Source organism: Gossypium hirsutum, chromosome A09 (genome assembly GCF_007990345.1).
Source record: "Gossypium hirsutum isolate 1008001.06 chromosome A09, Gossypium_hirsutum_v2.1, whole genome shotgun sequence".
Taxonomy (NCBI): domain Eukaryota; kingdom Viridiplantae; phylum Streptophyta; class Magnoliopsida; order Malvales; family Malvaceae; genus Gossypium; species Gossypium hirsutum.
In genome coordinates this window covers 61,486,322-61,557,897 of record NC_053432.1, presented here as the reverse complement: position 1 = coordinate 61,557,897, position 71,576 = coordinate 61,486,322, and the positions used below count along the sequence as shown (strand labels likewise).

The 71,576-nt window shown below is 35.9% G+C and overlaps 5 protein-coding genes, 1 long non-coding RNA gene, 4 other non-coding genes and 3 pseudogenes across 11 annotated transcripts; 4 read left to right on the top strand and 9 right to left on the bottom strand.

Moving 5' to 3' along the window:
* Positions 1–25,225: 25,225 nt before the first annotated feature.
* On the top strand, positions 25,226–27,766 carry LOC107943301 (pentatricopeptide repeat-containing protein At5g46460, mitochondrial-like). Its single transcript, XM_041076178.1, has 10 exons — positions 25,226–25,294; positions 25,487–25,582; positions 25,666–25,770; positions 25,849–25,913; positions 26,024–26,234; positions 26,349–26,432; positions 26,530–26,691; positions 26,822–27,018; positions 27,307–27,317; positions 27,696–27,766. Exons 1-10 carry the CDS (start codon positions 25,226–25,228, stop codon positions 27,764–27,766), a joined length of 1,071 nt encoding a protein of 356 aa, XP_040932112.1.
* Positions 27,767–28,560: 794 nt separating this feature from the next.
* LOC107943320 (alpha,alpha-trehalose-phosphate synthase [UDP-forming] 1-like) lies at positions 28,561–45,169 on the top strand (annotated as a pseudogene).
* On the top strand, positions 44,679–45,158 carry LOC107943326 (AT-hook motif nuclear-localized protein 17-like). Its single transcript, XM_016877076.1, has one exon. The coding sequence runs from the start codon at positions 44,679–44,681 to the stop codon at positions 45,156–45,158; it is 480 nt and encodes a 159-aa protein (XP_016732565.1).
* A 2,409-nt stretch (positions 45,170–47,578) lies between the features above and the next one.
* Positions 47,579–50,221, bottom strand: LOC107946118 (60S ribosomal protein L32-1). Of its 2 annotated transcripts, none has more exons than XM_016880333.2 (4): positions 49,992–50,221; positions 49,740–49,851; positions 47,893–48,074; positions 47,579–47,796 (listed from the first exon to the last, which is right to left on the bottom strand). In XM_016880333.2, the coding sequence occupies exons 2-4, from the start codon at positions 49,827–49,829 to the stop codon at positions 47,667–47,669; spliced, it is 402 nt and encodes a 133-aa protein (XP_016735822.1). In that variant the 5' UTR covers positions 49,830–49,851; positions 49,992–50,221; the 3' UTR covers positions 47,579–47,666. The 2 variants fall into 2 exon arrangements, with proteins under 2 accessions (XP_016735822.1, XP_016735821.1); XM_016880332.2 differs by having other exon boundaries at positions 49,740–49,854; positions 49,992–50,149.
* LOC121206944 (small nucleolar RNA F1/F2/snoR5a) lies at positions 48,253–48,404 on the bottom strand. Its single transcript, XR_005902114.1, has one exon. It is a non-coding gene; the product is annotated as a small nucleolar RNA F1/F2/snoR5a (small nucleolar RNA).
* On the bottom strand, positions 48,539–48,624 carry LOC121206937 (small nucleolar RNA Z196/R39/R59 family). Its single transcript, XR_005902107.1, has one exon. It is a non-coding gene; the product is annotated as a small nucleolar RNA Z196/R39/R59 family (small nucleolar RNA).
* Positions 48,704–48,780, bottom strand: LOC121206936 (small nucleolar RNA Z195/SNORD33/SNORD32 family). The gene has a single exon (XR_005902106.1). It is a non-coding gene; the product is annotated as a small nucleolar RNA Z195/SNORD33/SNORD32 family (small nucleolar RNA).
* On the bottom strand, positions 48,841–48,926 carry LOC121206951 (uncharacterized; annotated as a pseudogene).
* On the bottom strand, positions 49,076–49,161 carry LOC121206950 (uncharacterized; annotated as a pseudogene).
* LOC121206949 (small nucleolar RNA U31b) lies at positions 49,360–49,453 on the bottom strand. Its single transcript, XR_005902118.1, has one exon. It is a non-coding gene; the product is annotated as a small nucleolar RNA U31b (small nucleolar RNA).
* A 2,422-nt stretch (positions 50,222–52,643) lies between the features above and the next one.
* LOC121206086 (uncharacterized) lies at positions 52,644–53,459 on the bottom strand. Its single transcript, XM_041076321.1, has 2 exons — positions 53,184–53,459; positions 52,644–53,105 (listed from the first exon to the last, which is right to left on the bottom strand). Exons 1-2 carry the CDS (start codon positions 53,457–53,459, stop codon positions 52,773–52,775), a joined length of 609 nt encoding a protein of 202 aa, XP_040932255.1. The 3' UTR covers positions 52,644–52,772.
* A 1,499-nt stretch (positions 53,460–54,958) lies between these two features.
* LOC107947559 (uncharacterized) lies at positions 54,959–61,684 on the bottom strand. The gene is made up of 4 exons (XR_005901070.1): positions 61,553–61,684; positions 61,030–61,444; positions 55,950–55,995; positions 54,959–54,990 (listed from the first exon to the last, which is right to left on the bottom strand). It is a non-coding gene; the product is annotated as an uncharacterized lncRNA (long non-coding RNA).
* Positions 61,685–66,920: 5,236 nt separating this feature from the next.
* On the top strand, positions 66,921–67,979 carry LOC107943337 (uncharacterized). The gene has a single exon (XM_016877086.1). The coding sequence runs from the start codon at positions 66,921–66,923 to the stop codon at positions 67,977–67,979; it is 1,059 nt and encodes a 352-aa protein (XP_016732575.1).
* Positions 67,980–71,576: the final 3,597 nt, after the last annotated feature.

Here is a 71,576-nt window from a genome sequence, read left to right as displayed (position 1 = left end):
AACCATAAATCAAAAGTGACACATTTTTAAAAGAGTGGTCACCGTCGAGTCCATCGCTGCACCGATCCGCCTAACTCTGTGGATTACTTGTACAGAACAGATAGAAGAAAGGGTGAGTTTATGTAAACTCAGTGTATATCCCTACAAAATTAAGTAGGCACATATACAGAATAACCGATATCAGTCAGATACAGTCTTGGGCCTAAGTCCATTACAAATTTAGATGCAAATTTGGGCCTTAACCCATCTCAGATACAAATACGGATATGCAGTCAGATACAGAAATCAGGACTCTACCCCTAGCCTCCACACACCATCTCCGACCATCTTTACACACCATATGAGGTTTAAAACACCCACCTAGCCCTACAAACCATGCTGTATTGAATGCGGAAGTATCAGATATATTGCAGCTGAACTGCCAGATAATAGGTGTAAACGCTTCTCAAAACACTTCCTCCAAAATATATATCATCCCCAACCCCAAAATAGATACAATAAATGCAGAATCAGACTTACAGAATAACCATGCTTACATGCTTAATTACAGATAAAGATTTATGAAACGGGTCAGTCAGATATGATAATAGCATGCTCAGAATACAATATCAGTCATACAGATCATACAAGTTAAGGTCTAAGTACCCCTTATTGGTTCCAAGGTAGGCTCACAGACGTTTGGGACAACCCGTGCCACCCTTGGAAAGATTTCGATTAAATGACTTACACGCCTATGTGGCTAGCCCGTGTGGCCCACACAGTCACACCCTGGCCATCACATGGCCGTATTTTCTGCACGGCCTGGCGTTATAGATCACACGGCCGTGTCGTCGCACACGACCTACCACACAGCCGTGAGGCGTTGACAGAGGGGTTTTTCAGCTTTCACCAAATCCCACTTTTCTGTATTTTGGTACACATCTGGTACTGTTTCGCAATGAAAATACCCCCAGTCTCCTGAAACCTAAAATTGATCCATTAAAACCCAAATCAGTCACTTAATTCAACACTTAGTCATAACTTTAACGAGATAGACAAACCTTTATCCCTAAAAATCTTTACCTACGACCGAATGATGGCAATTCCACGCACTTCAACACCGTTTGGAAGAGCTTCAGCCCCTTAATCCTTCCCTAACACAAAACAACCCCCTTCAATAACAATATACTAACCAACGTAAATAATCATGTTATCCTTACTTACCAGAAAACCCGAAGAACACTAATAAAAATAAGACCCTACGAGCAACGCACAGAAAAGTGATAGAGACGAAAAGGAAGAACGGATAAGGAGAAACTAGCAAAAGGGGAAAATCGGTAGAGAGGTGGAAAAGGAATGGAACGTCAGAATTGGGGAAGAAAACCGAAAAAATTCAAAAAAGGAAAAATAAAATCCATATTTGACAACCCATCCCTTAATTATCTCCAATATCCTACTACTCAGAATTCTAATTCCATCCAAACTCTCTCACAGAATTAAACAAAAACAAATACACTCGCTCACGCTGGGCTTTAAACACAAGACCTCCACACAACACACAGACTCCCTTACCACTCAAACCAACAGGCTCATTCTAATATAGTACTACAGGCAAATTAATAGAAGCCCATTGAACAGAGATAGGGCTTCATTCCAAAAATAAAAAATGCTAAGGCTTGAACTTAGGACCTCACACACACACCCAGAACACTTAACCACTAAAGCAAATACACAATTGTGTCAAAAAATAGCAGAAACAAAAATATAAGATTTGAGGCATTACACCACCACCCCTTAAAAGAAATTTTAACCTCAAAATTTACCTGGTCAGAACAGATGAGGATACTGCTGATGCATCGAGTCCTCAGGTTCCCACGTGGCCCCCTCAATGCTATGATTCTGCCAGAGAACCTTCACTAAAAGGATAGACTTCCTCTTCAGAACCTTAACGTCTCGCTCTAGAATATGGACCCACTCGTCCTCAAAGGTCGAATCTGGCCTAACCTCGATATCCTCAACAGAGACTATGATGGATTAGATCAGTACCGCCTCAACATCGAGACGTAAAACACATCATGAATATGGTCTAACTCAGGAGGTAACTCTAACTGGTAAGCAACCGGTCCCACTTGTTTCAGAATTCGATACGGCCCAATAAACCCTGGGCTCAACTTGCCTATATGACTGAATCTCAGAACCTTCTTCCATGTAAAGACCTTAAGAAACACGAAGTCCCCGACTGAATACTCAATCTCACACCTCTTTAGATCTGCATAAGACGTTTGTCTATCAGAAGCTGCTTTTAGATGATCCCGAATCAGCCTAATCTTATCCTCAGTCTCAGAAACTAATTTAGGACCCAAAACTCGTTGTTTACCCAACTCAGTCCAAAATAAAGGAGTATGACACTTACGACCATACAGAGCCTCGTAAGGTGCCATCTGAATACTCGACTGAAAACTGTTATTGTAAGCAAACTCGGCTAGCGTCAGATAATCCTCCCAACTACCTAGTAAATCAATATAACAACTTCAAAGCATATCCTTTAGTATCTGAATCACCCTCTCAGATTGACCATCGGTCTGGAGATGGAACGTAGTACTGAAGTCCAACCTCGAACCCAAAGTCTCGTGCATCTTTTTCCAGAACCGATAAGTGAAGCGAGGATTTCTATCGGAGCTTGTACCTAATCAGCCCTCAATGGCCACTCTCGAATACGGTGCTCTAAAGACCCACATCTTAGACAGGCCTTAATCCTCCTCCAACACTTACCTGAATGGCGTCTACCACAATCACTGTATGGCTGTAACCCTATCGAGAAATAGAAGAAATAGAGGCCCGCATTCTAACTGGCCAATTGGACTAGCCTGTTTCTCAGGTCTCTGTACAGAACTCGAGGGCTTCGAATCCCTCTTGTTCTTGCCTCTCTCACGGTCTCTGTTTTGGCGCTCTGCATGCCTAACATCCTCAACCATATTTGCCTTCTCTACTAGAATCGCGAACTCCCTCTGCGAAGCTATCAGAACCCTCAGATTATCCCTTAGGCCGTCTTCAAACCTAATACATCTCTCATACTTCGATGCCACTATACCTCGAACATAGTGGCTCAACCTCAGAAATCCAGCCTCATATTTGGCCACAGATTGATCACCTTGCATGAGGTTTAGAAACTCACGCCTGCGAGCATCAACATAGCTGGCTCCTACGTATTTGCTCTGAAATGTAGTCTTAAAGAACTACCAAGTCAGACGGTCAGGCTGAGTGCCCTCCTTAACTGTCAACCACTACTGATATGCTTAATTGTGAAGTAAGGAGACTGCACCCTTCAATTCTGCTCGAGGTTATACTCTAGGTCATCCATAATTCTCTCCGTGGCCTCCAGCCAATACTCGGCCACATTATGGGCAACTCCTATGACACTGCTAAATAACTCAACTCCATTAGACCAGAGTCGTTCAGTTACCGACCCTCGGCCTCCAGATCCAGAATTGGGCTCAGCGACCCTCTCTAATATTCTCAGCATGGCTTGAGACAGCGCGTCGTCCCCAGCCGATCGACTCTGAGACCCAGTCCCAATTGCAAGTGACACTGGTGTCTTACTAGTGTCCAGATTCGGCATACTGCCCAGATACGAGGACTCAGCTCGAGCCCCCTACGGCCTCTACCACGGCCTCGAATGCCATGTCCATGGATACCTCATGCGTTCATTGTGACATAGAAGTTTTATCTACATTAAAAATTTTATTCATCAGTTTTGATATTTATTAACAGATGTTTTATGCATAGAGTATCAGAAATTCAGAGTTGTTTTCAAAAGTTTTAGTCCCTATCAGTTTCACTACAGTTTTAGAATATACTAACTCTAGTATTTTCAAGTTAGGCTATCAACCATGCTTTCAAGATTTTTATCAGAAATCAGAAATACTTACAGGATCAGCGCGGGAGACTCGGTGTACCACATATTTAATCAAAATATTTTTAAACAATTTGGAAACCAATCCTTTAAAAGATATTTTTGAAACCCAAAAAAACCCATAGTCGAGTTTTTGTAACATGACTCTGATACCACTAAATGTAACACCCTAAACCTGGCCTAGACGTTATGGCTGAATCTAGCGATATCACGTGGAATGGGTTTTAGAAACTACTAACATATAAAACTATTTCGAATGTGCTAACTCTATTTGCATAGAATTATTATCAAAACGTTCATTCCCGTTTAATTAACTTGCCTTAAAAATGTTTAAAAACGGAGGCTTATGAAAAACCATTGTAATTAAGTAAAATCGTTCGTGGTTTGAGAAAATATTTACTTTCGGTAAAATCCCGGTTTTTATCAAGTTTTACAGTTGTAAGTTCATAAACACTGTAAAAATCCAATTTTAAGCAAAACAGTCTATAAAGTCCCAATTACAAAAGAAATACCCAACAATTTAAAATGAAACCATAAATAAAAAGTGACACCATTTTAAACGAATTTTCACCGTTAAGTCCACCGCTGCACCGATCCGCCTAACTCTATGGATTACCTGTACAGAACAGATAGAAGAAAGGGTGAGTTTACGTAAACTCAGTGTATAACCCCACAGAATTAAGCAGGCACACATACAGAATAACAGATATCATTTAGATACACTGTTGAGCCTAAGCCCATTACAGATTCAGATACAAATTTGGGCCTTAACCCATCTTAGATACAGATACAGATATGCAGTCAGATACAGAAATCAAGACCCTACCCTCAGCCTCTACACACCATATCCGAACATCCCTACACACCATGTGGGGTTTAAAACACCCATCTAGCCCTACACACCATGCTATACTGAACGCGGCACGTACCAGATGTAGCACCCCTAAACCCGGCCCAGACGTTATGGCCGGATCCGACATGCCACATCGAAGCGTTCAAAACATTTTATATTGTTGATCCAGAAAAACCTACTTAGTGTTTTAAAAGATAATTTCATTATAGGTTAAAGTGAATAGAAGCTGTACACTAGGTAGGAAACCGAAAAAGAGGTGGTGAGTCCATCGGACTGCTTAAGTACCAAGCTCCTTTCGGATCTAATCCTAGACATGCATACCGCCATTGCCACACCTTAACGTCATGAATATTTCTAGGAAACTGATTTGATTAAGTCATTTTTAGGAAAAGTGATTAATTTTAGAAAATACTTTCATTGCAGAAGCTTTGCTTTTGTCGTGTTATTTTGAAATCAATTGTTGTTTTTAAAAACGCGCCCTAAAGCTATCCAATTTGAACAGTTAAAATAAGTAATACCTATCTTAGTAATACATATTAAAACCATCAAAATAATTAAGCGGCCTTATTACATTTAAAACCCAAAACTTCAAACGTAAATAAAAGGATGTCCAGTTCACCAGAAGAAATCAAACTTTCAGAACGGGCGGCCACTCCGAATTCCCTCACAGCTCCAAGCCCACTATGGTTGGGGATTTCCTGCGTGGATGAAAATAAAAGAGGTGAGTTTGGGGAAACTCAGTGTGTAAGGAAAACCCATTCAAAGCCCAAGTCAGCTCAAGCCTATTGGGCCTAAGCCCATTCAGGTAACAGTGGTACTGGACCAAAGCCCTTTTCAGATTACAATAAACTGGGCCTTAGCCCCTTATTCAGATAACAGTATGGCCCATAGGCCCATTTCAAAATACATGCAACATCAATAACATATGCAAGCCCATTTGGGGAGACTACTCAACCCACCAACCACTACACTTCACCCGTACCAGCCATACACTCCATGTGAGGAATAGCTCAACCCACCCAGCCCAACACTCCACAGTTGCAGCCTTGCTGCTCAGTTAACAGTAAATTGAGGCAAAGCCTCCAGTACGTGGACAAGCCACTTTCAGTACTTCCTCCGTCAATATCTCAATCCCATGCATCACATAATAACAACATGGCATACAGTAAATAACAACAGTCAAACATGCATTTAGGTCAATTTAACCCTAGGGGTATTTCAGTAATTTATCTACTAGGGGTAAAACTGTAAATTTTCCACTTTTAAAGGTATTTCAGTAATTTATCTATTTTAGGGTTTTTCATGCATATTCTTACTTTTCACGTACTAACAGAATCACGTACCGAAGGTTCTTACCGAATTGGGCCCGTTGGCCCATCATTCCAATTTTGGCCCATTAAGCTCAAAAATATCGAGGGTACAGAAATCATGCACTTTGCAGTCCAAATTTTGCAGCTTACCAAAAACATTAATCGATTTACCTCACGAGCATTCGCACACTCGCAAATCTACAAAATACCGATTTTCGGCATTTTGGCTTTTCGACTTTTACCGATCCAGACTAAGCAAGAGGGTGTTAGTTACACACCTGTTTGCGATGATATACTGACGAGATCCACACACGAACCGCCTACAATTGGATTACTAACACGTTAATCTAACTATTCAAATACAAACTACGTATTAACCCCTTACAATATTCAGCCAACCACACCTACAGATCATAGTAAGCTTATAAGAAATCAATAAGCAACTCATTAACAAATTTTTGTCAATGTTTACCACATAATCATAATTTCACAGCAAGCTATCTTCCTGAGCAACAGTCACTAAATCATTTATAACTGGAGCTACGAAACTCCAAATCAAGTGCCGTTAATTTTCCCTAAAAATAAACTCATATATCTTATATCCATAAAGTTTTAAGAATTTTTGGTTTGGCCAATCAATACCAGATTTTTCTTAAAGTTTCCCATGTTTCACTGTTTGACTAATCTGACCACTCTTCATTACGAATCAAATTTCTCGTTGTACAGAATTCAAAATATGTTCTCGTTTATTTTATTTGAAACTAGACTCATTAAGATTTAATTACATAATTTATTCAGCTTCTAATTCATCTCCTACAATTTATGGTGATTTTCCAAAGTCACGTTACTGCTGCTGTCCCAAGCAGATTTATTACCAAATCACTCTTTCACACATAACTTGCATGCATGTTTTTTTTTAAACATGTATATCACCAATCAATCATCACATATCTATGATTTTACTTAAGTATAATCTCCATTTCATCATTTTAAAGCACAACATATTAGCCGATTTTTCCCCTTAGCATCCAAGCACATGCATGCTCATTTATTTGGCTCAACTTCACATATCTTCCATTTTTCATCAAAAGAACATGAAACAACAACCATTTCATTCATTTTAATTCATGACCAAATGCTCACAACACAACCAAAAATCAAAATATGCTTCAAGAGTTAAGGTAGAATCAAGAAGAACTCATGAACATTAAGATAGAAGCAAACTACCATGAACTTACCTTCAATTTTCTTCCCCAAGTGACCGAACATTCAAGAGCTTTCTCCTCTCCTTTCTCTTCTCTAACTTTCAGCTATGATGAACAAAGATGGACAAAACTTTATTCTTTTCACCCCTTTTTCTTTTAATAAAACTTCATATTTCATCCATTTAATTCTTTAATACAAAAGACATGAAATTCTTATCATGAAACATTTACTTAACCCATTATCATGGAACATTTACCTAACCTATTATCAATTTGTATCAATTTGTACCATAAATTATGGATATCAAGTGTACATTTTGTCTACAACAACATGATGGCTGGCCACTTCATGTAAAATGGGAGGTTTGTCATGCAAATCCTCCTATTTTGCACTCCTATTTATTTGGTCACTTCAATTTAGCCTATAGTATTTTCAAACATTTTCACATAGGTCCTATTTCGTAATTTCACTCACAAATGACAAAAATTAAAGCATGAAATTTCGCCAACATTCACAGAATTCTCGAAAATTGGGGCGTTACACCAGATATATTGCAGCTGAGCTGCTAGATAATAGGCGTAAACACCTCTCAAAACACTTCCTCTAATATATATATCATCCCCAACCCAAAACAGATACAGTAAATGCAGAATCAGACTTACAGAATAACCATGCTTACATGCTTAATTACACATAAAGATTTATGAAACAGATCAGTCGGATATGATAATAGCATGCTCAGAACACAATATCAGTCATACAGATCATACAAGTTAAAGTCTAAGTACCCCTTATCGATTCCACGGTAGGCTCACAGTCGTTTGGGACGACCTATGCTGTAACAGCTTGGTTTTAGCTAAATCAGAATAGTGGTTTTAAAACCATAAATCCGATGTCAAAAATTTATTTTTAACATTATTTTATGTGTTTACAGCATGATAGCATGTATGTGTGAAAGTTTCATAAAGAAATTTTACTGTTTGAATAGTTAATTCGATAAAAATGACGTAATCATGTAAAATAAAAAAGTTGCATACTATTTTTTTAAAGTGCTTAATTACTATGATTTATTAAATTAAAATTCCTTATGATAATATTAGACCATTGGTATTTTTAATGGACGTTAATGGACATGCATTATAAATTTCTATGTTGATTCATTAAGGGTAAATAAATAAATTGAAAATTTAAGTTAATAAAAACATAACAAAACATGATTTTCATCCATCCTTTTTACCGTTGCCGAAATTCCAAGGTGAAAAACACCATTTTTATGCATATTAGGGTTCGGCACACTCCAAGCTTGATTAAGGTATGATTTTGGCTTGGTTTTTGATGATTTCTATGTTTTTGTAATCGTTGCAGTTCAATCTAGCTAGCCCGTACCTTTAATTTTGAAACTGCTAAAGATTTTGAGAGTTTCCACTATTGAATCTATGTGTTCTTTGATGTTTAATGTTGGAATATGAAGGCTAGATAATAGTTTTACTTGTTCTGTTAAGTGATTAATGACAAAAATGTCAAAAAGGGATTAAATTATGAAATGTGTAAATTGTGTGGTTGAAATGTGAAATAAATGAAATTTTTGGGCTTCTAGGGACCTATATATAATTCGGCCAAGCATAGGTTTTGTTGAATTGTGTGAATTTTGTGTATTTGTGAAATAGAGACTAAATTGATTAAATGTGAAAGTTTAGGGGCTAAGTGTAAAAATGCCCAAATGTGTATTTTTGGATTAATTGAATGAGTATATGAATATATAAGTTAATTTTGAATTCATATAGCTCAAGAAAGAAAGAATTCAGCTTTAGATATGGGGAAAAGCAAGGTTATAGAATAGTCAACCCGATCCATCAATTCTGAATACGAGGTAAGTTCGTATTCATTATAATTTTATATTAAATGCTATGATATTGTCTAAAATGTGGTTATGAGGTTTTCGTTAGTGTATGAATTGTAAATACGATCTACGAATACATTTGACGATGGAATCGATAAATCAGAAATCTCAGTTGAACCTTAGGAATAGATTTGGATACCCGTGTCATGTTATTAAATGAAAAGTAGAGTTGGCTTCAGGCCATGATATTAGCACTTCTGATGCGAGTTATACCGATTTGGCTTCGAGCCATGATAATAGTTCTTCGGATAAGTTACATTGATTTGGCTACGGGGCCATGGTATGGGTACTTATTGTATAAACTCCTGAGTATCTGATTTCTATTCCAAATGGTTCAATGGGTAAACAAATGATGTGGTTGAGAAAGAGGTTATTACAAGGTGATAGAGGTATGTACAGAACCTATTTGAGTATTAAATAGTGAAAGTTCGATGAGATTATACTTGATCATGTTTTAAGACATGAGAAAGGTTTGTAGTTAATGTGTAATTGGTTTATTTGCATTTATTCGATGAATTAAGTTATTCACATACGAGCTCACTAAGCTATGAAGCTTACTTCGTGTTATTTTTCTATGTTTTACAGTGAAGCGAAGCTAGCTTAGATCTGGGGATCATTAGAGGCTTCGTCGCACTATCGAACATCTATTTGGTACTTTTGAGTTGTGTATATATGGTATATGGCATGTATAGGCTAGATGTGATATTTTAGTTGTGTTTATAGCCATGAGATTTGGCTTGTAAATGTATATGTTTTGGTTTGTATATATAGCCATGAGTGTTGGCTTATTTTGGTATGTTTTGGTATGAATGTAGTTATGGTTTTACAGTTGTTCAAATGATTAATTGATTTGTGGAGTACAAATGCTTGAGTAAGGCCTTGATGAGGTATGATTTTAGATGTTGTGTTGGTTATTTATAGGGTAAGTTATGTATGTGTGAATTATGGTAAGTGAACCATATTGTTTGATATTGTTTTGGCATGTATTTGGCTAAGTAAATGGTAGTGATATGGATTTATAATGGTATGAATTGTGCATGAATTGGGATTGATTTGGCTGCCTTTTGTGTATGGAGATAGTACATTTTGCCTTGTGTAGGTATATTGAAGTTGGGGTGGCAAATTGGCCTTGCAAATGGCCTATTTTTGTCCACATGGGCAGAGACACAAGTGTGTGTCTCAGTCGAGTGTGACACACGATCATGGTACACGGCCGTGTGTCCCCTGATGATGCTTTAGAAATCAATTCAGTGAGTTACATGGCCTAGACATACAAGCATGTGGTCGGTTGTGTGGCCAAGTTAGTATATCCTTCAGTTTTCACACGGCCTGGCACACGGGCGTTTCTTCGGCCGTGTTATACAAGTCAGTATGTATTCCCTGTTTCCACTTGGCTTGAGACACGGGCATGTTTGGAGCCGTGTGAGGCACACAGCCTGTTCACACGGGCGTGTGACCCCTGTATGGTTGAACTTTTTCTATATTTCCAAAATTTTCATATGTTATCGGTTTAGTCCACGAACCACTTCAAAAGTATGTTTAAGGCCTCGTAGGCCCATATAAGGGACAATGTGATTGTGTTGAATGATTTATGAGAATGAATGCTTTATGTTTGATAAATGTATTCTATATGTTGTGAATTGATCGGTAATACCTGGTAACCCTACTCTAGTGACGGATACGGGTTAGGGTGTTACACGTGCAACCCTTGGAAAGATTTCAATTACACAGGCTCGCAAACCCATGTGGCTAGCCCGTATGGATTACACAGCCTGGCCTAGATACCACACACCCCTGTGACGTGCCCGTATTGGCCCACACAACCATGTGGCCTACACGTCCAATTTGGCGTAACCCGTGTGGCCCACATAGCCACACCCTGGCCATCACACGGTCGTGTCTTACGCACGACCTGGCCTTCGTCGATTGCACAGCCTACCACATGTCCTACCACATAGCCGTGTGGCATCGATAGAGGGTTTTTCGACTTTCGTCGAATCCTATTTTTCTATGTTTCGGGTACACACCTAGTACTATTTTGTAGTGAAAATACCCCCGAGTCTCTTGAAACCTGAAATTGATCCATTAAAACCCAAATCAGTTACTTAATTCAACACTTAATCGTAATTTTAACGAGATAGACAAACCTTTATCCCTAACAAATCCTTACCTACAACCGAACGATGGCAATCCCATGTACATCAACACCGTTTGGAAGAACTTCAGCCCCTTAGTCCTTCCCTAACATAAAACAACCCCCTTCAATAACAATTTACTAACCAACATAAAAAATCACGTTATCCATACTTACCAGAATACCCGAAGAACACTGACAGAAACAAGACCCTACGAGCAACGCATAAAAGAGACGAAAAAGAATAACGGAGAAGGAGAAATTAGCAAAAAGGGGAAATCGGCAGAGATGTGGAAAAGGAATGGAACGTTAAAATTGGGGATGAAAATCGAAAAAATTCAAAAAGAGAAAAATAAAATTCATATTTGATAACCCCTAAATCCCTTAATTTATCTCCACTATCCCACTACTCAGAATTCTAATTTCATCCAAACTCTCCCACAGAATCAAACAAAAACAAATACCCATGCTCACGCCAGGATTCGAACACAGGACCTCCACACAACACACAGACTCCCTTACCACTCAAACCAGCAGGCCCATTCTAATATGGTACTACAGGCAACTTAATATAAGCCTATTGAATAGAGAGAGGGCTTAATTCCAAAAATAACAAAAATTATTGAAGCTGCTTGAACTTGAGACCTCTCACACACACCCAGAACACTTAACCATTAAAGCAGATACACAGTTGTGTCAATTAATTACAGAAATAGAAATATAATATTTGGGGCGTTAAATCTCTAGTGGCTCGCACATCAAGTTTAGAACCCCCTATTCACACATCTCCTCCTTTATTGTAGTCCAATTCCATATTTTTCCTTTATCAAATTTCGCATCTCTGCTTACGATCCTTTTCTTGGTGAAGGGATTATAGATTCTATATCATTTTTTAACACTGGAATATCTAAAAAATATCTCGGGTTACAATCTACTGTCCAATTTGTTTCTTTCCTCTCCTAGAACACCAAAATAGGTGCAACCAAATACTCTTAAATGTGAAACAGAAGGTTTAAAATCATATCGGGCCTCGAATGGTGTCTTCCCTTCAACAGCTTTCATGGGTAGTTTATTTAGCAAGTAAACAATAGTGTTTACTACCTCTGCCCAAAAATCATTTGACAATTTACTTTCAAACAACAAGCAGTGAGCCATGCTCATTATAGCTTTATTTTTTCTTTCACTTCCTCAATTTTGTTGTAGAATGTACACATTACTTGATTACTGATGGACACGAGACTCTTCGTAGAATTTTTCAAATTTCTCTAGGGTGTATTCTACTCCGTTATATGATCTTACCATTTTGAGCTTGCACTCACTTTGGTTCTCAACCATGAACTTAAATTTTAAAATTTTAGCTACCTCGGACTTGTTTTTCATAATGTGCACCCAACAGAACCTTGTATTGCCATCAATAAACAACACAAAGTACCTACTTCCATTTAGCGAACTTGTTTTCATGGGTCCGAAAATGTCAATATAAACTAAATGTAATTTTTTAGTAGCTCACCATGCTGTGTTTGCAAGAAATGGAGACCTTGCCCATTTTCCAAGCTGACACTACTCAGATGCATCTTCATGATCAACCATATTTGATAAATTTTCAACCAAGTTATTCTTGGACATTTGACTTAAGAATTTGTAGTCAACATGTCATATTCTTCTATGCCATAACTTGGTTTCATCTAGCGAGCTAGTATAAGCTACCAAAGTTGCTAAGTTCCAGTTGACAACAAAGCTTCAATAAACCATTTTGTTGAAATGAGCTTGTATCCACTTAGATCAAAGATTAAGCATTTGTTGTCTTTGAATACCACTGAATATTTTTTCTCAAGCAAGTGACCTATACTCAGTAAATTTTTATTCATGTCAAGAACTAAAAGAACACATGTGACAAGTTTAATACTTGATGGAATTTTAATCAAAACATTTTCTTTTCTACTGCTTCGATGTACTAGTCATTTCCAAATTTCACCTTAAAGTAAAACATTTTTCCAATGCTTTTGAAGGTGCTCGCATCTACATTCATATGGCTTGTACAACCACTATCAACCAACCAGTTTTTTTCTTTCCTTATTAGAGGGTTCGCAAGATACTGCGAACTGGGTTTTACAGGAGGGTTCGTAGAATTTCGCAAACTGTGTTTCACATGAGACTGTAAACATTAATACTTCTTGACTTGCTTATGCAGTCTATGTCTGAGTGTTTTGTTGTTGTGTGTTTCCCTTATTCTTGCACATTGTTTCTTCATGGCCTAAACCAACATAATTTCTCAGGATGACTCAGTTTCTTATAGGTGGATTTTTTTCTTTCCATCTTTCTTTAACTTCTCTTTTTTATCTGACTAGCTCTTTTTTTTTCTTTTGGACTTGAGGAGCTCGCAGCTTCTCTGTTTCTGGCTTGAAATGCTCCTTCGACATGCCCTTCTTCTCTGCTTGTCCTTCTTTGTTCTAAAGCATATAGAGCATTGAATAGCTCTGAAAGTGAGATGGTTGATAGCCTCAGATTTTTCTGTGAGGATATCTTTTATTCGTATCTCTTAATAAGTGTGGTAATCACCTTTTCAACTACTCAACTATCTGCAAACTGGTCCACTAACAGTCTTATCTGTTTCACTACTACCATGATTCTATCTGAATATTGCTTCAAAGTCTCAACTTCCTTAACCTTAAGGTTTTTAAAATCTCATTTGAGATTTATCATCTACTACTGTCTTGCTTTCTGCAAACCCGGGAACTCTTAAGCTTATCCTAAATTTTTTTAAGAGTATCACATTAAAAACACTGTGTAGGCAAGATATCGTCTTGTGTTTTTTGGCAAATTCCTCGTTGTGTTGTTTTATTTGAGCCAGTGTAGGATTTGGTCTCAATACCGACCATTCTATTTCAAGTTTAAAGGCTTGGAGATATATTTTCATTTTTACTACTCAAATTTGATAGTTTTGTTCCTAAGAAAATAAAGGTGGTGATATAAAGCTTGTTGAAGACATTTTTATGAAAATTGTTGGGTTTTTGACAAAGATGAATGAAGGTTAATAGAAGCCTGAGCAACAATGCTATATGTTTTCTAGAGAAAATAAACAAAATCGGGCTTGAAGAGCAAAAATGAAAACAAAGAAAAGAAAGAGTTTTTTTAGGATGAAATTCAATGATTTCATTAACCACTTGAAATAAAGGCATTGAGCCATTACATATACCAGTTCATGAGCTGGTCAAAAAAGTCACTAACATCACCTAATCATCACCTACTACAACTAAATACATTGAAACTTGAAAAATGAAACTTGTACACTTTAACAAAGTTGATTTATCAACTCAAACACTACCTAATCACATTAAACACATCACCAACTAAGTTCAAAACTTGCTATTACAACAAGCATATGTGTTGTAGCATGTTTGCATACACTTCATCTGAAAATATTACAGCAGCTTAATCTTCAACTTCATCCACATGACTTGAGTTGCATGGTCTGCTCCTTAACTACTTCATGTGTTGCATGCAGGCCAACTTCAACACTCTTCCTTGCCTTCATTGCTAAAGATTCCAATTTTGGCTCTTAAATCTTCAAATCTTGACACACTAAGGGGCTTAGTCAAAATATTAGCAAGTTGTTCTTCAGAACTACAATGAATCAGCTTCACTTCTCGATATTGTTCCATCTACCTAACAAAGTGAAACTTAATCTTGAAGTACTTTGTTCTTCCATGGAACACTGGATTCTTTGCAATTGCAACAGCAGATTGATTGTCACAATTGATCTCTATTGCTTCCTTTTGGTGTTGATTTAAATCAACCATGATTTTCCTTAGCCAAAAGGCATGCTTAACAGCTCCTACAGCTGCCACATATTCTACCTCTGCTGTTGATTAAGCAACAACAAATTGTTTCTTTGAGCTCCAACAAAAAAAGCTGAACCAAGGGTAAAAACATACCCTGAGGTACTCTCCATGTCATCTATCGATCCATCCCAATCACTATTAGCATAACCAACAAGTTTCATACTTCCAACCTTGGTACACTTGATTCCAAAGGTCTGTGTACCTTTGATGTATCTAAGAACCCTTTTTTTTGTAGCTTGTAGATTCTCATTGCAGCAATGCATGAATCTAGATAGCAAATTCATAGCAAACATAATGTCTGGTCTAGTGGCAGTCAGATATAGCAAACAACCTACCAAGATCCTATAGACAGTTTCACTAACTTGCTCAAAGTCACCATGGCTCGATAGTTTCTCTCCAATGGCAACTAGTGTGCTCGTTGCCTTGTAGTTTTGTATGGAGAATTTGCTCAGAATTTTAAAGACAAAAGTCTTCTAACTTAGAAAGATTCCATACTATGTTTGAGTCACTTCCATACCAAGGAAGTAAGACATTTGTCCCAAATCAGACATCTCAAACACTTGTTACATTTTGCATTTGAAGTCTGTCAGCATTGATTGATCTTCTCATGTTACTAGTAAGTCATCAACATATAGAGACACTATCAGTTGCGTTTCACAACCTTGCTTCTTCACATGCAAGGTAGGTTCACTGATGCTTGTTTCAAATCCAAAGCTAGCTAGGTAGCCATCAATCCTGCTATACCAAGTTCTTGGCGCCTGTTTCAAGCCATACAAGGCTTTCTTCAGTTTGTACACCTTTTCCTTTTTACCAGCCATTTTAAAACCCTGAGGTTGTTCAACATAAATCTCTTCTTCAAGAAGACCATTGAGGAATGCTGGCTTCACATCTAGCTGATGGATTTTCCATTGCATCTGTGCAGCTAAAGCAACTAGCCACATTATGGTGTCAAGCCTGGCCACTGGTGTAAAGGATTTAAAGTAGTCAATGCCATATTTTTGGTTGAATCCTTTTACAACCAACCTTGCTTTCAGCTTGTTCAAGCTTCCATCAGCATTATGTTTGGCTCGAAACACCCACTTCACTCCAGTGACCTTTTTGTTTGCTAGTCTCTCAACTAGCTGCCAGGTCTAATTCTTCTCAATCATACTGATTTCATCAGCCATTGTCTGTTTCTAGCCTTGTTGAGCTTCATCCTCTTCAAAGTAGCTTGGTTCAACTACAGCCACTTGAGCTCTTTCATAAATATCAGCCAATGGTCTAGTGCCCCTGACTGGTCCATCATCAATGTCCATTTCAAGACCATTTTGATCATGTTCAGTCTGATCTATCACAAAATCTCTAGAGACTGCCTCTGGTTCATTCTTCTCCCAATTCAAACTTGATTTCTCATCGAACACACATCTCTACTCACAAACACTTTGTTGCATGAAGGATCTAGGATTTTGTAGCCCTTTTTCGCACTGTTATAGCCCACCAGAATACCAGGTTGAGCTTTTTTAGCCAACTTGTCCATTTTGATAGCAGGAACATGTGCATAACAAATGTAGCCAAAGACCCTCAAGTGAGCTAGTGATGGTTTGAACACAAACCAAGCTTTAAATAGAGTTTTCTGAACTAAAGCCTTGGTTGGGAACCTATTTTTGAGGTAAACAGCAGTGTTAACTGCCTCAGCCCACAAGGTTTAGGCAAATTCCTCTTAAACAATAGGTATCTGGCTATATCCATCAGGCTTCTGTTCTTCCTTTCATTACACCATTCTGTTGAGGCATGTAGGTGTTGGTGAGCTGGTGCTTGATGCCAGCTTCATCACAAAAATCCTAAAACTTTACTGAGGTGTACTCAATCCCATTTTCAGACCTCAATATCTTTAGCTTGCAACTTGTTTCTATCTTAGCTGTAGCCTTAAACTTCCAAAACAATTAGGCTAATTCATACCTATGCTTCAATAAGTAGATCCAATAATACCTCGAGTAGTCACTAATGAAAAGGATAAAATACCTACTGCCATTCAAAGACAGTGTCTTCATGGGGCCACACACATCAGTGTGCAAAAGTTGCAGTCTTTCAGAAGCTCTCCAAGATTTGTTTGAAAGGAATGGAAGTCTGACTTGCTTTCCTAGCTGGCATACTTCACAAGCCTCCTCTTTCTCAACTGAATCAGCAAAGTTTTCAACCAGGTCTTCTTTGGTTAGCTGAGCCATTGATCTATAGTTAACATGGCCAAGCCTTTTTGCCATGGCTTGGATTTATCTAAAACAGCTGTGTAGACACTATCTAAGTCTTTGTTCCAGTCAACAACAAAGCTTTTGTTAGCCTTGGTTACTAACATGAGTTTGGATCCACTTGGATCACTAATCTGGCATTCATTTCCTTTAAACACCACTGAATAGCCCTTCTCTAGCAACTGAGCTATACTGAGCAGGTTTCTATCAATTTCAGGCACCAATAGGACATTTGAAACAAGTTTGGTATCTGTAAGAGTGCCTATTAGCACATTGGAAACACAAAAATTTACACAATTTTTCTTACCCTTTTTAATTTAAATTCATGTGAATTCGGTTAAATTATTGTCGAAAAATAATTAATTTTTATAAAATAATCAGAGTGTACTTAAAATATTAACATGTTGAAATTTAGTTAATTTTATAATTATTTTTGATAAATTTTGGTTATTTTCGACAGATTTGTACAAATGGCGAAAAATAGCTCGACAAACACTGCTAGAAGCTCAAAATCGAGAAGCAATTTGAAGTATCGAGGTGAATTAATTTCCAGCCTAAGACTGTCCAATTACGTGTATTAATTCATAATATAATTAATTTTAATTTATACCCAATTTAAATTGGGCTAAATAAATTATTATTAATTAATTATGGAAAAAGTGGTCCAGTTAAACCGAACCGATTGAACTAAACCCCCCAAGGATTGGGCAGCCCAAAACCATCCATACGCTGACCCAAATCAGCTTATTAATTAAGCTTGCAAAGAAGCCCTTGAAGACTTGTCAAAGTTGCATTCAAGCCCCTCCACAATTGGCGGCTTTATGGATTTGCCCCAAGCCATATTTAACAAAGTTGAAGCCATCAACTTTGCCACATAGAAGACCGGCCAAGGGGTGGCTCTTTGGCTACTATTTTTAGCAATTTTTTGCTGCCACATTCAGCTATAAAAACCCCCATTGGCTGATCATTCAAAGTACACCTCAATCCATTCACATCTCTTCTTTTCTCCCTCACTTTCTCCTCTCATTTTCCCTTTCAAAATCCCTTGCTCTTGTGCCGATTTCTCCCCTTGGGAAAGGGTTATTCTTCGGACATTTTGGAGCAACAATTGAATTTTCATAGAAGCCTTGATTGGCGAGAACAACGAAGAAGGAAGAACAGAGCAACCTAGTCGAGCCACGAAAAAACACCGAATTTGATTCTTGTTCCCTATTTCTTTAATTTTTGTTGTTGTTATGATAAACATATCTATGAATATTTATGTTGTTGGAATGGTAAATTTAATCAGCTTAGCTTGAATTTAATTCGTGTTGGTTTGATTGCATTTCATCTACTTAAATTATTAAAATTGTGTTTATGTTGTTATAGGCCTCGGTAAAATGCTTGATTAAGTAAAATCATGCCTAAGTTATTCTTGCATTATAATTGTGAGGTAGCTAATGAATTAATTATTTAAACTAATTGAAATTGTAATTAATTGACACAATACTTAATCAATGCATGTTTATTCTTCTAAGGTAGTTGAAGGTTAAATTAGCAATGTATCTGGCGATACACTTGCCTTCCATAACTTGCAAGATTTTGTGATTAAATTGTTTCAATGTAAGAATACCTTGTTACCTCACGTAGTCTTTTATATGCTCTTTAGATTTTATTAATTGTTTGAATTGACATAGGGATATGCAAGAGATTAGTTCAATTTAATGAGTATGTATGTGCCATAACATGTTTGCTTATTAAAACATGTTTAATCGGTTGAATTAACATAAGGGATATGTTAAGAGATGAATGGATTTGTGTAGGTTATTATGTTCATAAGTTAGCAAATTACCGAGTTGTCATGAATTTATTCGTAACAGCATAAGCATGAGCTTAATAATTCTAAGTTAAAGAAATGTAATTAAATCAACACAATTATTTCATCTTGATTAAATCATATTTTGAAATCGTGCATTAGAACTTTTATTTTTATTTAGCTTAAAATCTTATTTTTCTTAATCACCATTTGCAAAATAAAATATTTTTTTCACCAAAGTGTTTTAAATTGCATTCATATATAATCCTCTTCACAGTCCTTGGGGGTACGATAACTCGACATTTACTTGTCACTTTATTTCTTGTTGCGATTGTGTAAACTTTCACATTTCCGTCATTCCACACATCTCATTTGCCTTATGCTTTGATGAAGTGTCCATTTCCAACTTTCACCTTAGTTTTGAAGCTTCTGTCAATTGACTTGAAGATAGAAGCATCGGGAGTCATGTGGTTTGTGCAACCACTGTCAATTAGCCATCCATTAGTAGCTTTCTTTTAGAAGATGAGCAAGAGACTGCAAAAACTTGCTCTTCTTGATCACTGAATTCTTCTGCTACTTGAGCTTTAGCTCTTGACTATTGAGATTTTTTTTGTCTCTACTTGCCTTTATTTCTGCAGACTTTCTTAGCATGGCCCATCTTTTTGCAAAATTTAAACTGCACATCAGGCCTAAACCAACAAACTTCACCTGGATGACTTAGCCTTCTGCATGTGGGTAGGGTGGATATCTTCTTGCACCATCTACTCTAGGCTTGTTTGACTAGGTCTTCTTTCCTTTGTAGTCAGAAAAGCTCGAGGCAGGTTTGCTCCTGGCTTGGAAGGCACCTTGTTGATGCTCCTCCAGTCTGCTGGCTCTCCTTTGCTCTTGAGCATAAAGAGTATTGATCATCTCTGTCAATGAGATGCTGGTCAGGTCCCTCAAGTCTTCAAGGGATGATATCTTTGCCTCATACCTATCAGGCAAGGTTGAGATCACCTTCTCCACAATTCTTGCTTCATTGAATTATTCTCCAAGTAGTCTGATGCTGTTCACTACAGCCATAATTTTTTCTAAGTATTGATTTACTGTTTCTTCTTCCTTCATCTTCAAGTTTTCAAAATCCCTTCTCAAATTCAGCAGTTGCTGCTGTCTTGTTCTTTCAGTCCCTTAGAACTCCTCCTTCAGCTTATCCCAAGCCTGTTTTGGTGACTCACAAGCCATGATTCTTGTAAAAATCACATCAGACACACTGTTTTGGATGCATAACATAGCCTTGTGTCTTTTGATGCTTTCATCTGCATGCTGCCTTATCTGAGCCACTATTGGATTTACTCTTAGAGATGTTGGTTCCACATCTGAGTTGACAACCTCTCAAAAATCGAATGCCTGTAAGTAGGTCTTCATTTTAACTACCCATATATGGTAGCCATCTCCATTGAAGACTGGTGGTTCAGCTGATGAAAAACTTGAGAAAGACATGGTTTTAAGGAATGAAAAATCTAATACCAATTGTTGGGTTTTCGACAAAGATGAATGAAGGTTAACAGAAGCTTGAGCAATAATGCTATATGTTTTTTAGAGAAAATAAACAGAATCGGGCTTGAAGAGCAAAAATGAAAACAAAGAAAAGAGAGAGTTTTTTTAGGATTAAATTCAATGATTTTATTAATCACTTGAAATAAAGGCATTGAGCCATTACATATACCAGTTCATGAGCTGGTAAAAAAAGTCACTATCGTCACCTAATCATCACCTACTACCACTAAATACATTGAAACTTGAAAAATGAAACTTGTACACTTTAACAAAGTTGATTTATCAACTCAAACACTATCTAATCACATTAAATACATCACCAACTAAGTTCAAAACAAACTAGATTACATGACATCAACTGAACTAAGAAAAACTTGCTATTACAGCAAGCATACGTGTTGTAGCATGTTTGCATGCACTTCATCCAGAAATATTATAGCAGCTTAATCTTCAACTTCATCCATATGACTTGAGCTGCATGGTCTGCTTCTTAGCTACTTCATGTGCTGCATGGAGGCCAACTTCAACATAGACCCTCTAAGTGGGTCTAAATACCAATTGTTGGATTTTTTATGGAGAAAGATTAGCTTGTGATCAACTGTTTCATTTAAGAAAAAACGGATACAATGTTTATAAGAACAAGTTAGCTTAAATAAACTAAAAATAATAATAAGATAATAAGCTCGTAGTTGTAGGTTTGTCTAAAAGAGCTCGCACCTTTAAATACTCCGTAAGTTTGGTGAGCTCGCATATTTGAAAATCTCAAAGCAGATTTTGGGAGTTCACAATCTTACGATCAGGGTTCGCCAACGTATGGATGTGTTGGGTTTTTTGACAAAGATGAATGGAGGTTAATAGAAGCTCGAGCAACAATGCTATATGTTTGCTGGAGAAAATAAACAGAATCAGACTTGGACAGCAAAAATGAAACACAAAGAAAAGAAAGTATTTTAATGAAATTCAATGATTTCATTAACTACCTGAAATAAAAGCATTGAGCCATTACATATACCAGTTCATGAGCTGGTCAAAATGTCACATTACCTAAACATCACCTACTACTACTAAATACATTGAAACTTGAAAAATGAAACTTGTACACTTTAACAAAGCTGATTTATCAGCTCAAACACTACCTAATCACATTAGATACATCACCAACTAAGTTTAAAACAAACTAGATTACATGACATCAACTAAACTAAAAAAAACTTGCTATTACAGCTAGCATACGTGTTGTAGCATGTTTGCATGCACTTCATCTGGAAATATTACAGCAGCTTAATCTTTTTATAGCTGCACGTCTTTCATCCGAAAATATTACAGTAGTTTGATCTTCAACTTTATCCACATGACTTGAGCTACATGGTCTGCTCCTTAGCTGCTTCATGTGCTGCATGCAGGCCAACTTCAACACTTCTCCTTGGCTTGCATGCTACAGACTCCAATTTTGGCTCTTAAATCTTTAAATCTTGACACACTAAAGGGCTTAGTCAAAATATCAGCAAGTTGTTCTTCAGAACTGCAATGAATCAGCTTCACTTCTCGATCTTGTTCCATCTCCCTAACAAAGTGAAACTTAATCTTAAAGTAATTTGTTCTTCCATGGAACATTGGATTCTTTACAATTGCAGCAGCAAATTGATTGTCACGATTGATCTTTGTTGCTTCCCTTTGGGGTTGATTTAAATTAGCTATGATTTTCCTTAACCAAATGGCTTGGTTAACAGCTCTTGCAGCTACCACATACTCTGCTTCAGCAGTTGACTGAGCAACAACATTTTACTTTTTCGAACTCCAGCAAAAAATGGCTGAACCAAGAATAAAAATATACCCTGAGGTACTCTTCATATCATCTATCGAACCATCCTAATCACTATCAACATAACCAAGAAACTTTATGCTTTCAGCCTTGGTAAACTTTAAACCAAAATCAGTGTACCTTTGATGTATTTAAGAACTCTTTTGGCAGCTTGCAAGTGTTTCTCGTTGCAGCAATGCATAAATCTTGATAGCAGACTTACAACAAACATGATGTCTGGTCTAGTGGCAGTCAGATATAGCAAACATCCAACCAAACTCCTATAGGTTGATTCACTAACCTGCTCAAAGTCACCTTGATTTGATAGCTTCTCTCTAACAGCAACTGGTGTGCTTGTTGCTTTACAATTTTACATGGAGAATTTGCTCAGAACTTTTGAAGCAAAAGCCATCTGACTTAGAAAGATTCCATGATAAGTTTGTGACACTTTCATGCCAATGAAGTAAGTCATTTTCCCAAATTAGACATTTCAAACATTTGTTCCATCTTGGCTTTAAAATCAGCCAGCATTGTATGATCTCCTCCTGTTACCAGTAGATCATCAACATACAAGGACACAATGAGCTCCGTTTCCTCATCATTCTTCTTTACATACAGGGTAGGCTCACTAATGCTTCTTTAAAACCCAAAGTTAGCTAGGTAGCTATTAATCCTTGCATACCAGGCTCTTGGTGCTTGTTTCAAGCCATACAAGGCTTTCTTTAGTTTGTACACCTTGTGCTCTTCACCAATAACTTTAAAACCATCAGACTGCTCAACATAGATTTCTTCATCAAGAAAAACATTGACGAATGTTGATTTTACATCAAGATGATGAATTTTCCACTGCATTTGTGCTGCTAAGGCAACTAGCGGCCTTATGGTGTCAAGCCTAGCCACTGGTGCAAAGGTTTCAAAGTAGTCAATGCCATACTTTTGGCTGAACCTTTTTACAACCAGCCTTGCTTTCAGTTTGTTCGAGCTTCCATCAGTATTATGCTTGGCTCGAAACACCCATTTCACCCTAATGACCTTCTTGTTTCCTGGTCTCTCAACTAGCTGTCAGGTTTGATTCTTCTCAATCATACTGATTTCATCAACTATAGCCTGTTTGCAGCCTTGTTGAGCTTCAGCCTCTTCAAAGCAGCTTGGTTCAACTGCAGCCACTTGAACTCTTTTATAAATCTCAGCCAATGGTCTAGTGCCCCTGACTGGTTCATCATCAATGTCTATTTCAGAACCATTTTGATCAGCTTCAGTCTGATCTGTCACAAGATATTAAGCAGCAGCCTCTGGTTCATTCTTGTCCCAATTCCAGGCTGATTTCTCATCGAATACAATATCTCTATTCACAAGTACTTTTTTGGATGAAGGATCCAAGATCCTATAGCCCTTGTTGATACTGCTATAGCCCATCAGGATACCAGGTTGAGCTTTCTTGGCCAACATGTCTCTTTTGACAATAGGAACATGTGCATAACAGATACAGCCAAAGACCCTCAGGTGAGCCAGTGATGGTTTGAACCCAAACCAGGCCTTAAATGGAGTTTTATAAGCTAAAGCTTTGGCTGGGAGCCTATTTTGGAGGTATACAGCAGTGTTAACTACCTCAGCCTATAAGGTTTTGGGCAAATTATTCTTAAGCAACAGGCATCTGGCCATATCCATCAGGCTTCTGTTCTTTCTTTCACTGACACCGTTCTGATGAGGTGTGTAGGTGTTGGTGAGCTGGTTTGTGATGCCTGCTTCATCACAAAAAGATTGAAACTGAGCTAAGGTGTATTTAGTTCCATTATCAAACCTCAGAGTCTTGAGCTTGCATCCTGATTCTGTTTCTGTTGTAGCCTTGAACTTTCAAAACACTGAGGCTACTTCATACTTATGCTGGATGAAGTAAACCCAGCAATGCCTTAAGTAATTATCAATGAATAAGATGAAATATCTACTGCCATTTAAAGACAGTGTCTTCATGAGGCCATGCATATCAGTGTGCATAAGTTGCATCTTTCAGAAGCTCTTCAAGCTTTATTTGAAGGGAATGGAAGTCTGACTTGCTTTCCTAATTGGAAAACTTCACAAACTTCTTCTTTCTCAACTGAATCAGCAAAGTTTTCAACCAGGTCTTCTTTAGTTAGCTGAGCCATTGATTTGTAGTTGGCATGACCAAATCTCTTGTGCCATAGTTTGGATTCATCTGAAGCAACTGTGTAGACATTGTTTAAGCCTTTGTTCCAATCCACAACAAAACTTTTGTCAGCCATGGTTACTAGCATGAGCTTGGATCCATTTGGATCACTGATTAAGCACTCATTGCCTTTGAACACCATAGAATAGCCCTTTTCTAGCAACTAAGCTATATTGAACAGGTTTCTATCAATTTCAGACACCATTAAAATAAGTTTAGTACCTATAGGAGTGTCAAAAAGCACATCTCCTTTGCTTTCAGCTTTGATGAAATGTCCATTTCCAACCTTCACCCTTGTTTTGAAGCTTCTGTCAATTGACTTGAAGATGGCAGCATTAGAGTCATGTAGTTTGTGCAATCTATTTCATGTACTACATGCAAGCCAACTTCAACAGGATAATTACTTTGCAACAGTTTCTAGTAATGTAAACTCACGCACCCCCAATGGTAAACTTTTTACTCTACGATCACCTATAGAACCAAAGATTGGATGAAACTGGTGAGGTTTTAAACAAAATCTCATTCTCTGGGGTACATTTATACACCATGATATTCGATGGGTGTGCGCTGAATCATCGGCTTGATGATGCAATTCAACTGTTGGAGAAAATTCCGGTGAGAGATATGGGTTCGTGGAATTCAATGATTTAAAGGTGTTTGAATTGCAGGGATTTAATTACGGCCAAGAAGCTTTTTGATGAAATGCCTGGCCGGAATGTTGTTTCTTGGATGACAATGATAAGCGGGTACTTGCAGTTTCGGGAAATTGAAGTGGCTGAGAGGTGGCTTTTTTAAATGCCTTTGAAGGATGTTGTGGCTTGGAATTCAATGATTAATGGGTATTTGAAGTTTCAGAGAGTTGATGAGGGGGTTAATTTGCTTTTGAAGATGCCACATTGGAATGTAATTTCATGCATTTCAATGATTGACTGATTGATTGGATTATAATGGAAGAACTTATGAAGCTTTATTTTTTTTGTGAAAAGATGGTGGGTTCTGGTGTTAAGCTGAGTTCAAACACGCTTTCTTGCGTGTTGAAAGCTTTTGCAAATGTGATGGCCTTGCATTTGGGTGTTCAAACTAGTAGCCGGGTTAAGTTGGGGTTTTCTTTTGATGAATTCATATGCGCGTAGCTTTGAACTTTTTATGTGAACTGCTAGCAAATGCAGGACGCTTGCGCAGTTTTCAGTGAGAAACGTTATGGGAATTTGGTAATATGGACAGCTTCTAGCTGGTTATGGCCTGAACCATAAGCATGAATCTGCGTTGATAATTTTTGGAGACATGATATGAATGGTTGTCCCCCAAATCAATCATCTTTCACTAGTGCTTTGAATTGAGCAGCGGATTAGAGGCTCTAGACAAGGCCAAAGAGACCCTTGCCATGGTCTTCATGCGAAGTCTGGACTCTGAAGTATTTGTTGGTAATTCTCTAGTTGTATTGTATACTTTACGTGGGAATAATAATGATGCTGGGGTTGCTTTTTATAATGTCGGTGAGAAAAATGTTGCCTTGTGGAACTCCGTTACTGTGGATGTGCACAGCATGGTCAAGGTATGTTGGTTCTCACACTCTTTATCCAAATGATACGTGATGAAGTTGATCCGACCGAGATTACGTTCACATGGTTGCTCTCTGCTTGCAGCCATTCCGGAATGTTGCAAACAGCCTGATGCTTTTTTTAGTATATTGGTCTATATAAATTCACTGCGACAAAGCTTCAGCACTATGTTTGTATGGTTGATGCCCTGGGTACATGTGGGGCATTGGAATAAGCAGAGGAGCTAATAAAAAAAATGCAGGTAAAACCAAATTCTATGATATGGATAGCTTTGCTTAGTGCTTGTAGGATGCATTTAACTTAGGAGCGGCTGAAAGAGGTGCAAAATCGATCCTTTATCTTGAACTGAATTGCAGTGCTTCTTATGTTTTGTTGCCGAATATATATGCTTCTGCTGGTGAGCGGAGTGATGTCTCAAGAATGAGAATGAGGATGAAACAAGGAGGGATTGTGAGACAACTGGGTTACTTTGAGGGGAGTGCAACGTGAGTCTGTTTCTGCAGATAGGTCTCACCCTCTTAGTGGGAAAATATATCAAACGCTGGATTGGTTGGGAGGGAAGTTGAAGGTGTTTGGGTAGGTTCCAGATGAGAGGTTTGCCCTGCATGATCTGGAGGATGAGCAGAAGCAAGAGATGCTGCCGTATCACAGGAAGAGGCTTGCTGATGCATTCAGATTGGTGACTACTGCAGAGAGCAGCACAATAACAGTGTTTAAGAATCTTCGTGCATGTGCCAATTATCACAGTGCCATTATGATCATAGCAAAGATCGCTGGGTATGAAATCATTGTATAAGATTCTACACTATGCTCTTGTGGGGATTATTAGTAGCAAGTTTTCGAAGATTGCCATACTAAGAACATTTTGATCTTTCAAAACAACCTTGTTATTAGCTGATTCAGAAAAGATATTCGGGGTATTCTTGAGACCATTAAATGCAAGGAAATTATCCCCCTTTATTGCAGCCAATCTGTCCAGTTCTGGCAACGCTTCCATTAGTTTCACTGAAGTTAAAGCTGCGAGTTTTTTTTTTCATTTCTATCCCCCTTTGATGTACCTTTCAGTCTAAGAAGAGGTAAATCAGGCCAAAAATCAATGTAGAAAGAATGTACTGGAGTGTGAAGGGCTAGATATGCAAGGAATTGAAGGTTTGGTCACAAAAGAGGGAGAGATGAGTTGAATGTCATGAACATGAAGTGGTGAATGCAAGGAAGCTTGATTGGGGTTCAAATATTGCCTTGGTTGGAGCTGTTGCTATCTGTGTTTCTCGAACTCAAATTTGGGTGTCCGATACGGGTTTATTTAATTATTTCAAAATTTTCGTATATTTTGAAAATCCTTGGAAGACCATACCCTCTTACACGAATGTCAACCACAAATAAATACTAAAAGAAAAATGACAAGTGAAAAAGATATAGATTGCCAATGCTGCTGCCGCTGCTGTGGATTTCAGGGAAGCAATTAGGCTTCAAGGTTGCAGCAGTAAGATGGAACAAGCGTGAAACTGGTCAGTCTCTCTATTAGTATGAATCTGTGAAATCATCCATATTATGCTTCACTTCTTTGTACTGATTAGAAAGTCAAGCATGAAATTTAGGAGTAAAGGGATATAAATTTAAATGAATACTAGTTGTTTGATATCTGAATTCTTGGGTTAAACTATGTTAAACATGACTATGGAAATATGATCATATTCTGGCCTTGATTCTTCCATTGCTATGATTTGTAAATCAATACTAATTTGCTATTGAGATTGCTAATTAAGCTTCAATTATTTACTCTCCGTTCAGAAAATTATAGTAGGCATGTTAGTTCACTAATGCAAACTAAAACTGGGCTGGGATTCTAATTGTAACATTACTCCACAAAGACAAACAAAATTATGACCCTAAAACAACTAAATTTTAATTAAATTAATTTTAGTAATTTATCTGTCTAGAATTTTTTTTTTTTAAATGGGGAAATGGTTATGGATGAAAATCTGTTAGGATGATGAATCTATATAAATGTATGATTCTATGTATAGAGAATATAATTTCTTTTCAGTTTTCCTTTGAGTTCTCTTATATTTAGCCCACACATCATTGAAACCCTCCCAAAATATCCACATTCCTTGCCAACTTTCTTGACTCCTCTCTCTCAATCACCTTCTCATATTCCAATTAATTTCATCCAAGATATCAGCATTTTGCATTACAAGAACAATCTGGTAATTTTAGATGGACCGTTTTTGCTTTCTTGGTAAATTATTCATTTTCTTTTTTGATTTCTCATTGATTTTCTTGGTTTTTCTTTAAGCTTTGTTGCAAACTAACAGGATGCCAGGGAACAAATATAACTGTTGGATAAATGGCAGTACAAAGAAGCAAACCAAATGAAGCAAACCAAATGAAGCAAAAAGAGAACTAAAAAAACTCAGCAAAGAATTGTAACTGAAGTCATATATTTTTCATTCAAATTTTTGAATATATGGGAGTTACAAGTAATGTTTGACAGTTACCTACTAACTTAACTGCCCTTACTTAATACATACTAAAATAATGCAAGTTGATTACAAAAGAAGGCTGGCATACCAGCTATTACATCAGTCAATTTTCCTACTGACTTTGCTGTCAAAATACAAAAGAATTGAACAAAGTTCCATAGGAACAAAACATCTAAAATGTGATCTTCCAAGAGAACCAGCTTCATTACTTTACTTCAAAACAGTGTAGCAGCTCAAATTATACAATTTGTTGCTGCTGGTCTTTGATCAATTTTCTGCTACTGGTTCTCTGTTGCACTGCAGGCCACAACTTCAACACTCCTCCTTGGGCTGTATGCAACAAACACCAATCTTTTCTTTCAAAGCATTAAATCGGTTGGCTCCCAATGGTTTAGTTAAAATGTCAGCTAACTGAATTTCTGAACTGCAATGAACTAAGCTAACCTCCCTCGATTGCTCAGCTTCTCTAATAAAATGAAATTTGATTTTGAAGTGTTTAGTCTTACCATGGAAGACTGGATTTTTGGCTATGGCCACAGCTGATTGGTTATCCACTCTAATCTCAGTAGGCTGAGCTTGATTTTCATTCAAATCATCCAAAATCTTCCTAAGCCAAATGGCTTGATTTACTGCTGCTGCAGCTGAGATATACTCAGCCTCTGCTGTGGATTGTGCAACAGTTTGTTGCTTCTTTGAACTCCAGCTGAAAACACTCGAGCCTAAAGTGAAAAAATAACCTGAAGTGCTCCTCATGTCATCAACTGACCCTGCCCAATCGCTATCAGAATAGCCTAAGAGTTTCAGCTCCTTTGCCCTCCAAAACTTTACACCAGCATCGATGGTTCCTTTGACATACCTTAACACTCTTTTTGCTGCCTTCAGATGTGCCACATTACTGCAGTGCATAAACCTTGAAAGTAGACTAACAGCATAGACAATGTCTGGTCTAGTTGCTGTTAAATAAAGCAGACAACCAATTAAGCTTCTATATGCTTTCTCATTTACTCGATCATGCTTACTGGCACTTGACAATTTCTCCCCCAATGCAACTGGTGTAGTGACTGATTTGCATTTCGACATGCAAAATTTTTCAAGCACCTTGGAAGCAAATGTTTGTTGACTTATGAAAATACCATCACTTCCTTGTCTGATTTCCATACCAAGAAAATAGGTCATTAGACCAAGGTCAGTCATCTCAAAGACATGTTGCATCTGCTTCTTAAAGTCTTCTACCAGTTCATCTTTACAGCCAATGACTAGCAGATCATCAACATACAAGGAAACAATTAGCAAAGTTTCCTTCTGATCCTTCTTAACATAGAGTGTAGGCTCACTGACACTCTTTGTGAACCCGAGCCTTGCTAGGTAGCCATCAATCCTCTCATACCAGGCTCTTGGAGCCTGTTTTAGGCCATATAAGGCCTTTTTCAACTTGTAAACCTTCTGTTCTTCACCAGGGACCTCAAAACCCTCAGGTTGCTCAATGAATATTTCTTCATTAAGAAAGCCATTTAGAAAGGCTGACTTAACATCTAAATGGTGCACCTTCCAGTGCTTTTGAGCTGCCAAAGCAAGCAGCAGTCTGATAGTGTCCAACCTTGCAACAGGTGCAAAAGTCTCAGAAAAATCAACCCCTTGCTGCTGACTATAACCTTTTACAACCAATCTGGCCTTGTGTCTGTTCAAAGTACCATCAGCATTGTTTTTAGTCCTGAAAACCCATTTGACACCAATGATTCTTCTGTTTTCAGGTCTATCCACAAGCTCCCATGTATCATTTTTCTGAATCATTTTAAATTCAGTTTCCATAGCATCCTGCCAGCACTTTTCTTTTGCAGCTTCTTCAAAACATGAAGGCTCTACTATGGTTACTGCACATCTCTCATAGATGTCTGTTAATGTCCTAGTGCCTCGAACAGGTTCATCATCATAGCCATTTTCAGTTACTTCTTCATTTTCAGCTTGCTGCAGATCAACATCAATCTATTCTCCCTCGGGCAAATTTGCTTTAATTCCATCCCATTTCCAGCTACTTGCTTCACTGAATTTCACATCTCTGCTCACTACAACCTTCTTGGTCAGTGGATCAAAGACTCTGTATCCTTTCTTCACATTGCTGTAGCCAACAAACACCCCTGGCATGGACCTCCTGTCCAACTTGGTTCTTCTCTCCTCAGGTACCAACACATAACATAGACAACCAAATACCTTCAAATGTGAGACAGATGGTTTTTGTCCAAACCAGGCTTCAAAGGGTGTTTTACCCTTGACTGCATTAGTTGGCAGCCTATTCAACAAGTAAACAGCTGTATTCACAGCTTCAGCCCAAAAAGCATTAGGCATTTTAGCCTCAAATAACAAACACCTAGCCATATCAAGGACTGTTCTGTTTTTCCTTTCACAGACACCATTTTGTTGTGGTGTGTACACAGTAGTCAATTGGTGTTGAATTCCAGCATCATCACACAATTTTTGAAACTTCTGAGATACATACTCAGAACCATTGTCAGACCTCAAACATTTCAATTTGCAATTTGCTTGGTTTTCAACCAAGGCTTTAAATTTGCAGAAAGAACCATAAACATCTGACTTATGCTTTAAAAAATTCACCCAACAAAACCTTGAATAATCATCAATAAAAAGTACAAAGTACCTGCTATCATTTAAGGAGGTGGTCTTCATTGGTCCACAAATGTCTGTATGAACCAGCTGAAGCTTCCCATGAGCTCTCTATGCTTTGTTGACAGGAAATTGTAACCTGGTCTGTTTTCCTAACTGACAGACTTCACACACAGCATCCCTTGGCTCAATTTTAGACATGTCACTGACCAAATCCATCTTTTGCATCATATTCAGAGAATTGTAGTTCACATGTCCCATCCTCCTGTGCCACAAATCAGTCTCATCAGACTGAGATGCATATGCTTTAGCCTGAAGCTGATTCACATCTACAATGAAAGTCCTATCTTGCATAGCCACTGTGGTTAACACTTCACCAGTAGCATTTTTGATCAAACAGTTCTTGCCTTCAAAAATCAGAGAATAGCCTTTCTCCAATAGCTGGCCAACACTTAGCAAGTTTTGGTCAATATCAGGTACATAGAGAACCTCTGAAATGGTTTTAATACCTGACTTGGTGCTTATCAAAGCCTTGCCTTTCCCTTTTGCCTCTAGTAGCTCACCATTGCCAATTCTGACTTTGGACTTGAAGGTAGTGTCAAGCTCCTTGAATATACTCTTCTCAGAAGCTATATAGTGGGTGCATCCACTGTCAATCAGCCAAATTTTGTTAACCTTGCTCGAGCTTGCAAAGCATGATGCTGAAAAAACATGCTCTTCTGGTGTTTCAACCTCTTCTGCAGCTTGAGCTTGGTTTTGAAATTGTGGTTGTATTTTTGACTTGCTCTTACAGACCTTTTCAATGTGGCCAAATTACTTGCAGGCTCTGCATTGAATGTCTGGTCTGTACCAGCAGTATTTCTCAAGATGAGTAGTCTTCTTGCAATGGACACAGGGTGGGAACTTCCTTTTGACAGGTTCTTTCTTCTTCTTCTCAGTCCAAGGCTTCTTGCCTTTGGCATTTAAGTTTGCACTTGAGCTTTCTCTGCCTCTAGCCTGAAAAGCTCCTTCATAGTGGTCCTCTTGCCTATTTTCCCTTCTCTGCTCTTGAGCATAAAGAGCATTTATAAGCTCTGTCAAAGGGATTGTTGACAAGTCCCTTGAGTCTTCCAGAGAAGAAATTTTTGCCTCATACTTCTCTGGCAAGGTTGTTATGACCTTCTCAACCACTCTTTAGTCACTGAATTCTTCCCCAAGCAGCCTTATGTTGTTGACAATAGCCATGATTCTGTCAGCATACTGCTTGATGGTTTCTGAGTCCTTCATTTTGAGATTTTCAAAATCTCTTCTCATGTTGATCAGCTGCTGTTGCCTGGTCTTGTCAGACCCCTGAAACTCCTCCTTGAGTTTGTCCCAGGCCTACTTTGGAGTGTCACAAGCCATTATTCTCGTGAAAATAACATCAGAAACTCCACTTTAAAGGCACGACATAGCCTTATACTTCTTGGCACAGTCTTCATTGTGCGCCTGATCTGGGCTATGGTCGGGTTGGCTCTTAGTGGTGGTGGCTCAGTGTCATTGAGAACAACATTCCACAGGTCATGTGCCTACAAATATGTTCTCATTTTTACTGCCCAGATGTTGTAATTTTCTCCAGCAAAGACAGGTGGAGGAGGTGGTGTAAAACTCATTTTCAGCAACCAAAAACAACCTTTGCTTCTTTTGTTTCAAGTATAGCTTGCTTAATGACAGTGTACAACCAAGGCCCTCAAAGACTGAAAGCTCTGATACCATTTGTTGGATAAATGGCAGTACAAAGAAGCAAACCAAATGAAGCAAAAAGAGAACTAAAAAAACTCAGCAAAGAATTGTAACTGAAGTCATATATTTTTCATTCAAATTTTTGAATATATGGGAGTTACAAGTAATGTTTGACAGTTACCTACTAACTTAACTGCCCTTACTTAATACATACTAAAATAATGCAAGTTGATTACAAAAGAAGGCTGGCATACCAGCTATTACATCAGTCAATTTTCCTACTAACTTTGCTGTCAAAATACAAAAGAATTGAACAAAGTTCCATAGGAACAAAACATCTAAAATGTGATCTTCCAAGAGAACCAGCTTCATTACTTTACTTCAAAACAGTGTAGCAGCTCAAATTATACAATTTGTTGTTGCTGGTCTTTGATCAATTTTCTGCTACTGGTTCTCTGTTGCACTGCAGGCCACAGCTTCAACAATAACTCTAGTAATCTCCCTGGTACACCAAGAACAAGATTGGAAAGGCTTCTTAGAGAAAGGGAGTTAAAGAGATTCAGCAGGGATTTTAATGAAGGGGAAGGTGAGTTATCAGCAGTCCAAGATTCTTTTTCACCTTGAGTCTTCAACTTCTTGGTTAAATGATGAAGAATCTTTACAACCCGTTTTAGGTGCTAGGACTTCACATGATTGAGGCGCAAGGAAAGATTTTCAGTCTTCCAAACAACGTTTGTTGGTGGTTGCTAATAGGCTGCCAGTTGCCGCAGTTAAGAATGGGGATTCTTGGTAACTTGAGATGAGCACTGGAGGCTTAGTTAGCGCACTTCTTGGTAAAGTGATCACTTCAATTCCTTATTAATTCATGTTCTTTTTTCATTTTTTGCTTTTCGGAATTGGTTTTTTCAGTTGTTATAATATTTGCAACGTTTTTAATCTTGTTATGAAGGTGTGACCGAATTTGACACCAGATGGATTGGTTGGGCTGGCATAAATGTCCCTGATGAAAGTGGACAAAAGACATTAACTGAAGCTTTAGCTGCAAAGGTCAGACTAGAAAAAATGATGTTCTTAATTGTTGTTAAAGAAATGCAATTTCATAATCTTGGAAAAGTTAGTAGGGTTATATGTTTAGCTTTGTGCTTTAATTAATGCAGAACTGCATCCCGGTGTTTATTGAAGAAGAAATTGCTCATCAATATTATAATGGATATTGTAACAACACATTATGGCCATTGTTTCACTATCTTGGACTTCCGCAAGAAGACCACCTTGCAACTACTCGAAACTTTAAATCTCAGTTCGAAGCTTATACGAAAGCGAACAAGTGTTTTGCTGATGTGGTTAGCAAACATTACGAGGAAGGGGATGCGGTTTGGTGCCATGATTACCACCTAATGTTTCTTCCAAAATACCTAAAAGAACGGAACAGTGACATGAAAGTTGGTTGGTTTCTGTATACCCCATTTCCTTCTTCCGAAATCCATCGGATGCTGCCATCTCGGTCAGAGCTGCTGAAGTCTGTTCTTTCGCTGATTTAGTAGGGTAAGTTCATTCGCTTTAGGAATTGTTATTTGTGTGTAGATTCAATGATCTTGTTTTTCTTTCAATGTTTATGTGTCGGTAGGTTTCTTAGATATATGAATTGAGCTTAGTTTGCATGTCGGACGAAGGTATTCGAATTTCCACTAACTCTAGGATTAAAAATGTACTTCAGGTTCAACACTGTAGGGAGTTTAAACATTCGTCAGGTTTTATCACTACCATTAATGACTGGCGTGAATCTAATAAACAAACCTAAGATTAGAACGACAGTTAACGTCAAACCTAAGTTTCTTTCGTTCTACTTCCTTATACCCAATGTGATACAAACTGTTATAGTCATTCCGCCTGGACACTACTGTTTTGACATGCTTGTGAGTTGTGCAACATCATGAATTTTTTGTTTGAACTGGTGCGAAACTGCAATGTTGGTTTTAAGGGACTCTGGTATCACTTTGAACATGTTTCTTTCTGTCAAATCATATAATGTTAAACTTCCTGTTAAGTTTAGTTCCCATGCAAAGGTGGCCATGCACGACATGCAAAGGTGGTCATGCTCGAAGAAATAGCAGCAAGCAGTGGTGCCATGGTGTGCAGCAACTGAAGTTTGAAGCTGCCAATCCACTTGCTGTTTTTAGTTCCATTTTGATTGTTTTGTAATCTAGTTCATGTTGAACTAAGTAGGTAAATGTTTTGATATTGATTGACTGAAAAGTCAGCAATGCAAGTTGTACAAGCTAATCTTGTAAGTTTCAATGCAAATTAGTGGAGTTAGGTAGTTGATTAGGTGATTACTTGTTTGTTTTACTTGTTGACTGAAATATGTAATGGCTTAATGCCTTGTTGATGTGTTAATGAAAAATATCAGCTCATTTTTCATTCAATCTTCTTCTCTCTTTTCTGTTATTCACTAGCTAGTTTCACTTTCTGTTTTTGCTTCTGAGTTTGTTTCTTCACCAAGGCTCGAGGCTTGCTATTCAAGCAAGACACAAAACAGCCTGTTATTGTCTCATTGTTCCAACAATTGGTATCAGAGCCGTTGTCTTAGTGGACCTGTTGCTTCAAACCAAGGAACCTGATGGCTTCTTCAGGATTTTCACTAGCAGCCCCACCAGTCTTCAATGGAGAAAGCTTTCACATATGGCTGGTAAAGATGAAGACTTACCTGCAGGCCTTTGATCTGTGGGAAGTTGTTAACACAGATGCTGAGCCAGCTCCACTGAGGGCTAATCCCACAATAGCTCAGATCAGACAACATGCTGATGAGAGGACCAAAAGGCACAAAGCCATGTCCTGCATTCAGAACTGTGTATCAGATGTCATCTTTACCAGAATTATGGCCTGTGAGACTCCAAAAAAGGCCTGGGACAAGCTTAAGGAGGAGTTTCAAGGCACTGAGAGAACAAGGCAACAGCAGCTGTTGAATTTGAGAAGGGATTTCGAGAATTTGAAGATGAAGGAAGAAGAAACAGTGAAGCAGTATTCAGATAGAATTATGGCAGTGGTTAACAGTATAAGGCTCCTAGGTGAGCACTTTGATGAGGCAAGAATTGTGGAGAAAGTCCTCTCCACTTTGCCTGAGAAATATGAAGCAAAGATATCCTCCCTAGAGGACTCAAGAGACCTTGCTAGCATTTCTTTGACTGAGTTAATCAACACCTTCTATGCTTAGGAACAAAGGAGAGCTAGTAGAGCTGAAGATCACCAAGAAGGTGCATTTCATGCCAAGGCCAGAGAAGCCTCGAGCACCAATGCTCAAAGAGGCAAAAAGTCTTGGAAAAACAGGCCTAAGCCTGATACTGCAAGGAGTAATAACCAGCTCTGCAGACATTGCAAGAGGCCAGGTCATCCAAAAGACAGATGCTGGTTTAGACCAGATGCAGTATGCCAACACTGCAAGAAGAAGGGCCATGTTGAAAGGGTCTGTAAAAATAGGAGTAAGCCAAGGCAGAATCAATTTTAGCAGTCAAAGGTTGAAGCTCGAGTAGCTGAGGACAGTAGTGACCAAGAAGAACAGGTCTTTGCTGTTTCCTGCTTAGCTGCTGAGAAGAAATGCTCAAAAGGCTGGTTGTTGGACAGTGGTTGCACTAACCACATGTCACCAGATGCTTCCTTGTTTAAAACCTTGGACACAAGTTATAAAACCAAGGTCAAGGTTGGAAATGGTCAGTTTATAAGGACTGAAGGAAGAGGAGAAGTGCTGATATGTACTCCCACAGGCAACAAGATCATTCCAAATGTGCTGTTGGTGCCAGAGATTGACAGAAACCTTCTCAGCATAGCTCAACTGCTCGAGAAAGGTTATTCTGTTGTGTTCAAGGACAAACAATGCCACATTACTGATCCAAGTGGATCAAGCCTTATGACAGTCACAATGACTGATAAATGCTTTGAGGTTCACTGGGCAAATGACTCAAACTCAGCATACACAGCCTCTGTTGATGACTCCAAGCTTTGGCATCAAAGGCTTGGACATGCCAACTTCAGATCAATGGCTCGAATGGCCAAAGAGGGCTTGGCAGAGAACTTCACCAGCTCAGTGGAGCATGATGATGTGTGTGAAGTTTGCCAGATGGGGAAACAGGCAAGACTGCCATTTCCTACAAATTCAGCTTGGAGAGCTACTGAAAGACTGCAGCTGGTGCACTCTGATGTATGTGGCCCGATGAGGACTGAATCACTCAGCAAAAACAGGTATTTCATCCTCTTCATTGATGATTTTACAAGGTTTTGCTAGATTTTCTTCTTAAAACACAAGTCTGAGGTAGCTCAAGTGTTTGTGAAGTTTAAAACTGCTGTAGAGACAGAAACAGGTTGCAAGCTGAAATCGATAAGGACAGACAATGGCACTGAGTACACTTCAGCTCAGTTTCAAGCCATTTGCAATGATGCTGGTATCAAACATCAGCTTACAAATGTCTACACACCTCAGCAGAATGGGGTAGCTGAAAGAAAGAACAGAAGCCTGATGGATATGGCCAGATGTCTCCTGTTTGAAAAGAAACTGCCCAAGACCATGTAGGCTGAGGCAGTAAACACTGCTGTTTACCTTCAGAACAGGCTTCCTACTAAAGCTCTTGCATCCGAGACACCTTTCGAGGCTTGGTTCAGTTTCAAGCCTTCCTTGGCACATCTGAAGGTGTTTGGTTGCCTGTGTTATGCACAAATACCAGCAGCAAAGAGAGACAAGCTCTCTAAAAGGGCTAAACCAGGTGTTCTAGTAGGCTACAGCTCAGTCAAGAAGGGCTACAGGGTTCTGGATCCCTTGACAAACAAAGTTCAGGTGAGCAGAGATGTCATCTTTGATGAAAAAGCCTGCTGGAATTGGGAGAAAAATGAGCCAGAAGCAGTTTCAGAAGACCTAGTGCCTAATCAAGCTGAACTTGAGCAGCTAGGACCTGAAATGGATGTTGATGATGTGCCTGTGAGAGGCACAAGGCCCCTAGATGATATTTATGAAAGGGCACAGGTTGCAATAGCAGAACCTAGCAGTTTTGAAGAGGCTGAGGCAGATGAAGGCTGGAAACTAGCTATGGTCAATGAAATCAACATGATTGAGAAGAACCAGACATGGGAGCTAGTTGATAAACCTGCTGGAAAGAAGACCATTGGAGTAAAATGGGTCTATCGAGTAAAACAGAATGCAGATGGCAGTCTGAGCAAGCTAAAAGCCAAGCTTGTTGTCAAAGGATTTAGCCAAAGGTATGGTCTGGACTACCTGGAGACATTTGCACCAGTAGCCAGGCTTGACACAGTTAGAATGATAGTTGCCTTGGCTGCTCAACATCAGTGGACCATTCATCAGCTTGATGTTAAGTCTGCATTTCTCAATGGTTTCCTGGAAGAAGAGATCTACATCGAGCAGCCTCAAGGATTTGTGATCACTGGCAAAGAACACATGGTGTACAGACTGAAAAAGGCTTTATATGGCCTGAAACAGGCTCCTCGAGCCTGGTATGCTCGAATTGACTCTTACTTGCTCAGTTTGAAATTTGAGAGAAGTCCCAGTGAACCAACACTGTATGTGAAGAAGAACCAAGCTGAAACTCAGCTTATCCTGTCACTCTATGTTGATGATTTATTGGTAACTGGAGGAGATAGAAGAATGCTGAAAGATTTCAAAAGAAAAATGATGGAAATGTTTGAAATGTCTGATTTAGGCAGAATGAACTACTTCCTTGGAATGGAAGTGAAGCAAACAGAAAAGGGAATCTTTCTTAGTCAGAGTTCTTTTACTATGAAGATCCTGGATAAGTTCTCTATGAAGAACTGCAAGCCAACAAGCACACCAATGGCTGTTGGAGTGAAGCTTTCGAGGCAAGGGAGTGGTGAACCAATTTGCGAGACTATGTACAAGAGTCTCATTGGTAGTCTGTTGTATTTGACTGCAACAAGACCCGATATCATGTTTGCTGTTAGTGTGCTATCGAGATACATGAATTGCTGCAATTATCAGCACTTTCAAGCAGCTAAAAGAGTGCTAAGATACATCAAAGGCACCATTGATCATGGTGTATTGTTCAAAAGGGCTGAAAACATGAAGCTGATAGGCTATGTTGATAGTGACTGGGCTGGATCGAGTGATGACATGAGGAGCATATCTGGATATGCATTTAGTCTTGGCTCAGGCATGTTTTGCTGGAGTTCTAAGAAACAAAGTCAAGTGGCACAATCAACAGCAGAAGCTGAATATGTTGCTGCTGCATCTGCTGTGAATCAAGCCATATGGCTTAGAAAAATCTTGGCTGATTTAAACCAAAACCAAAAGGAGGCAACAGAGATTTATTGCGACAACAAATCTGCTGTTGCAATTGCAAAAAATCCTGTTTTTCATGGCAGAACCAAGCACTTCAATATTAAGTTGCATGTTATAAGGGAGATGGAACAAGCTCATGAAATCGAGCTGATTCATTGCAATTTAGAAGTGCAAATTGCTGATATCTTCACAAAGGCACTCAATGTGTCTAAATTTGTTAAATTCAAAAGGGTATTAGGTGTTACTAGCATGGAAACTAAGGAGGAGTGTTAAGTTTAGTTCCCATGCAAAGGTGGCCATGCACGACATGCAAAGGTGGTCATGCTCGAAGAAATAGCAGCAAGCAGTGGTGCCATGGTGTGCAGCAACTGAAGTTTGAAGCTGCCAATCCACTTGCTATTTTTAGTTCCATTTTGATTGTTTTGTAATCTAGTTCATGTTGAACTAAGTAGGTAAATGTTTTGATATTGATTGACTGAAAAGTCAGCAATGCAAGTTGTACAAGCTAATCTTGTAAGTTTCAATGCAAATTAGTGGAGTTAGGTAGTTGATTAGGTGATTACTTGTTTGTTTTACTTGTTGACTGAAATATGTAATGGCTTAATGCCTTGTTGATGTGTTAATGAAAAATATCAGCTCATTTTTCATTCAATCTTCTTCTCTCTTTTCTGTTATTCACTAGCTAGTTTCACTTTCTGTTTTTGCTTCTGAGTTTGTTTCTTCACCAAGGCTCGAGGCTTGCTATTCAAGCAAGACACAAAACAGCCTGTTATTGTCTCATTGTTCCAACACTTCCGAAGGCCATTACTGTAGCATTGTTTTAATTTCCGGTTTGTTGATCTTCCAGTTTCCACACATATGACTATGCAAGGCATTTTGTCAGTGCTTGCACTCGTATTCTCGGGCTGGAGAGCACACCTGAAGGAGTAGAGGATCAAGGAAAGTTGACCCGTGTAGCAGTAGTATGTCTTCACTGATCTCTTTCATCTTTTATCATCTAAGAATCTTCAGATTGCCAATTTAATTTGTTCTTTTGCATGGACCTTTTAACATTTTAAACCATTTATTCCTCATCTCATCTACTTTTTTTGTTGCTTGGGATCTTGAAAATACAGTTTCCAGTAGGGATTGATCCTGATCGATTCATTCAAGCTCTTGAACTACCTCAAGTAAAAGATATCGTGAAAGAACTGAAACAGAGGTTTACAGGTTATAAGGTAGGAATTGGATTCTTTTCTCCCTTAATTGGTATCAGTTATGTTTGTGTAGCATCTCGTATCTTTGATTTAAGGGAAGCAACAAGATGTTTTTGAGTTACTTATGGGTTGATGTTTAATAATGGTAAGGTATTGTTGGGCGTTGATCGGCTTGATATGATCAAGGGAATACCGCAAAAGATTTTGGCATTTGAAAAGTTTCTCGAGGAAAATCCCGATTGGCGTCATAAGGTGGTTCTCCTGCAAATTGCTGTCCCTACCAGGACACATGTTCTCAAGTGTATGTTCATAAATACTTTTCTTCTTTCTTTCTGGTTACCTGAAAGAATGTGTCAATTTTTGCAATGAGAACCACCACGCATTAAACGGATTAACATTATCATACTAATACTCTAGCATCTCAAGATGCAATACTCTGGTGTTGGTTTTCCTTCTTATTATGCCATACTGACTTTTTTGACAATCAATTGTTGCATATAAAAATAGAACATGCAGTGCTATCTTTATCTTCAGCAGACATTTTGTTTTCTGATAATTTGTGGTTTTCTCAAGCCTGTTTCAACCCTCCCCTTGTACTGACTCCTCAAAACCTTACATGTTTACTTTCTTGATATCATAGATAAACAACTTACAAGCCAAGTCCATGAGATTGTTGGCCGCATTAATGGAAGATTCGGATCGTTTTCTTCTGTACCAATACATCATCTGGTTTGTCTATACCTTATTATCTTTTATCCATCACTATTTATGATAAAAGTGTGAACTAACTTGGTTGAAAGTATTATTTATGAGTGGATAGGCAGTTTGTGTGCTTTTTGATGTTTATGCATATATATATATATATAGGTGAATAGATGCAATACAAAGAATACGATTAATCAGCAATGACAGTTTTGCAGGATTGCACCCTTGATTTTCACACATTATGCGCGATATATGCTATTACCGGTACCGACTTTTGTGTTATAAACACATACCCAAGTCACTATTTTTGTTTGAAATGATGACTTGATTTATGCCTGTCTGAACCGTTGGCAATTAACAAATTATGCAGATGTAGCTCTTGTGACATCTTTGAGGGATGGAATGAACCTCGTCAGCTATGAGTTTGTTCCCTGCCAAGCAGCCAACAAAGGGGTCCTTATACTAAGTGAGGTACTTACGCCTGATTTGGATTATACATTTGTTCAGGGCTTTTCTGGATGTGTAAACTTCAAAGCTTAGATTTTCATAAGAACGAATTTTCTAGTTTGCTGGAGCTGCTCAGTCTCTTGGTGCCGGAGCCATTCTGGTTAATCCATGGAATGTCGCCGAAGTTGCTTCTTCCATTAGTTATGCTTTGAATATGTCGGCTGATGAAAGAGAAAAACGACACCACCATAACTTCTTGCATGTGACTACGCACACATCTCAAGGATGGGCCGAAACGTTTGTAAGGTGGTGATCATAGCTTAATACTCGTATTTTCTTCAATGAAAACTCATGAGATGGAGAAACTAGTGCTTATAATGTTGAAGATAAAAAAATAGCCATTCTTGCAACCTTTTCCCTTCTTTTCTTTCTTCAAATAAAAAAGACAGGACCCCAAAATTTTTCTTTTTGACATCTTGGAATTTTATTGTAAACCCTGAAGTTTTCCTTTTGTAGTGAACTTAATGAAACCATTGTTGAAGCTCAATTGAGGTCAAGACAAATTCCACCACCACTCCCGATTGAAGCTGCTGTTGATCGTTATGCATGTTCGAATAACCGATTACTCATACTGGTATGCTAATTTTCATCTTCACTTCTTTCTTAATTTGACAATATCGGAAAGGCACTGCTCTGAACATTATAGGACAAGAGAAAACCGCTCATAACGTGCATTTTCATTTTCATAATCACTCTTCCATGTTACTGGGATTCGATGCAACTTTAACTGAACCACTGGATGCCCTTTGGAGGAAGGGCAATCAAATTAAAGAATTGAAGCACAAGATACGTTCAGATTTGCGGGAACCTCTGAGAAAGCTTTGTGATGATCCGAAGACAACAGTTCTTGTCCTCAGTGGAAGCAATAGAAGTGCCCTGGATAATGTAAACCCTTAGTTTCAACTCGCTGCATTTTTTCTTTAAAATGAAATCCCTGAACTCGTAATTTGCAATGCAGAACTTTGGTGATTTTAACCTGTGGTTGGCGGCCGAAAATGGGATATTTTTACGAGCTACAACGGGAGAATGGATGATGACTATGCCTGAAAATACAAGTATGGACTGGGTGGATAGTGTCAAGGTACATAACATTAGTTCCATCAAGCTCATAATCCGTATGAAATGCTTCTGGCTCTTGACTTTCTGATGCTTGTTTGTCATTTCAGCGTGTATTCGAATATTTTACCCAAAGAACTCCTCGATCTCATTTCGAGCTCCGGGAAACTTCGCTCATATGGGATTATAGATATTCAGGTCCTTAACTAGACTTCTGTTTAGCGCAAACAATCGCTTAAATTTTTATCGATATATCTTCTGAACAACTAAACCAAAAAAATTGTAGATGCCAAGTTTGGAAGACTTCAAGCGAGAGATCTATTGATGCATCTTTGGACTGGTCCGATCTCTAACTTATCTCTCGATGTTGTCCAAGGTAGTCAGTCCATTGAGGTTAGATCCGTCGGTGTGACGAAGGTATGCTTTCATGGTACTATTCGCTCTTCTTCTATTCAATCAGGACCACAAGTTGTCTCATATCATGCTTTATATAGGGTGCCGCAATCGATCGAATCCTCGGAGAAATAGTTCATAACAAAGGCATGAAGGAACCCATCGATTATGTCCTATGTATGGGGCACTTTCTCGCTAAGGTGCGTTTCTTAGCGCCTACTTTTATCTGTTTTCCTTTCTTATGAAGCATTCCTATACGAGGAATTACGAGTTCCGAAAACCGATGGTCGAAAATATGATTAACTTGAAACTAAATGATTTTCTGCAATTGGTTCAGGATGAAGACATTTTTTCGTATTTTGAGCTGATGCTTCCTTCAGAAACCCCGACTTCATCATCATCCCAAGTACCAACCCCATTCGGGACACCCACCGCCGGATCGAGTGCAGCTCCCCTTAAGAAACAACATTCGCTGTCACCAGGGAAGAAGAGCTCTTTCATAGGCGAGAGTATGTTGGATCCGATGATGGGAGCCGATCGAATGTCGTTGCTAGAGGGTTCTTCGCTGATCAATCTTCAGGCTGAGAATTATTTTTCTTGCTCTGTTGCGAGGAAAAGGTCGAAGTCACGCTATCTCCTTCGATCATCCGATGAAGTTTTGGAACTCTTGAGAGGGATGGCAAATCATTGTTGATTTACGGATTGTATCATGCTTATCGTTACTGTAAACTGCAGCGATAAATTTTGAATTTGATCAATTTTGTGGCAGAGGCAAAGTTTAAAAGAAAGATTAATTTTGTTTAGTAAAAATTCTTTTTGAAAAAATATTTTTGCAAACTAAATTTTACTCGAATCCAGTTAAACAGCAGCCTCCACTAGTAATCGACGGTTTCTCAGTTGCTCAGAAAGTGGATCTTTCCACATCCTCCAAATCCTGTCCACCGCATCCAAGTACCGGGCGCCGTACGCGTCAGGATATCCGGCCAAGCATTTGGCGGTGCAATCCAGTGCGACGGCGCAGTAAGCATCCTCAAATGGAGTCGGGAGCCCTTGGCTGTTGTCGACGTACCCGATCTTCTCCAACGCGTCGAGTATTATATCGGAAATCTCACCGGCGGTGATTTCGGCTCGCACGGTACGAAGGAGCACTGCTTTTTTTCAACTGAGGCCTGGGCTCCAATGGCGGGAAAGTTTCAATTTCTTTACCTCCATATCGTCGGGTGAGTACCTGACAAGGAATTCAATAATGCAACCGCAGATACATAATTCAAAACCCTAAATTTCGACTGTGTTTTTGAATTTTGAAGAGAAAAATTAAATATCATTATTCAACGATTTTTTGGTACTGCATTTTTCAAAATTCTAATCCAACTAAAATACCAAAACCTAATTACAATATTCCCCCAACCCCAAACTACATATATTTAATAGACACACCTAAATTTTAACATCTAGCACCTTTTTTTTTTCTCGTCAATGGCGGATTATAGAGAATACATCCCTTCCTTACAACCTCATATCTCCGATCATTCATCTGAGCACAACCCTCCTCCAAGCGTCCAAGCATGCGGAGGAAGCTCAGAGATACTCCAAGAAAATACTACAAGGAAACCTAGAGGTAGGCCTCCAGGTTCTAAAAATAAACCCAAAACTCCCATTGTTATAACCAGAGATAACGATTCAGCTATAAAGCCAGCGGTTCTCCAAATCCCCGCTGGTTTTGACGTTATTGAAAATATCATCAACTTTGCCCGTATATACCATGTCAATGTTAGTATAATCAGTGCTACCGGCTCTGTTTCAGACGTCATTCTCCGATATCCTTCTCCTCAAGGGACGCCATATTGTTTTGCCGGAACCTTTAAGATACTCTCCTTGTCTGGCTCATTCTTTGCTGATCATAGTACTACACTGACACCATGCTCTTCTTTTAAGATAATTCTTTCAGGAGAATAAATCCAATTCTTAGGAGGGATAGTAGTCGGGAGACTAATGACAGCAACGCCAGTGACCGTGGCAGTGGTTACTTTTGCAAACCCTTCGTTTCATAAGCTTCCGTATGAAGGAGATAACAAAGATAATCATCACAAAACAATGCTTTGTAACATTGATGGTGCCACCCAATGTTACACTCCATATTCCTTGGGCTTCTCCCTAAAAAACGAATTGACATATATGAAAAACTTAACTCCGTGATTTTACATCATCATCGTCCTCTTTTAAGCTAATTTTCACTGATTTGGATTCTGTTCTTTTTTTACTGAGTCCATTTTTATTAACATTCATCTTATAATATTTTATTTATTTTGAGGAAATTTAATGTTGATTAATATTTAGTTCCTTCTACATGTATGCTCCTCGTTTTGGTGTTTTTCTTTTTGGTAGAAAAGTTCTGGTCTAAATATTATTAAACCATGAAGCGAAACATGGATATAAGAATACGACCCTAGATTTTTAAACTATATAAGGGAAGAAAAGCTCTTTCATAGGCGAGAGTTAGTGGATTCGATGACAGTAGATGTTGAGTGGTGATGAAAATTGGTGGATCTTATATTGTAAATAAACAAAAATATATATATTTTGAACTAATTTAGAAAAGTTTTTTTAAAATTTAGTCAAAAATAAAATAAAATAAAAAGTACAATAACAATAATGAAATTTTTAATTATCTAATTTAAGTAATTATCTTAGCAATTAAATTAACAAAAATTTAATAAATAGATTAAAATTAAAATAAGAAAGAAAAGGAACGTGACTTTCCTTTTATAAATAGGCATACAAATCAACAGATTATTTAACTATCTAATCATAACTTTACTAACAAGCGGTTGATAGGTTGCGATTATTTCAGTACCATATATACACTAATTTCAGAATGGTATCGGAAGAAGTTTCTTGCGCTTGATAGTTGAGCTCTTGTTGCAAAGGGGCGAATTTGGGCTTCTATAAGGTATGAAAAACTCAATGATTTCTGTTATTATTGTGGATGTATTGATCATACAGTAAAGTACTGTCGATTAAAACAATTGAGTACGGGGGATGTGAGATCTAATTTGACTTTTGGTCCGCATATTAGAGTTGTGCCACTAAATGGTAAAGCTTTGAGATCTGAGGGATGAGATTCTAATTCTTCCGAGTTCAATAAAAAGTTGGGGGAGAAAATTTATGTGCTCTAATAAAGATGTGGATATGGCTCTTTTACAGAAGATGGAAAATAAGGGAATCTACAATATTGATTTTAGTGGGGATTATGGGGATATGTCAACTAGAGGGTAGGATAGAGAAAGGTTAGGTTGGGAAAGGGCATGTATGAAGGGAGTGTGGGAATGGGCAGTGTGGAATTGGGTAGTGAAGAAGCTAGGTAAAGGTAAGGTTGGTTTGTTGGAGGATTGAGTTATAGAGAAATGGTGCTTGATTCTTTCGAGAATGTGAATCCCTATATTCTTCCTACTCTAGCAGATTATTGGTGCACGAAATCTACTACTTTTGGTGAGAATAGTAAGATTGTGATTCAAATGAGAGATTTGATTTGCAATTAATATGTTGAGCCGTTGGAGGATGAGGAGGGTAGCCATGGGAAGGTGGGTAATAATGGTAGGATGGATACTGAGAGGTTTGGGTTGGATTCGAGCTTTAAAGCGGTTGAGGAAGCCATGTCGAATAAATTTAAAATGTTGAATCTTAAAATAAGTTTTAATTGCTTGAAGGAGGTCTCGGTTACTAAAAAATTCAAATTGGATGTGTAGGATTCTGGCAAGCAATCTAATCTAAGTGCAAATTGGTTCCAACTCAAAAACGTAGTTAAGAAGAAAATCAGTACAAAAGGTAGGGGTAGACCTAGGAAATCCAAGGAGCTGAAGCTGTCTGAAGTACCCATCTTGGAAAAGGATTTTTGTGATTCTGAAGGTTGTGGTGTCTGGCCTGAAACAGACATATGATTGCTTTATCTTGGAACAGTCGGGGGTGGGGTCATACAGAACAGTTCAAACTCCTAGGGAGATAAAGAAGAAATTTGACCCTGATTTTGTTTTCTTGATGGAAACTAAAATAGGAGAGGTAAAGTGAACAGTTTAAGGAGAATATTTAGATATGATGAGGCCTGGTATGTGGAACCAGAGGGTTTGAATGGAGACTTAAGTTTGTGATGGAAAGAGGATTGGATTGTAAATATTTTGGAGAGTTGTCAGAATTTCATTGATCGTAGAGCTGTGAATAGTAACGCAAGAGAGGGGTAAGATGAAAGAGTTGAGGAAGATGAAGTGCTTCAAAGACATGATTACTGATTGTTTAGAGTGATATTCCTGTTAAAGGGCAAATGTTTAATCACAATTGAAAATATTTTATCTTATCACTCAACCTCGAAAATACTTAAGTGATTATGCAAAAGAAAATTATAAATAATAATCTTTCAATAACAAGCTAATTTTGCAATGGTAATGGTGTACAAGATCCCAAGTTCCATGTTCATTCATCCTCTTGGCTGCGCAACCTCGCAAGCTTGTTAGTAACCACAACATCAAGCTGGACTGCTCGTTCAACGATCTCTTTTCTCTTCTTTGTTGAAACATCATGTGCAATCTCTGCACAGTATGTCCTGAGAAAAAACAACCGACAAGAACAAATTAACAAAACAACGAGTTACAGATACAGCAAATGATTGAATCACTCGTTTCGGTTTTTTAATATTTACCTGTTGTGCATCATCAACAATTCGAGCTCTCCAACATTGTGTACAACAAATTTCTTAAAGCCATTAGGTAGATAGTGACGTGTCTTCTTGTCTGAACCATAGCCGATATTAGGCATCAAAGTGCAGCCCTTGAACTTTCTTCTTACACGAGAATCAATACCCTTCGGTCTTCGCCAGTTCGTCTGTTTCATTCCACAAAAATGTCGGATAATATTTGTTATGAGTATGTTTGATTCATACAATGTATCTGGATAGTCCTTGGAGGACATATCCAATATTCCAGTCCAGGTACGATACAGAAAAAAGTTTCAAAACCAAATACTAAACAGAAAAATGAAGACTCGGAATAACATAAGATTAAAATGTGACCAGGGATTTAGTAACAGAAAGCTTATGAAAGACAAAAGCTAACTGTGTCGCAAGACCTGTTCAACAACTTTGTATCTGCCCGTAAAAACGAAACACCCAGCTACAAATAGATAAAAGCTGGACGTCAGATACCAAGGGCAAGAACTTACCAGACAAGGCAAAAACAAATTAAAATCGAAGGAGTTTGTATAATCAGACACGAGACAAGCATGAAATACATGAATGCTTGACGTACTATATCAATGTTACCATAAAGTAAACATTTTTAGAGAATATGTGCAATCTCAGTCGAAAGATGGTGATTATTTATATAATCATCACAGGTAGATCAGGTCTGATGATTCATTTCCATCATAGATTGCAGAAAATTCCCGCCCAAAAAGAACACTAAAAACAGTTAAAATCACTGAAAATTGACCACAATTTTTCAAGAAAAACATGCAAGAGATCAGATGGTAGTGCATGTTGGTATTCATCATTCAAATGCAGAAATGATGGATAAACATCATCATGTCTCATTGCATACTTTAAAGAATAAAATCTTCTAATAAATAAATAAAATATTTTTTTGATAAAAATGGATCAGATTATAAGTTGATAGATCTCTTCATCTTCCACTAAGAAATGGAAGTAAGACTGGGTGTCAAACAACAATCATCATATCCCTTTTGAAGATCTTTTACAACAAAAGATAAGAACAAAAAATGATAAAAAAAAAATAAAAGATCTTTATAGGAACCCTAATGGATAATCGATAAAACAATTCTGAGGACAAGGATAAAAATAAATAAAAGATCGGTCATTTGATAAATATGGATCAGATAAAAAGTTGATTAATCTCTTCATCTTCCATTAACAAATGGAAGTAAGACTGGGTGTCAAACAACAATCATCATGTCCCTTCTGTAAATCTCTTACAATGAAATTAAGAAAAAATACTTAATAAAATCCCTAATGGAAAATGGATCAAAAAATTGGGGTTTGGGTATGAAGATCTTATCTTCATAATTCATATGTAAATCCACACAAACTATATTCAAGAAAAACAGAAAGAAGTATCTATTAATCAAAACCTTGTAAACAAATAAATCTGGAAATGAATCAGATAAGAATGTCAATCACCAACTTTGCACATGAAGACATTGAATATATGCAAAGTAAGACTGGGGCGACAATAAATATCATCATCTTCACTTCTCTCCCAAATAAACAAAGCTCAGAATAGCATAATGAAAGAGAGAGAGAAAAAGAAAGGTTTAATCATGTTAACAGTCCTTGTACTCTTCGGGATTTTGAAATTCAATCCCTGTACTTGTCTGTCCAATTGGTAACAACAATGGGTTTCATATAAATTTGATTCCAGAAATTAAAAAAATAGAAAGAGACTAAATTTCAAGAGTCAAACGAGTACAGGGACTGTGGATTTATAATAGACCAAAACAAAATTTTGAATGAAAAATATTTTAAATTTTTGATACCTTGACGGAGATTTTGCGATCGCTCTGGGGTCTCTTAAACTTCTTGACCCTCTTCTTCACGATCTTCTTACTTAGAAGCGGCACTGCCATTTCTTCTTTACCTTCTTCTCACCTACTTTATCATTAACAAAGCCGGAGAAAAAAAAAACCAAAGTGTTATTTAAGTTGCTGAAATAGTAAAAGATAATGAATGCATGATATGAAGAACCAAAGAGGAAAAAAGAAGAAAAGAAAGGATATAAGAGGGCTTACTGGCAAAATTAGGGTTTTGGATTGGCCGCCCTACATTTGCTGTGAAGGGGTTGCGGCAGATTATATAGAGATGCTAAAAGTGAAGTCTTTTCTAGGGTTTTTTACAGATTTAGGGTTTCCCTCGATTTCGAGAAATTTAAATATATCAACGGTGGAGATTAGTCATTTGCTTTATTCATTTGTAAGTACTGGATTTGGGTTGTTCGCATAGGGTTCATGGGCGGGACAAGGTCCCATTTTTTAAAAAATTCAAAGTTAGACTTATGAATGGGCGAAGGTTGTGGTGGGATGAAATTTTTTATCTTATAATTATTGTAATTAATTTTATTGTTATTGTTATTTTTAATTTTATTGGAGATAAATTATTACCCATGTAAAAATTATTACTCGTGTAAAAGTATTTTTAGGGTCCCTTTAAATGTGCAGTGCGTTTTAACTGTAGTTAGTATAAAATTAACGGTGACGATGAGATTAAATATTATAACGTGAGATAAAAAAAAGCTAACACAGTGTACTAGAGGTATGCGTCCATCCAAATGGACTCTTAATCTATCCAAATTAACTTGTTTTTCTATTTAAAAAATAGAAGTATTAATGGGGTGGATCGTGGTATATTATGCATAGTTGTTTAAGTTTGATTTAATTTTTATCTAGCCCTTCATATTTGTAAATGATTAAATTAAGTTTATTTTTCTAAACTAGTTCTCTTATTTAAACTGTTTCAAATTTCGAGTAAAACCTTCAAGTTTAAATAGATAACTCAACTTGAAGAGGTATATTTAAAAAAAATTTATTAAATTTAATTATAAAAATATATTAATATAAATATAAATCATTTATATTTGTTATTACTAAACGGTAAAATAAATTAGGTTTGTATTGAAAAGTCGTCCAAGGTCAACCCAAAGTAGCCCTAAGTTGATCGGTTCATAAACACCTCTAGTTGTGGGCTATAGGTTCATGCTTAAATAAGATATTTGTATTGGTAAAAGTACCATGGATGTCTCTATATTATAAATTAAATTGCATTTTGCCTCTTATACTAAAAAATATATATATAAATTAGTCACTTTATGTTAGATCAAATAGCAAACTAATATTTTCTGTTAAAAATTTCATTAATTTTTACTGTTAAAAATTGGCGTGGTTGATAAAATAACAGATAGTTACACATGATATGCCACTTGTATTTCATACTAAATTACATGGACCAGTTAACAGTAAAAATGGATAAATTTTTTAATAGAATAACTAGTTTACCCATTTTTTAAGTAGAATGAACAAAATACAATCCAACTCTTAGTGCAAGAGCCTTGATGACACTTTTACTTATCTCTATTAATAAACAACTTGAATTTGATTTAGAAAATGAATTATAACTCGGTTTTTTTTTAATAAAAATTGATATATCTAGTGAATTGGGAAAAAAAATCATTATGACAAGATATTTGGGTTTATGAGCTTACCCTCTATGAATCCTACCTTCAAATGCAAGCTATCGTCTTTTCTTTCTTTAGATACTCTAACTACATAGATACATTATTTATATACAAGTATGTGTTTAATAAGTATCAAACATGGATACTTTAAAAAAATAGAAAGCCCAAGCACGTATTTTGTTGTGCATTGCCCCTTAATATCACTTACAAATAGGTCAAGGTTATTTGTCTACTGATTGAAATGCATTTATGTTGCTTAGTTTGTTTTTATTTATAAAAATGCTTAAATTTATCTATAATTCTTCCTAACCCTTGAATAAGAGAATAAATGCGCTTCAAATTTTATATCTTGAACTTTTGATAATTATTCCTTATGTTACTCGGACTCCAAAGGTAAATATTGGATATAAGTGTGTGTCTGAAATGAGCATGCTCAATTTTTTCCCACATTTTTCATGTATTTGGAATGTCTTTAGACGATCATATATACATAGACATGAATCATTTTGGATCCATGTAATTTTAGATTTGACTATTGTTGAAATAATTACGGATTTAAATCATTCAGGTTTGTTAGTTAAGTCATTTTGTATTATTCATTAAGATAATTAAGAATCAAGTCGTTGAATTTCACATTATTCATTTTAGGGTCTGTTTGTTTGCCAGTAAAAAATTTTCCGGAAAATAATTTCTAAAAAATAAATTATTTTTCTGGAAAATGATTTACTGAAAATATTTTCTGGTGTTTGGATGAAGCTGTGTAAAATATTTTCTGTTATTTGGCAGATTTCCAGAAAATATTTTCCGTAAAAGTTATTTTTACATATATTAATAAATTTATATACATATTAATAAATTTTTATATTTTAAATTATTTTTATATATATTGCAATGATTTATTTATAAATAAATAAATTAAATTAAATATATAATAATACTCAATTATTAAGCTACAATATTAACCTTCATAAATTGAAAACAACCAAAGTCAGATAAATTATTTGTAGTTGTGTTAAAAAAATAAAAACAATGATTGAATAATTATAAATTAGCTTCCAAACCACAATTAATACTAGAAATTAATAATATTATCCAAATGCATAATTAGTAGTACACCACATAATAACAACATTGTCCAAGTGCATAACTAAATATTACACCACATAAAAGTATCAATATCTTCAACCTTGAGAAAATTTTTGAAGCCAAATTTTTTATGCTTCTTATTTTTAACTAAAAAAGCTTTGGCCTCGGATTCATGACTCACTAGATAATCAAACACATAACACAAGAAGTCATCATGAAATCCTTCTTCCTCCATCGACATCACTTGTTCGTAAAGCTATGGTGTCTTATCCGCAGTATATTGTTCCAAAGCATTAGCAATTTTGCCAAGTTGTTCACCCACAAATTTAACTTGTTCATCAACGACACTTTCTTGAACATTTTTTCTTTTACGTTTGGATGTGCCAGATGAAGATACATTTGTTCTTACCTCTTCATCCTCTTCATTGTAGCAGTCTAGAGGCACTGAATCTTGGTTACCATCATCCAAATCTATGTCAGCAAATGTTCCGGCAAAACTCCCTGTTGCCATATCTTTGCCAACAACCAAAGCCATTTCATCATAATGATCAATGCTTTTATTTAAAAATGGTTCATACTTCTTGTGTGCCTGTTGGATATTATACACAATTAGAATAACAAGTATAAAACAATATAAATATACTTAACATATATATACATATATTACCATCACTGCTGCATCATATGTCGCTCTATCACATGTGATCATTTTCATGTTATCATCCCATCCAAAACCACTTTCACCTCGAATTTTGCATATAATTTGCCATTGGTCTTTTACAGTCCTCAAATGATTTTCCACATGCTTCGCATCGCATTGGACTAGGAATCTTTCAGAAATAGCTTCGACAACTCGTTTAATAGAAACTGTTTTGAAAGTTTTAAAAGGCTTATTTCCTTTCTGGGCCTCCTCTGCTAGAATTTCAAGAAAAACATGTTCCATCGGTTTTGTCCACCTGAATTGCTTGGAGGTCCCTTCTTTGTTGCCCTTACCCATTCTACATTAATAATTGTCATTGTCAATCATTTCGACATCCAACAAGCTTAAAACATAATAAATTCAATATCTAACAAGCTTAACATAATCAATATCTAACAAATTCAAGACATAATAATTTCAAAATCCAACAAACTAAAATTTTAATATCATTATCCAACAAACATTAACAAAAAAGAACAATTTTAATACTAAAACATACATAACATAGAAACAACAAACCTAAGACCTAAACCTACCTAATATTTCTAGCCATATAATCAGTCCACATAGTTTGTGCAATTTCGCCTCTCTTAGCAGACCATTCTCTTGCTTCTTCTCTTTCTTCTCGCTCCGTAAGAGTTGGTATTATCAAATCAGACTCAGACTCCTCGTATAATCCTTGATTAAGTAAATCATTAGGATCAACTCCCATGATATGATTATGAATGATACAACAAACCAAAACTATATCTACTTGAGTTTGAAAATTCTAAAATGGTTCAGCATCTAATACACAAAGCCGTTTCTTCAAGATCCCAAAAACACGTTCAATAGTGATTCGCAATGATGAATGTCAAAGATTAAAGAGTTCCTTTGCATTTTCAAGCCCCTGAGCACTAAACTCTTTTAAATGCTATCGGACCCCACGATATGGGGTAATAAATCCATTTCGAATGCCATATCCAGCATCAGCAAGATAATATTTGCCTACAATTTTACAAAACATAATTAATACTAATAAATTACTATTTGGTATTTAATGATAATTATTACCTTCTGGAATTCTTAATCCTCTTAGGCGTGAAAGTGCATCACTTAAAATACGAGAATCATGTGCACTACCTTCCCAACCAGTTAGAACATAGGAAAATTTCAAATCAAATGTAATGGCATCCAATACATTTTGTGTCGTCCCCCTTTTACGGCTACGAAATCTTCCTTCAATGCTAGGTGGAACGGATGCACGAACATGAGTTCCATCTAATACTCCAATACAATCTTTAAAATAAGGATAAAACCTTCGATTGTTTCTGATTTCACTAGGAGTTGACTCATCAGGTGATCTAATAACTAGTTTATACAATTTCAAAATAGCTCTCAATACAATCCTAAAGTAACGGTGAACTGTCTCAGTTGATCTATAATATCTAGATCCAATCACTCGAAACCTTACATTATGATCAATTATATGTAAAAATATCAGTACTTGCTCCCTAATATTCACAGATTTAGTTGATTGTAATAAATTATTCCTACTAAGAATATCACACAAATTAAAAAAGGCAATCGGTCTCATCCTTATCATATTAATACAATGTTGGTCACCACTATATAAAATACTATTAATATAATTTTCTCTTTCATAATCTCGATTCACACGAGGGTGAGAAGTAATTTCGTTCCTAGTTTTTAATTTTTTAATCTAAAGAGCCCCAAAAGCTAAAATTGAAGCCACGACTGTAGCAATTACATTTTGATGTTGACTACGATCCATCTACACAAAACAATGCCACACAAATATTTGATCACTATAAAAAAGGTGCAAGCTTTTCATAAGATCACATATATGAATAAAGCTACCATGACTAAAGTGCATACATACATATATGAAAATTGATGTCTAATACACTAGTAGCTCATGAAGATATCCAAAAGTCAAGACTTTAAAGATATATATTTATTAAAATAATTATAACGACTAAAATTATTTTTTATTAATTAAAAAAGGAGAAAAAAAAACCTTTAATAATGTCGAATTTTTATTAAATCTATGTTAGTATAGATTATTTTAGGTTAAATTATGGTTACTATTTATTTATTATATTTAAATTTATGAATTAAAAATTAATATTTATATTTTAATTTGATATTATTTTATTATTTTATTTTTATAATATCATTAATTCATGCTAAATGTTATTTTATTTTATTATTTTTATCTGATACTAATACAACTAGAATTCATGCTGCCCCAATAGAGAACTAGAAATCAACTAGCATACACCCAATATCAGTCTCTGATCAATACACGAGAGTTCTCAATACCATAGTGAATATGAAAATCTCAACACAAAAAAATCAAAGAAAAGCTGGAAATAAATAGTTAGAGAAAGATGATTCAATCTTTTAGCATTCTAATTGCACACCTCTCAAACAGAATGAACTTCCTATAAATAGAGCCAATAGCAAGAGAATTACTCAAGTCGATTTACTCAAGCATTACAAGGACAATTAGCACATATTTTGCCAAAGCAGTTTACACATACCTTATTGTAGCTATCCACACATGCTTTGCAAAGACAATGCATAAATAATTTACAGTTACACATGACTACCCTACATAGTAATCTGATTCACAAAGAAAATTTCACAGTAATCTAATTCACAGCACATACCATCGAATCGGCAGCAAAAAAATCTAACAAAAATTCCATTCAAAAACAGATGAATTACCTGAAACAACAACAGAATCTTGACGAACAGCAACAAGAAGGTGAATCTGAAGAAAGATCAAAAGAAAAAAACCAGTTAAAATTTCAGGCATAAAATCAGCTAAAGAAACAAATAAGGCATAAAATTTCAGGCTTGACTCCGGACACAGGCTAATTACAGCAAATGATATATTGTAGTATCCTACCAAATGATATTTTATTCGTAGTTTATTAAATTTCATTATATTGTAGTATCCATCTATCCCAATTCAAAAAACACAGGTCAACATTGGCAAAGGTAAAAAATATTGACAGAAAAACACACAAGTGGTATGGAGAAGAGTCAAATTTGTTGAACATCAGTGTCATTTTCTAAGGTGGTCCAATGGAGTTTTGTTCTCTCACGTGGAGAAAATAAGGTTTGTTAAGTCACAATAAAGTATAATATAAACAGGCATGCAATTTCTCGCATAACCAAAGTGATAAAGAGTAGAAACTTCAGTTGCTCATACAAATGCAAAGAGAATTGAAGGATGTTGTCAACGTTATATCTACCTGCTCTTGCTTGAACCAGGAAGCTTTATTAGTGATTCAATGCCAGCTATATGAATAAAATCATAAGTAAGTGGGTATGTTGAGAAAGGTTCACACCTGTAAATAGCAATTGAGCTCATCAGATAACCACAAGTGTTTTCCCTATAAGACTAAGCACATCACAGCACAGTATATAGTTTTCAAAGTTAAACACTCCACAGTACAAAACCATTGCTACAATTGAATAATCCCACAAATAAAGAGGAATCAAGAAGACAAGCAACCACAACAATCATTTAAGGAGAAGGTTAAGGATTACACAAGTATCTAGTTTGAAAGTTAAACACTGCACAGTACAAAACCATTGCTACAATTGAATAATTGCACATCCAACTAAATTACCTAAATCCAAGCAAGTACAGTTTTCAAAGCAGGTTCGATCAAACAGGGAATAAGTAGTAGAAGTTTGCTTTGGGCAGAAAGGAGTCAACATGGTATTTCCATGGGGAAGATTGTCACAGATAGTAGATGACAAAACAAAGGCTATTTTGTATAAAAAGAAATAGTGGATCAAGGCTGTAATGACCCGAAATTCACGGGCACCGAAAAAGTGAGTTATAGGGCCTCCGTCTTAGTGAAATAATTCAAAAATAATTATTAAAAATATTTATGAGCCTAGTAGTGTGTCTAATTAGGATTTAATTGGGTGAAATTAGCTTAATTTAGAAAAATTAGCAAAAAGAACTAAATTGAAAAATGGGTAAAAGTTTAATTCTAAAGCAATAGAAAATAAAAAGGATTAAAATGGCAATTAAGCCATTGACTACAAACGAGGCGGCATAAGATTTTATTTAGGTTTTATATATTATAATGATTATTATTATGGTTTTATATTAAATTATTATAATTATTAATTAACATTATGGTTTTATATTAGATTATTATTATTAGCATTATTATTAAATAAATTAAATAGTAGATAATTGTATGGTAATAAAAATATACATGTGTAAAAATTACATTGGTACATTTGTAATTTAAATACTTAATTACTTATAATTTAAGTAAAAAGATATTTGTTAAATAAATAATTAAATTATTAAAATTATGAGATTTTTGTTTGAGAAACAAATTAAATAATGACAATGGTAATAAAATCATTGGTACAAATGTAAAAATAAATATTTATCCAATTGTAATATTAGTATTTGTTATGAAAATAGATATTTACTAAATTAATCAAATATAAAATATAACATAAAAGAAATAAAACAAATGAAACGCAAAAAAAAAAGAAGAAAGAAAGTTACAGAGAGCATTCGAAACAGGGGAAAGAAGAGAAGAAAAAGAAAGACAAAGGGAAAATAGGGTTTTTGAAGCTTGGAGTTAATTTGGTAAGTCAATTAAGTTCTTTTTAGTTAATTTTGATGTTTTAGAAGCTTTAAAACAAGATTTTGATGAAATTAAGTTGATAGTTCAAGAATTCATATGTTTCCAAATATGGTTAATGTTGGACAAATTATGGAATTAGGGATTTAATTGAATGAATTCTAAGTTAGAATTGATTAAGGGATTAAATTGTAAACTAGGCTATAAGTTTTATGTTGTAGGGACTAAATTGAAGAAATTTCGAAATTAGGGAAATATGCAGGAAATTTTATAGTTAAATATAAGTTTAGACAAAATTTGAATAGAAAAAGAGAGTGAATTGGATTAAGAAAATAATTAAGTTTAGTTAGGATTAAATTGGGAAGAAGGTAGGAATTGTTTAGAAATTTAATTATTAAATTAATGCTGTAATTAATAATGTAAATTGTTATTATTTTTTTTTCGTAGCTAACAAGGAAAACGAGGCATCGACATCCAAAGGAAAAGAAAAGATCGTTGAGGAGTAAACTCGTGTTTCGGGTTTGTATTACTATAACTCAAACTATTTATTAAATGTATATTGAAATTATAGTTATGAAATAATTAAAATAAGGTAAGTATTATATTTGAAATTAAATATGAGTATGTGTGAAAATTAATTTGTATATGAATTAAGATAATAGATGTTTGAATTGTTTGAGTATTGAAAATTTTTGTGGAAATGAAATTGAAATTAGAAAAGTAAAATAATACCCTAGTAACATGTCGGACTAGATTTGATACAAATGGCATGCCATTGGATTTGTAATGTGATGAGGAGATTTGTAGTTCGACCGAGAAGATGTTTTTGTTATTATATACTTCGGTTTATCCGAAGAGGCATTTAATGCCTTATTGGTGTGTTTGGGAGGATATATTATACCGGTGTGTTATAGAAGATTTACAATATTCCGGGTGTGTTTGGGTTGGATATTCTGGTGTGTTTGGATGGAATCCGCGTATCTGTCAAAGTCCGAGCCTTGTTAATAGGGTAAATAATTGAAATGAAATTTTGAAAATGAGATTATTTGTTTTAGCACTATTGAAAAGTATGAGAAAGAATATATGAACTCATGAGAAAGAATATATGAACTAAATTATGAATTGAGTTCATATGAAAAAAATTATGAATTTAAGATTTATGAAGTAATATAATTATATATATAATTAGTTTAAATAAATAATAAATTTATGGTTGATGTTTGATGTTTGAAATTTATTAATGTTAAATAGTCTTGATTTATAGTAATACCACTGAGTATGAAATATTCAGTGTACGGTTGTTTCCGTGCGCAGGTTATTAGAGTTTCGGATCCGGTCTAGCATCCAAAACAAACCCGACTCCAACAAAAAGATTTTGGTGATGTATTTCTTCCTTTTGTTAAGTGGCATGTACTAGGTAGTTGCATATAAATTATGTGTATACATTAAGTTAAATGATTTTGGTTGTATATAAATGATTATAATGTTTTGGATTATGAATATGATATAAAGTTGTGAAATGGTAGGTTTGGTATTAAATAGTTGAAACGAAATAAATATTATTAACTATACATATATACTAACATGTTATATTGTTTAAACTAAGGAATTAAATTATTATTTTAATATAAATTGGATGTAATTGAGTATACTTAATCATTGGTTGGAGTATTGATATTGGTTTGTTTTTGGGTTTAAAGTTTGCAGGGGGTTTTATGTAAAAATAAGCAGAAATGCTGTCAAAATTTAAATATATATAAATTAAATTACAAAAAAAAATTCGGAGAATTTGAACAAGTTTCGTTTCACTTTTAATTTACGTTTTGGTTTCGAGCGTCTATTATTAGGACTTCACTATTATATTATACTATGAATATTATTATTTATTTGTGAATTATTTTGTAAGTTGTCTAATATGTCTGGTAATGCCTCGTAACCCTATTCCAGTGACGGTTTAGGGTTAAGGGGGTGTTACAAAGGCTCAAGGTAAGTACCTAGGTTGAATAGAAGAAACCATCTTAATAACTAAAATTGATGATTTAACTGATTGGACCATCTATGATCCTTTTTAACAAATAAATATTTTTGTTTTCTTAGGTGAAACATCCAGTAGAAAGTCAAGGGAAAGTAGTAAAGGAGGTGGTTCATCGGCTAGAGACCAAAGGTGGAAGGGAAATTATTCCCAAACCAATAATGCTTTGGAGACTAAAGCTGATGCTTGGCAGAATGCTGAGTTGCACAAACTTAACAAACGGTATTCACAAAGAACACATACTCCTTACTGCTTGAAAACTGTTTTGCTGAATCCTATGATGGATTGGTTGAAGTACAGAAAGAATTGGAGAAGAAAATAAAGAGGAGCCATCAAGTTTACCAATTGAAGATATCAAGAATTGATGATATCGTAGGTGGAGCAAGAGCTCAAGTTGATGACAAAAGAAGAAATGAGGAATTGAATATCAAAGAAAAAGCAAAGCAAATAAGAGCTACGGGAGTTGTTCCTTTTACATGTTTATGTTTCTGAATTACATCCAGATAGGAAAAGACTTTTGCAAATCAACAACAAGATAATGTAACTTCAATTTCATACCTATTCCTTTTAGAGAAGAAGATAAAAAGATTATCCAATGTTCAATATCCAATGTTCAATCTTTCGAGTTACTTCAAATTTGATTAATTCGGATATTCGATGTAAACTATTAATGCATTTTATTTTCTGATAAATATGAATCACAAAAAGACTCAGCAATGTAAGAAGCATAAACATGCATTTCCATTCATTTAACAACTTTTTATCATTATAAATAGCTACATCTACGTCCTCCCATACTTTTGATTCTAATAGTATGGCACAATATTTCAGCATGTCTAGAAACCATAGTTGCATGCATAAAGTCTTCTTAAAAAAACCCCAAAAAAACCATACAATTTGTGGATTAACATAGCTCAATTAGAAAAAATAGGGTTCATTGTCAACAAAAACTTTTTAAGGTCATTGCGAATGAGTTTTAGTATCACTACGTAGCATACATTTTGAGCATTACACTCTTCGAATAACACGACACTGATGAAATCTTCCTTGAACTTTAAAGTATTGGTTAGGCCCAAAATAATACTTTAGGTATTTGTGAAATTTAACAACATTCATATATATTAATATTTGTTTTTAAGGTAAATACCTAGGTTGAAGGTGGCGACTGCTTGCTCGATGCGAATGAATAGCCTACTTTCTTTCGTACCCAGGAGAATGGGAATTTTCCAACTAACCTTCAGAGATGGGAATCAACTTGCCTGCTTCTACGCGTTTTCCTTAAGTGCTAGTTCTGCTTTCACTGGATTCTTTGACCCCAGGAGAGGCAACTCAATAGGAGCTGCTATAGAATCCGAATCTGGCTTTGCTGCTTTCAAGCTTGACTTTCTTCTTTCTGGCGTGACTGCTGCTTGTACTTCAAATCTTACCAAAATAAAACCCCTGAAAATCCCCCCAAAAAATGGTAACTAAAAAAGAGAAACCATTGGATTTGAGAAAGGGTAGAGCTTTACCTTAAGCCAAGACCCGAAAAAAAAAAGCTTTATGCAGGAAGAGGAAAATGCCTGTGAAAGAGAGAGATTGCATGAGAAAGAGAGAAAGAGAAGGAGAGAGGAAACGAAATACCAGCAGCAAGAGAAAAAATTGAATAGCAGCAAGAGAAGGGGCCTTACCTGGATGAAGGAGAAGCACGGGAAAATGTCTTACAGAAATTGAAACGGTAAGACATTTTCCCAAAATGTAAGGGATTTTACGCGTGATTTGGAAAATGTTTTCCAAATGGAAAAGGTTTTCAGGCTACCAAACACTGGAAAATGAGGAAAATATTTTCCAGAAAATGAAATACAACCAAACAAACACACCCTTAGATTTAAATGATTTTAGATTTGAATTTTTATTTTAAGTTTAAATTTTTTTTTATTTGGATGTTTTCGTGTTTGATTTTTATGATTTAAGGTCTATTTTGTTTCACTGAAAATGGTTTCCAGAAAATAATTTATGAAAAATTACTTATTTTCCTGGAAAAGTTAATATTTTCTGGTTTTGGATGAATCTGTGTAAAATGTTTTTTGTTGTTTGACAAATTTTTTTAAAATATTTCATAAAAGTTGTTTCCAATGAAACAAACATACATTTGAGATTTTCTTATATTTTCATTGTTTAATTGTTTCATTGTTTAATTGAGTTTATTTTATATCTATAAATTTATATTTTACATTATTTTTGCATATATTAAAATATTTTGTTAAATTTAAGTTTATTACAAGGTCATTTTTTAGTTACATAAATACTAAGTGAATATTTTTTATTTAAAAATATGACATCAACAAAATTGACAAAAAAAATTAACAATATCAACAATTGGACTTGATTTTCAAATATGAAAAGTAAATTATAACGACCTGAATTTTACGGTTATCAGAAAATATATTTTCGGGTCTCCGTTTCTGAAAAATAAATTCGTAAATATTTATTAAAATTATTTATGAATTTAATCGAGTGGTTAATTAGGTTTTAATTAAGTGAATTTAGTTTAAATTAAGGTTAATTAGGTATAAGGATTAAATTGAATAAAGTGTGAAAGCTTAATTATAAATTAAAGAAAAGATAAAGGGACTAAATAGGCAAATCTACCAAGTTCCATAAATGAGGCGGAAATATGATAAAATCTTAGATTTTTTTTTTATGTTTTAAATATATTATTTAATTATAAAATATATTATATTATATTATTATGTAATATTTAACTAAATATTAACAAATTATAGTAAAAAACATGTGTAACACTAGTATACATTTTTGTAAAATATATATATTTATTATATAAGTATATTATTAAATTATATTATTATAATATTATTATAAAATAAATGAAACAAATGAAATAAAAAGAAATAAAGAAATAGAAAAGAAACAAAGTAACAGAATATGAAAGGAAAACAGAGAAGAAAAGAAGGAAAGAAAGAAAGAAAGGCAAATTAGGGATTTTCAAGGCTTGAAGTTTAATTGGTGAGCTAATTTAAGTCCTTTTCTCATAATTTTTGAGTTTTTAGAAACCTAGAACAAAATATGTCATGGTTTATATTGAAAATTTGTTAGTTGATAGATTTTTAGACATAAGTTATGTTGAATTAATTGATGAATTAAGGATTAAACTAATTGAATTTCAAGTTAAAAGTTAATAAAGGATTGAATTGTAAAATAAATCATAAGTTTTGAATAGTAGGGACTAAATTGAAATAATTTCGAAATTAAGGATTTATGGTGAAATTAGAGATTTGACATTAGTCTAACGTGGAAATAGAATGAAAATATTAAGCTAAATGTGAAGAATAAAAGTTAGTCTCGATTTAGGGGCTAAATTAGAATTTAGATAAAAGTTGAATAAAAATTAAAATATTCAATGTGAAATTGAATGGTAGTGTATTAATAATTTTTAATTGTTTTAATTTCCGTAGCTAACATTGTGACGAAAACCTTGACCAAGAAAGGACAAGGCAAAGACAACGAGGGTTAGCTCGGAAATTACGGTTTGTATTTCTATAATCCGAACTTAATATTTAATTGTTGAAATTATTATTTAACATGTATGGTAAGTGCATCGAGATGATTAATTGAATTGGAGTGTATATTGGTTGAAATTGAAAAGTGAATTTAATTATTAATTGTTGTATTTTGATTAAATATTATAGTAAGTAATTTAGATGAGAATTATTTGTATTGTGTTTTACAATTGAAATGGATTGATTTGGTATGTGATAAATTTATTGAATTTATATGGATATATGTGATTGATGTGGAAATTGAATATTGAATGTATTTTATATTGAAAATTAAATTGATTGAGAATATGATGAAATAAATATGAATATGTGATTAATGTGGAATTTGGAATATTTGTTACTGAAAAGTGAATTGAATTGTATTGAATTATTAATTTATGTGATTAATTAAAATGTATATTGATTGGAAAAATTGAAAGTGGATTGAATACCCTATTAACTATATCAGGCTAATCGGATATAGTTGGCATGCCATAGAATTGGAAGCGTTCAATGATACTTCGACCTTGAGTCGATGAGGCACTATAAGTGTCGTACTATTACTGTTACTGTTCCAGATTAATTTCGATGAGGTACTCTGTATCGTACTATTACTGTTACTGTTTACTTTGACTTGGTCGATGAGGCACTATGTGCCGTACTGTACTAGTGTGATGGTTGGATCCGTGTATCCGTCAGTGTCTGAGTCATGTTAATAAGGGTAAATAAAAGTACTGAATGACTGGCTGTTCTTGAATAATTGATTGTTACTGAATAACTGATTGCTACTGAGTAAATGATTGTTGCTGAACAACTAATTGCTACTGAATGATTGAATGTTACTAAATGAAACTGATAAATTGAATGTTACTAAATGAAACTGATAAATTGAATGACACTGAAAAATATTGACTGATATTGAGCTTGGATTATACGAGTTACTGAATGAAATATAATAGTTGAATATTATTTACTGAAATTGAATAGTGAACAGAAGTATTAGTGAGACATATGAATGGAAAATATTATTATTTTAAATAATTTGTGAATTTATTTTGAAAAGCTAATCGGGTTAATATATGATAAAGATTGAATGAGTTATAAAGAATTTATCCATGAAATGAATAATTGAATATTTATGATCATTATATGATTTTAAGTGTATGTTATGTTATTAAGTGTTCAGATTATAGAAATACCATTAAGTTCATACTCAACGTACGGTTTGTTTCCTTGCGCAGGATAAGTTAAAGTCAGATCGTTGAATCAGCATCCCAGACTGATCCCAAACTGTAAGTGGAGAAATATGTTTATTATTGGTAATGGCATGTACGTAGGATGTCAAAAGTGGTCATTTCGGAAAGCTATTGTAAATGTTGTTATAAATGATAATGGTTGAGTCTATAACTTAATTAAGTTTGGTATGAAATATGCAAATTCGGGTATAAGTAGGGGTGAGCGTTCGATCAAATCAAATCGAATCGAATGAAAAAATTTCAAGTTAATCGAGTTGACGAATCATATTTTATCATCCTAATTTGATTTGAAATTTTCTCAAATCAAGTCAAGTGAGATGGAATTTGAATCGAATATATTTGTTCGAGTTAAATTTTAAAAAATAATTTTGGGTCCTTATAACTACTGTCACCTATCATAATAAAATTTGTCAACAGTAATCAATTTTTTTATTACCTTTCATCACCTCATAATTTATTTATTAATCTTTTATATACCGGTTAGCTTCTTTGCTTACTTAGTTGTTTCAATTATTTTCATATTCTTGTCACTATGTATTTTAGAATTAAAAAATATATTAAATGTAAAAATGTGATTTTTTTTAATAAAAGTTATTTTAAAGATAAAATGTGAAATTGATACCAATATAAAATTTTAACACGAATATTTTATGGCATCATTAATAATTTAATTTTAATATAAATATTCAATATGACTAAACAATTCAATAATATCAATAATATAAAATGTGAAATTTAATTTAATAATATAAATAGTAGATATAAATAAAATTATTACTATTTATGTTTAAGGATTTTTTTTGGATAATTTTGATTTTTTATTTGGGAGTAAAGAGTGAGAAGTAAAAGTTTAGGGGAAAAACAAAAAGTTTTGCAGAGTAAAAGTTTGAGGGAAAGTAAATAGGGAGAGTAAAATTTTGAAGGGAAAATATTTAAAATAATAGGAGGGATAGGTTTGGGGTAGATGAGGGGTGAGATGGGAAGGAAGTAAAAGTTTTGGGGGGAAAGTGGGAGGGAGTAAAAATTTAGGGGAAAATAAAAAGTTTTAAGGATTTTTGGGAGTAAAATTTTGAGAAAAAGTAAATGAGAGAGTAAAATTTTGGTGGGAAATGGATTTTGGGTAGATGGGGGAGGTTAGGATAGGAGGGGAGTAAAAGTTTTAGGGGAAAAGTGGGAATGAGTAAAAGTTTTGAGGGAAAAATAATAAGGTTTGGGGGTTTGGGGTAAATATGTAAAATATTATAGTTTGATATTCGAATTATTCGAATTATCCTAGTTATTCGAATTCGAAAACTCAACTCGATTCGAACTCGAAATTCGAAAAAATTCGAGTTAACTCAAATAACTCGATTCGTTTAACTCGAATTTTTTTTTAAATTTTCGAGTTGAATCGAATTTTGCACACCCTTAGGTATAAACATAAACAAGCTTAATTAGTGTTTTATTGCAATGATGGTTGATATAAATTGTGGTACCAATGAGGGTACATTGGTTCGATGTTTATTTTGGTTAAATTAATATGCTTTAGATGTGTTAGATTGTAATTTGAGTAAGTTAAAAGATTAGAAATTATGTTGCTTGTGGTTTAAAATTGTAGGGTTGGTAACCTTGAGGTATAAGGCTTATTTTGAGTCCACACGGCCTCGCGCACGGGCGTGTGACCAAATCGTGTAAGACACACACGTGCATGTTGTTAGGCTGTGTGTTCCCTGCACCTTAAGTGTTGTAAAACAGAATGTCCAGGTATTGCCACACGGGCAGAGACACGGGCGTGTGTCTCAGCTGTGTGAGGCACATGTCCAAAGCACACGAGTATGTGCCCTGGCCGTGTGAAAACTGCACTAGGTTCAAATTAAAAATAAATCTACACGGACGTGTCCCATAGACCACACGGGCATGTGGGTACTGTTCGATAAGAAAATTTTGAAATTTTGAGAAAAAATCGTAGTGATTCTAAATTAGTCCCGAATTGATTTTACTGTTCCTAGACGATATGTTAAATTTAGGGTAGGTGTAAATAATTATTTTAATTAATGTCCGTGATTGAACTGTATTAACTGGTAATGCCCCGTAATCCTGTTCCGGGGATGGATAATGGTTAGGGGGTGTTACATAAATGGACTAAATTCTTGAAAATAGAAATATAAAAATTTGTAGAGTACATAAACTTATGATATATTTTAACCTTTATACTACAAATATTTATTATTAATATATTTATAATTATAGTAGATGACACTAAGATGGAGGCTGAAGGCCGAGAGAAAACAACTGAAGGGCGAATCGACAGTCGACATTCAAAAAGAGTAATGGATACTACCCAAGAAGGTGACATAGTTATCGTTATGGAAACTGGTCTAGCCCCAGGCAAACTAAGGTTATGGAAAGATCGCTTCTTGGGTACAGGCTTTCTAACCGATGATAAAACAGAAACACCATTTAAAGAAGTCGAAGAAGATGATCTAGATTTACTAGAAGGTGATATTAAGAAAACATCAGTAAACGACATATCAGCAATTGAATTCTCCAAACGAATTACTCAACTACTTATAAAAGATATGGAACATACGGTGGTAATTAAACTATTAGGAAGAAACATTGGATATACAACTTTACAAAACAAAATACATTTTCTTTGGCAACCGAGCCAACCATTTCGGTTAATGGATATCGAAAAGGGTTACTATCTGGCTAAATTCCGAAACCCAGGAGATTATGAAAGAGTATTAAGCCAAGGGCTGTGGATGGTCTATGGACAGTACCTAACTGTTCAACCCTGGAGCATTGATTTTAATCTCTCGCAACCATATCCGAATATGGTCATGGCCTGGATACGATTTCCAGGATTGCCTAGACATATGTACAAAAGAAAAACACGATGGGAAATAGGAGGAATGATAGGAAGGGTCATAAAATTAGATTTCAATACTGACAATGGAGTCCGGGGAAGATTTGCAAGAATGACAGTTTTTGTTAACCTTGGAAAAGCTTTCATATCGCAAGTCCTAATTAATGTCGTTCTACATAGAATTGAATATGAATACCTTCTCACGGCGTGTTTTTCCTGCGGTCATTATAGACATTCACAAGAAATATGTCCAAGGTCAATGAATGAGCAGCAAGGGGCCAAAAGAAGCATCGCTGGAACAGAAAGAGGACAGGAAAATGAATCTGCAACAGAGAAAAATAACCCCGAAAATAGTTTTGACGTCTATGGGCCATGGATGCTAGTTGAAAAAAGGAATCGACGATGGTCAAAAGAAAGACAGAGTAACAACGACGCAATCAGAGAAAAGAAATAAGAAAACACTAGGTTCCAACCATTGAAAACCCCAAATGACGAGATGGGCTCATATGAGAGTAAGCCCACTAAAAAATCATTCTAACCCAACAAGGGGTGGGGTTTGTGGTGCACCCATTAGCTGCCAAACTAGGATCATCGTTCACTAGCATTAGCAAAGATCTAGTAAGGCAAACACAGCATGTTCAGGCCTAAACAAGCAGAACCAATCCAAAGAGACAAGGCCGCCACATTCCCTTCAGAGAGTAAAAATGGTATCAATCTAAAGAAGCAAGGCTACTCAGGCTTGACACAAATTGAATCAAAATCAAGAAAGGGGAAATAAACGGATGAAGAGTGTAACACCCCGATTTTTGGGGCCTAGAAGAGTTGGGCTTTGAGGCTGGGATTCGGATAGAAGGAAACCTGAATAATTAGGAAGTCCTAAATATTACCATTTAAGAAAAAAAAATTGAATTACTACTAGAAAATTTTTACTATATTTATTATTACGGATATTTTAAATTTTTACGAAATTTTAATTAGTATTATGAGATAAAATTATTATTATTAGAAAAATATTACTGCATGTATGTTTGAAAATTTTTTATGAAAATTATTATTATTTACTGTATTATTGATATTTAAAATTTTTATTATTAGATATATTTATAAAATTATTATTATAATTATTATTAGATAGGAAAAAAAATAAAAATATATATATATATATTTATAAAAGTATTGTTGTTTTGGTGTTTAAGACTCTAGAAAAATTTTAATTTTATGCTACCTTAGGGAATCTGGGCAGTAGGCCTTAACAATAATTTGGGCTGCATCTTAAAATAAAGGAGCACTTAGCCCAATGGCTAAGCATGCTAGGAAGGTGAGGGAGGTGCCTGGGTTCAAGGTGCGGTGTGCGCAATTTAGGGTTTTTTTAATATGCAGATCGCAGCTAGAATAAGGGTTAAGAGGAGTTGCGAGTATAATTTAACACAAAGAGCGCCTTGGCGCAGTGGCAGCAGCACGCTAAAGAGACTCAGTGGTCACGAGTTCGAAAGCAGCGAAACTTGTTTTATTTTTTTTAAGGAGCCCGTGACTGAAGCAGATAAGGTTTATAAGTAAATGAAGTCGAAATATAACAAAAGCGAGGGTGTGTCGCAGCGGTAAGCAGGGTGGTTGAGCCCTCGATTAGTAGCCTTTAATCCACACTAGAGCAAAACAAATCAAATAACACCACTAAATCCTTTTAGTTTAGTCGGCAGGCACCCTTTGAAACGACCAGAATTAGATCTAATCCATTTTTCCGGCAAAGGTAAGAACTTTAGTGCCTAAGGTGTTAAGGGCCAAATATGGTAAGGGTTTGATATGTTAAGTTGTTATGGATTCATAGTTTAACGTGTTAGTAACTGATTGTAGGTAACTCGTGTGTGGAACTCGTCAACGTTTCGTCGAAAAACAGGTGTGTAAACGACACCCACTCATAGACTAGATCGGCAAAAGCCGAAATGCCGGAAAGCCAGCATTTTGTGAACTTGCGAGCGTGCGAGTGCTCGTGAGATGGTTGTTTGTTAGTTTTGGTAATCTAAAGCGGTATGATTGTAGAGTGCGCAATTTTGTGCACTTCGGTATATTTGGGTTTAATGGGCCGAAAACGGGTTAATGGGCCAACGGGCCCAATTCAGTAAAGACGCTCGGTAAGTGTTTCTGTTGATGCGTTAACGGTTGTAGGATGTATGTAAACCCTAAAATAGTGAATTTTACTAAAATACCCCTAAGTATGAAAATTACCATTTTATCCATTGGTGCAAAATGACCGTTATACCCCTAAGGTTAATTTTGACTGAAATGTATGATATTCTGATTCTGTTTGCTGTATGCCATGACATGTATATCTGTTGCATGGGATCTAGGTTATGTTATGGAGGAAGAACCCCTTCTGGTGGCTGTGCCACATATTCTGATATAAGCAGCTTTGCTGCGGATTATAGTTAGTGTCGCAACCGGTGCTAACACTGTAAGTGTAGGGATGGCGTGGGTGATTTATTCCCCACAGGAAGTGTAGGGATGGACGGAGGCAAGTGCAGGGTTGGATGGGGTTATCATGCATTAATCATATGAGACTGTTTTGTTATGGGCCAACTGTATTGAAGCGGGCCCAACTATGTTAATATGGGCAAGACCCAGTATATCTCGACTTGTAATAGGGCTACGGCCCAGATTGATACTGATATGGGCTAGGCCCAATATACTCTGATACTGTAAGGGGCTATGGCCCAGATTAATATTGATATGGGCTAAGGCCTAGTTAACACTGATTTCTGAATAGGGCTTAGGCCCAGTAAAGCTTGAACTGATTTGGGTTCTGGTTGGGATACTTTACACACTGAGTTTTCCAAACTCACCCCCTTTCTCTTCCATCCTTGCAGGTGAGCCCTAGTTGGTGTACTTGGAGCTGGGCGGGGTTCAGAGTGGCCACGAAGATTAAGTTTCTGTTTTCTTTAAAATAAGTTTCGCATTTATTATTTTGATTATTTTTATTCTGGTTTAAGTTGTAATAAGGCCGCTCTTTTTAATATTTTTAATATTTTGGGTTATTAAATTGGTTAGCTCTAGGGCGCATTTTATAAAAGTTACTTATTTTCAAAATATCACGATTACCGAGCAAAGCTTTCGCAACGTAAATGTTTTCAAAGGAAATAAATATTTTAAATAGACTTAAACTTAATTTGTTGTTCGCGGACAACTAATATGCTTTAAGTGTGGCAATGGATGTGTACATGTCTAGGATTGGATCCATGAAAAGCTTGGTACTTAAGCAGTCCAATAGACTCACCTCCTCTTTTCTGGCTTCCTACTTGGTGCACAGCTTCCATTCACTTTAATCTATAACAAAAATATTCTTTTCAAAGATTTTTAATTAAAACATGAGTTTTACAATAACGCTCCAATGAGTTTTACATCAAGAAGGGTTTTCAATGAAAATATGGTTTTCGAAAAACACTTCAATATGACACGCCGAATTCGACCGTAACGTCTGGGCCGAGTTTGGGGTGTTACATTTAGTGGTATCAGAGCCCGGTTGCAACAACTCGGTTGTGGATCGGGTCCAAAAAGGTTTTTAAAACTTTAAGCCCAAAGAGGGTATTTTTGGAAAAAAATCTGACTTTTGAAAACAAATTTTCAAACTTGGTTTCTTTAAATCAAATGTTTGAGAAATAGATTTTAAAGGCCTAAATCTTTTGCGTTTGTCTGAAATCTGATAAGGTGGCACACTAAATCCCCAGCACCAAGTCTAGTGTTGATATGGATACTGAGGATAAGCAAAGTCTGCCAACTTTGGGTAGCGATAACTCGGAGATTGGGACTGAGGCACTAGCCGAGTTAGTAAGGAAAGTGGTAGAAGAAGTATTGGAGACCAAGGTTAAGGAAATTAGGGAAGTGTTTCAAGCGGGGTGCTTGGAGTGTAAGAAGAGGAAGGATTCTAGTTCTCAGAAGACCGAGCTTCGTTCTGTGAAACATGTTAAGAAACGACCAAACTTTCCAGCCTGCAAGAATTGCAACGGGCGTCATACGGGTGAATGCCTTAGGAAGACAAGAGCATGCTTTAGATGTGGGT

Excerpts from the sequence above, each read along its gene's own strand:
- LOC121206086 (XM_041076321.1), bottom strand. The coding sequence starts at position 53,459 with ATGGAACATGTTTTTCTTGAAATTCTAGCAGAGGAGGCCCAGAAAGGA. Across the intron at positions 53,106-53,183 it reads CATATGATGCAGCAGTGATG|GCACACAAGAAGTATGAACC; the intron begins GTAATATATGTA and ends AATATCCAACAG.
- LOC107943337 (XM_016877086.1), top strand. The coding sequence starts at position 66,921 with ATGGAGGCTGAAGGCCGAGAGAAAACAACTGAAGGGCGAATCGACAGT.
- LOC107943301 (XM_041076178.1), top strand. The coding sequence starts at position 25,226 with ATGATATTCGATGGGTGTGCGCTGAATCATCGGCTTGATGATGCAATT. Across the intron at positions 25,914-26,023 it reads ATATGGACAGCTTCTAGCTG|CGGATTAGAGGCTCTAGACA; the intron begins GTTATGGCCTGA and ends TGAATTGAGCAG. Across the intron at positions 26,235-26,348 it reads ATGTGCACAGCATGGTCAAG|CCTGATGCTTTTTTTAGTAT; the intron begins GTATGTTGGTTC and ends TGTTGCAAACAG.
- LOC107943326 (XM_016877076.1), top strand. The coding sequence starts at position 44,679 with ATGGCGGATTATAGAGAATACATCCCTTCCTTACAACCTCATATCTCC.
- LOC107946118 (XM_016880333.2), bottom strand. The coding sequence starts at position 49,829 with ATGGCAGTGCCGCTTCTAAGTAAGAAGATCGTGAAGAAGAGGGTCAAG. Across the intron at positions 48,075-49,739 it reads ATCGCAAAATCTCCGTCAAG|ACGAACTGGCGAAGACCGAA; the intron begins GTATCAAAAATT and ends GGAATGAAACAG. Across the intron at positions 47,797-47,892 it reads TTGTTGATGATGCACAACAG|GACATACTGTGCAGAGATTG; the intron begins GTAAATATTAAA and ends GTTTTTTCTCAG.